Source organism: Ruditapes philippinarum, unplaced genomic scaffold (assembly GCF_026571515.1).
Source record: "Ruditapes philippinarum isolate M1 unplaced genomic scaffold, ASM2657151v2 ctg4175_1_1_1_1, whole genome shotgun sequence".
Lineage (NCBI taxonomy): Eukaryota > Metazoa > Mollusca > Bivalvia > Venerida > Veneridae > Ruditapes > Ruditapes philippinarum.
In genome coordinates, this window is record NW_026853197.1 from 1 (window position 1) to 63,878 (window position 63,878).

The following is a 63,878-nucleotide window of genomic DNA, read 5'->3' on the forward strand; positions in this document are numbered from 1 at the left end:
ATGAGTTATGTAGTACAATGCCTTCATATTCAAACTAATGAACACTAATCTCTAGTATTATTTTCTATGCATTTATAATAAAATCTACGATAAGGCAGTCATTTTGTGCTTATTAGTATCGAACATTATGTTGTCATGTAGTTTTAAATTTTATTGGGCAAAAATAAGAATTATAGTTATTTTTATGGAATCTCATAATACTCTGTTTTCTAAATAAGAAATCAGCAGACAAAACAACTAGTCTTTGGGTCTCATCCTACCACTTGCTCAATCTTGTTGGACTCTTTAAGTAGACATTTAATCTAACCTTACATGTTGTGCCCAGTCTAGGGAAATCTAGGGAAGACTATAAACCGATATGATTAAAATAGCTTTACGAAGCGTTCATTCAATATGCCATGCAAATATGATAACTAGACAATTAAAATCACATGTTAAGCTAACTTTCTTTGTCTGTAATAGAAAATTAGAAATTGCAACGCGCCCAATATAATCATAATTCCGATACTTTTCATCAATTGCAAACCATTCTTTTATTTTCAAATCATTTCATATATAATGTCAATAAGTATTACTGTGTGTTTCTTGCATATCAAAAATGGGATTTTCCGTTAGTATGTAATCAGATATATCGCGTGCCCTATTATCATAATCACATCCCTTTGGCGCGTTTGTAAATGAAATTGCAAAAGAAAAGCGTTGCGTATGAAATTATATTAATACCATTAAAAATAAATAAATTGTGGTTAACTAATCAAAGTTGTGATAGAATATAGTAGAAAATGCAAGATAGATATCTAATATATGTCAATGGGTGGGTAACCTCAGGCCCACAACATATAACAAATGTATCAAAATAAAAGTGCATTCATGGTTCCAAGTACTATTTTTCCGTTTTATTTATCTTTTCTTTGCAATACTCTGTACTAGGTTATTCAAACATTTTGCAACTATTTGTGAGATACTATGCTATGTTTGCTCCAGGCATTTTGCATAATATTTTTAACAATTTGGACACCAGTGTGGTATGAGAGTATGAATTCAGTATACGTACAAATGATTTAACATGATTTTATATACTTTTGTATGGTAATCGGAATGGAAATGTCATCACGTTAATGATGATTGTTTACAATTTTTCACCGTTTGCATGTGTAAGGTCGAGGCATAGCTTAGGGTATAACATAATTATATTGTGGCTGGAATATACCTGTACATGCATATTTTTTTTTTTTTAAAGTCGGATTACAAAAATAGTTTATTCAATATGTTTGTTCCTCAAGGCATTCTGAGTATCTTGCGTACGTATTAGACAAACTTGATATTAACTCTTATAATTTTTTTTCCAAACAATGTCGCTGCTGTTTCCTATACATGAAACATGTTTCTATTAACAAAATGTTTTAAAGAAATACAATACAGGATATAGATCATAAAAATGAGAGAACACTATTAACTTTTCAATTGTTATTTCAGTTTCAGTGTAAGTCAAATAATGTACAATTTACCATTTGTATTTGTAAATTGTACACGCGACTCGGATTTATTCTCGTACTAAATCATTATTCCTTAATTCCTTATTATACTTTTTGAATGATTCCCTCAGCGGAGATCACTGCCACTTTAGCTCAGTTTTACGAGTCATAAGATTGTCAACCTTATTTCCAAATAACAAGGAGACGCAAAAAGAGCATGTTATAGACCGTGTCGAAAGAGTTAATACCGATTCAAAAATGTGTAAAAGGATAAGTATGCCAACTCCTGAAGTGTAGACTTAAAATAATCCAAATTGGAAACGGTCCAAGTGTGAACAGTTTCTGCTATATTGACTTCAGAAAAGCGTTGCCTGTTTTAATCTTTGACTAATGATAATTCGTATTACTTTATGAGTAAAATCAAAATAACTGAATAATGCAGCTCATCTAAATAAAACATTGGCTAATGAATATTTGTAACAATACTAGCAATATCGAAATGTTGCAACATAATATAGTGATGATATTTCTACGAGATATTACGTAGCTATCAGATAAGAGATTGAAAATGTGATTGTCACCACAAACCGTTCATCAGACGACAGTTAATTTCATAGGTTAAATGGAAATGACCTTCTAGACTTAATATCAATACAATAACGCTGATGTATCTTTTAATAAACAGTAATATATTGTAAATTGAATATATGAGTTTGTAATGGGACGCCACTGAGATTTTTACATAACAAGCCTTGAAATTTATTAAAACTTTACAATATTGCATGCGCAGGCACCTCATCTATAAAATTGTTTACAGATGTGAAAAATAATCGGTATTGTTCTTAAGAAAATGTAAAATGAACTCTTTATTAAAAACACCAATCTCTTTTTACATTTTGAACGATTTCTGTTGCTCCAAAAATATGAAATTGATATGGATCTTTTTGGATTCTTACAATTGACCGACTTTAAAGGAAGCATAATAAGTAATATATTGTATATTTGACCCGGAAAATGTAACCGAGGCTAAATTGGTATGATAATGATATATAAGAAGATCACATGGTGATCTTAGTTACCTTAGTTACATTTCATAAAGTGTTAATTAGTATGAAGTTTTATATACATTGCTCAATACAATATTGAATAATTCTACTGGACAAGTTTACAGCTGCCAACTCTTTAGTTAACTGTGTCAAGCCTCATATCGGTTTGGCAGTTGCGTACCGGTCCAACAGAATAACAACAATGAATAATTTCAACATTTTTACAGAACCATGTTTTAAATTTCGCTAGATTTGAGTAAATAAATGAATGTTTGCAATCAGTATGTATGATGATATAGTGGTGATCGATATAGAGTCTTTTACTTTGAAATTGAAATTTTACCTGTATTAGGTTCGATAGGGATTTTATATAAATTTGTTGGCTCTAGAAATGTACACGAGGCTTAATCGACGAGACTGGATCCAATTATGATATATTTTTCTATTGTTCCAGACCATAATTATTTTTTCTCTTCGAATGGTGTCTAAGTAACAACTTTTGATATGAATGTGTTGGCTCTAGGAATGAAAACGAGGCTTAATTGATAAGATTGGCTCTAATTATGATATTATTTTTTTTGTTTCAGAAAATACTTTTTTTCCTTCAATTTGTGACTTAGTAACAACTGTTAATGCTATCGTACTTTATTTCAGTTACAAGTGCCGAGTATGTTGTTTGCTCATCATATTGCTTCGTAGTCTTCATCATCAATAAACTATTTCGTTAGAAATATTGGAACATTGGGAAACAACTATTAAAAAATAGTGTCTGACTAAATGATTATTATTTCAGGCACTTAATAAATACAACAGACAGTTTTGACAAGATAATTGATAAAAGTGCAAAATATCGTGATCTTCAAATATGATATCTGCAAGAGTTGATCGATCTTTTACGAAACGTTTGATATTTACATGTAACAGATAGACAGAATATTATATTTTACTGTCTGTATGTGAGAGATATTTTCCTTTTTTGTATCTAACGTGATTGTGTCTTTAGTGCGAGCTTATAGATTTTACTTTAGGACAGACACCGCTGTATAAGCAGTAACGAGTGACTTTGAAGATAACATGATCACCACGTATAAACACATAAACAAGTATTTTTACAACACAATGGTGTCAGGTTCATTTCCGGTACCCCAATCGATTTGCAATATTTGTGAATTTATGCTACATGCAATGAGTACTCATCGTTCTATTTTCAGTAAAAAATATTAACCCTTATCAGAACGGCAAAGCTTTTTCATAAATAAAAAATATCTGGTATTTTTTTTATTTGAGGAGTATATTAAATGAAATATCAGTTACAGAGACGCGTCAGTTATATCTTCTTATAGATGGTAATGTATAAATAAATGAATCATTAGAATATGTCTGCTATTTAAACTTTCCTATTCTGTTTATTGCTTTTGGCTTTTGCAATCCATAAGATACTAGTTAGTGAATAAATATAGTCGATGAGTCAGATCTTACATTGTTACTAATACTTCAAAGTTGTCTCATTTATTATGTGTTTGTATTACTTGTGCTAAATCTGACAGATTCCGTAACTTATATGTATAAGTGGAATGTTGTCATACGGTACATGTAATTACGAGTATTTGGAAAATGCCAACAAAATTCAGACATATAAAAGTTCATATTATTAGGACGAATCGGTAAAAATCGGTAAAACTAATGCAAAACATGTTTTGATACCTACAATAATTAGAGACATAAGAGCATCAAATATAGCCAAAATGTGTGTCGCTAAATTCAACAACAAAAAGTATCGACTTGATATTACCCGGAACTTAATATTTGACATTTGAGCTATGACTTTTCTTGTCATGTTCGTCTAGTGACATTAGAGAGCTATTTCATTACATAATCCGCCATAATCATATAGAGATTGAAAAGATCGTCTAATCGTAATTATGTTAATTTTACATAAATATGTCACAGATGCAGAGAGTTTGGAATGATTTTAGAATGACGTAGGATACAACAGATACTACTTCTGTGCTTTGTTATTTATGGTAGCTAGGTATGTTTGTAAATGACAGACGACATAAATAAAGTATATTCATTTGTTCAATCTAGACTCTCAGATTTCTAATTTTGCACGTGTCATGACAATTCCGTAAGATCTGTTTGTCGCTCGAGAAATTATGCTATTTCATGTTTGCTTTGATGAATTTGTATCCCATCAATTAAAATTAGAATTAAAACATGTATTATCATTTGGATGGGTCGATCTTTTAATGGACCGGAACAGATTGTTTACATCTTATTATCTTTCGAACAGATCAAGTGTTATATATACACAGTGGAAAATATTTGAAAGATATAATCTTCAAAAATTACTTAACCAACAAAACAATTGGATAGTACGCGAAACAATATGAATTAATAATACTGCTGCTTTTATACGTGTCAACACAACATTAATCATCGGCTGTGTTACTCTTATATGTCTACTAGCTCTGTAAAATCATAATATTCTTCTTGTCTTTTAAGTATCAAAATGATCAAAACAGTACTAAGAGTATCATTGGTGCACAATTAATTCATTTTATAAGCATTTCAATCAGAATAAATGATAATTACACCATATGCCATAATGCACAGGTACAGAGAAATATCATATAGCATGATGTACGTGTTCTGGTAAACGTGTAAGGAAAGATAGCTTTAATGATAATTTTTCAGAACAAAGACAATAAAGGCATAAATCAAAGTGCTTTATTTCAGGTTTCATAAATTGCAAGCTTGACTGTGATATTATTTTCAACTTAAAACATGCATTGTTACATTTATCATCAAAGTATAATCGGTTATAGTTTCAATTATACTCCCTTTCTATCTGTGCAATATGACAGATTTTTCCAATAACGGAAATCACTGACAGTAAAAACCTTGTTAAAGGAGACAAGGAGATTGTAGATTGTATTTCAAACGAGTCATGGGACACACAAATGAGATATCAATGTTGAAACAGAATAATGCTACCACAATTTTTTTTACTTGGATGTGAATGTCATTTAAGAAGATTACAGAAGTTTTGTCAATGCATGCCTAAAATCTGTCTGCTGTTACCACTTCATACATAAATCTTTATTTATATTATGCAACATGGTTTACAATATTATAATACGGATGTACTTTTGCAACCTAAATAAAAACAAAAAATTGTAAAACAGTCGCTTATTATAGATTTTACCATTAACAATCATTGGGCATTAAACAAGCATCACTCACTGTCTAAATGATTTGATTAGTTTAGAATATTTATTGTAAATCTAAATACCAACACAAAAGAAATACAAGTATATTCATAAACGTAAGATGTTGACGTTCAATATCGGCATCCCTTCAACGCATATTTCAATAATGCACAATATAAATGCATCCTCTGACATTAAAAGTATCATTGCAAAACAATGAATTTAAGGCATTTGGACGAGACATCAGACAATTTACAATACCACATTTTAAGGCTGTCAGCATACGACATAAATTGTGGAATACATGATAACCGCTTTGTGAGCGGCGCTAGAGGTTATGAACCTTGCTAACCCGAAACCGCTTTTAAAGACAACAATAAGCGAAGGCAACATGTTCTTGAGTTGATTATATTTTTTTCATGAACGAAAAAAGAAATGACCTGAAGAAAGAATACCAAATTTTAAGAATTAAAAAAAAACATCTCAAAACAACAAATAAGTTGTGAAGTAAGATATTTAAATATCAAATTATATACCTTTAAACGAATATCCAAGGATACGGTCGCAACATGGCAAATGTGAGTACAGTGTAACTTATTGCCGGGCCATTTATAGGAATTTGTTAACGAAAGCAAATAAATAACAATTTAATAAGTCGATATGAATATTTATAAATATTTATTTAAAATGCTGAGATATATGACTCCAGTTAAATCTTGAAATATGCAGATCTTAAACAGAACACCAATAACAGTATTTACTGTGAAAATCGTTACTCATAAATACACCAAAATGCTTTGGATTTAAAACATTACACTCGATATGTGCTTTTACATCACTACTAATTTTAGATTCGTCTTATTCATGACTATCATCAGTTAAATGATTGATGTCTTTAAAGAAATTTCAGTCATCATAAAGCATTTTAATTTGAATAGATTCGATTGAGTTTGGAATAAAAAAAACTGCATTCAATATTAATTCGGAAAAAAAGATACTTAACGGAGAAGCAGATGAATGTCTCGATTGTTCTATAACTTTTTTCTCGTTTGGGATTTAATTGGCTCTAGGCATAACAATTTTGTCTCTTTCCTGGAATTATGTGATAAATAACATAGTTTGTCGTCATGGACATTGTGCAGCCAACGGTTTTTTCATCAGTTTTTATTAATAACTTGAATTGTTATGTTTTGTTATATGATTTGCGAGACATTTAACTTGATCTTTCACATTTATGCCCAGTCATCCTAATGCGAGCGATTTAAATTTTGAAAGTGTTCATGCATTTTGGAATCAAAACATTAAAGGTAACTGTTACAGTAATTCATGAAATAAACATTGCAATGATAACCTATATATGATACTAAAAATTGAAAGAAATAAGTAATATATTCTTTATTTGGAATTGGATTAGGTTATAGCTAATAGTTATAGCTAATTTATATGATTTCCTGCCATAAAAAAAAGACATCATGCAGCCACGAAAAGCTTCTACCTATAGCTGAGTTATCTTAGATCTTGATAAACATTCTCGATACATGGGACATTTGACTTGATCTCTGACAATTATGCTTAGTCATGGGAAATCAAATCGACAGTGAACGCATTATCAATTGCGCGAATGCTTTGATCATGTTTTACGTGACTAATCTAGCAATCTAACAAATGTGTTAATTCACGATAAACTGACACAAAAAAAAGTAAAATAAAAAATAGAAAGTACAGAATCACTGAAAGATGGACTTATTAAGCGTATATTTTTTTTATTTTGCAAACCTGTTTTTTTTATCCAGTAAATTATAAGAGCTTAAGCAAGCTAAGTACATGTAGAACCAACAAACCTTTTGAAACTTTTTCTAGTAACTATCGAAAAAATCTATAATATTGGAACACACATGTTATTACCAAAGCTTTTAATTAATAGGTGAACTTATGATCTATGATTTTCACAGCTCAAAACGTTAAATGTATTCTAAAATATACATTAAGCAGTCCAACAAGATTGTTCTCTGGATCCCAAATTATATTTGGAATGTCTTGGGATTTTTACATATTCATGGTTTACTCCAAGTGTATGGAAATCATAAAATATTTTCCCACACATATGTTTTTTCTGAATTTGCTGATAAAACAAACATTTCCTTGAAAAAAATTGTTACACAAATTTTGTATGAAATACAAAGTGATTGCTCAATGATTATTATAGCTGATAGGACAATTGGTGCTCACAGCTGTTGGCTAGTAGCCTGAAAATAACGTCTTTCACGCGTTTCTCTCAATTTCTTTGCATATTCACATCTAGACAACATAAACTTTATATGCAGGACAAATAAATTGCCCTAGATTATACTTAAAATGTTCTGTTCAATTTTGTAGATTATATATAATATTATACAGATGTCACTTCATATCATTTAACATAACATGCTCTAAAATGTTAGTATCATTATGAACATTTAGTATATTTCATTCGAAATGTGCAGGGGTAAAAAATACCCAAATAAAATCCTAAATCATGTCAATTAGATACATAAAAACAAGATATGTAAGACGTTCTTCATAGATGAGCCTAATATTGCTATATATTTATACATTATTATCGGTATAGCCATTATATTTTTGTCTTTTACGTGAATGACATCAATTAAATAAATAAATGATGCTTTCAAACAGATAATCAGAAGTTCTAATGCAAGCATTCTACGAATTTGTAATCAACACAGCAGTAGACAGTGTTTCATCCAGGAAATGGTTAGAATGAACTCAAAGACATACATACCCATTATGCGCTGAAAATAAATTAGATATTTATCTTAAGTTGTCCATTTCCTGATCAAATGCAAACTTAAATTCAAAAGTATTTAGAGAACAATTGATGTAAAATGACGTTTATTAGTAGAGTAGATAAACCATCAACATTTTTCATCTTAAGGTTAAGATAACTCGTATTTCTAACAATCTTTGAATTTGCAACACAAACATGAACTCTTTCGAAGGGAGTTAATTTGTTGTGGTTTTGTTTTCTTTCTTTAAATAAAAGTTAATGTTCACATGAAGACGTACTAAGTTGCAATACATTTACAATTATAACAGCTTTTAAAGCATAACACTTCCGCAAATCGGAAATAATCTATGATGAAATTATAATTAAAGTGAAGTTATTTATCGATATTTCTCCTTCCCTTTACATATTCAACAGTTACAAAATTATTTTTATTATGGGTCTTAAGGTAACGAGCTGCATCATATTTCCGAAGTCCGAAAACATCGTTCAATTGATTTATGTGCCTGTCACTTGCGTGGGATTATATAATAATCTGACATCACAAAAAGACATCATGCAGCCACCAGGAACCTTTTACTAAGTTTTCTTAAAGTGCTAGTTCTCGATGAATGGTTAACGAGACTAGTGGCATAATCTCAAAAACCGATGTCCACTTACGGCGGTAAATCCAAGTATATAAAATAGTTTTCAAACCACCTTTATTAAATTCTAAACGATAAGAAGTATAGAAATTCATTTTGTAGGGCAGGTGTATTGTTAAAATCTTTAAAGCAAGGATACAGGAAAATGATTTACATCATAAGTTAAATAATAAAACACAAGAACAATTAAAGAAACTTTATCTCACGTATAGACTAACTAATTAAAGCAAGGCAAATAATAATTAAATTAACCAAAATTTGTAAAAAGTTAAAATAAGCATTAGATCTAATTTTACATAATCCGTTATTCTAAAAATTCTCAGATGACCTTTGGGTCATATTGGTTCTTCATTGAGTACAATTCTAATGATATTTCGATTTCTTATCTTCTAAGTGGACTAACGCAAAAGAAGAAACATTACAAATTTATCTCAATATGGTCGTAAAATGTTACTCAGCAAACACAAGACGTCATACTGACGTCAGATTTAAGTCAGGTTCTGACGTCGGATGACGGTCGGAAAAACGGTTGGATTTGAAAGTTTTTTGACGTAATAATCTGACGTCAGGTAGACGTCAGAATCTAACCATTATTTAACCTTTTCCTGACCAAAATCTGACCATTATCTAACCATATTCCGACCTCAATCTGACCATTTTCTGACCTCAATCTGACCATTTTCCGACCTAAATCTAACCAGTTTCTAACCATTTTCCGACCTCAATCTGACCATTTTCCGACCTAAATATTAACCCTTTTCTGCCCTAAATCTGATCATTTTCTGACCTTCATCTTATCATTCCCCTAATCCTTTTTGTTGCACCACGTCATAAATATTTTCGGGCTAATCCTGATTTGATCTAATTTAATGTAACTCATTCTATTAAGTAACTTTCCCTCAAATGAAATGTATAACAGAAAACTAAAGCAAAAATATGTTTCATGTTTTTTTTAATTTAAGATAAAAGTTGCAATTTTAAGCTGATACATACAATTTTAGTAAATTCTGCAAGGTTAAATAATTTTCATAAATTAAACAAAATAAAACATAAAATAAGTTAATTACAAAACAAAAAGTATCACAAAAACAATGACATAAATGAAACTAAGAAAACATGTACAAATATTAAAGAACAAAACAATGTATGCACATTTCTATCAAAGTTTGCCTCATCAAATAAAACAATGAAAATATTATAATTTTAAGAAAAGTTAAAAGATTCTGATAATAATGTTTCAAGCAATTTATGATAGATTTTCAGTACTTTAACTATATTTCTACAGCATTTCTAAAACATTTAGTGCCATTGTGCATATTTTGACCTCCTTTGATAATTGTCAGTAATGTATAAATTGCTGCCTTTTAGTTACTTCACAATGTTATACTTTTAGATATCCATGAGAATTAGCACGAATTTTGAGGTGTGATGCTTTAAGATATGACCTTCTTTCAGCACCCCTCCTCTGTCCGGAGGATATGTAGCGTTTGTAGCGCCCAATAGCGTGTGTGACATCATTTTCACTGAAAAAAAAAGAAATTTATGAAACATGTAAAAATAACAAGCAAAAATGTTTTCATGGTTATCTTAACTTAATGAACAATTTTGCCAACTTTTTATAAGAGAGCTTTAACAAAAATTAAAAGTAAACATAAACTGAACATTTAAAAAGCCGCTTTTAAACTCCAGTTTAGTATGGATTAAAGTATGTAATAGAATTTACAAAAATCTTACTTTCATATGTTTCTTTTTACATATTCACGTGTTTCCGTCCCTCCGACCTTTGAGAGCATGTCCAACACTTTAACTACCTGAAAAGAAAATTATATTCTAACTTATGTATATATTCTACGTTTGAAATAGAACAGTTACGCAAGTCTTAAATATTTCATAGTTTTAAATTAAAGATTTAATGCCGAAATGTCTGGAACCAAAACGTCTTGCATTATTTGGGACCGGAATGTTTTGGGTTATTTGGGACCGAAACGTCTTGGTTCGAAATGCTCGAAATCGTACAAATTCATTCTCAATTCTCAGATTTTAACTGACAAATACATCACAGTTTAAGAAAAATATGAAAACTAAGCATTCTCTTTGGTAGTACTGAAAGGCATATTATAAACTCTTCACAAGCAGAGTTAAAAATGTCAATTTTAAAAAGATTTATTATTACACATTATCGCGAATTTGTGTGACATTTTACTTCAGCTGTTCAAATAATGATAATTAAATTTAAGAGTGCTTTCAATCATGCAATTATTTATCAAATACAAAGTAGAAATAAATCTAAATAAATTGAACTGACCTTTTTGTTCAAGAAAATCTATAATATTCACTTATCAATGCATCCCGCTTCCTGACCGACAGCCAAAACGTAACGCCTACGAATTTGAATTTCCATCCACGTGACTTTAGATTCGAATTAAAGGTTAATTATGTTCTCTTTCCCTTTTCTGTCACTATGATTAAATGTTAAAGCACTATTAAAAACTCGTAATTTTGATACATATAATGTACCACAAATGATAATATTACAACGTTAAATGATTTGAACTTGTAAACAGATCTGTGGCTATAAATAGATTTCATAACAATAACACATGTAACTTGCGTATATACAGCGCCACCTATATGTTTTATTAGGTTGCAACGCCGCGATCTTGGTCTGTATTTATATAACAACACTTCATTTGTAATCCAAATAACATTTGAAAAAAAGTTTAAATGATTACAACAGCGAAAAAGGATTATTTTTGTTATTTTTTTACCTACCGTCAGGACACCGACCATAACCTGACGTTAATACGACGTCAAAAAGAAACGTCTATTAGACATCGGTATTTCAACGTCAGATTGACGTCGTATTTTGGTCGCCGACGTCGTGACCAAAATCTAACATTAATCCGACGTTATTTTAACGTCATGTGTTTGCTGGGATGCCTTCCAAAATTGTTCTTTTCTATCACCCCTTTGCTTTAAAAATGTCATTTTTTAAAGTGTTTTTCATTTCATGTTCTTTTCTGTTTCGTAACATCTGCTTATTTAATTACAAAGTTGTCTCTTTAAATTTGTTATCAATTTTAGATAATTTTGTTGCATTGCAGTAGAACATTCTGTTGCAATTTCATTCTTTTCATCTATTTAAATGAAACAACACAATACCATTAAATAGAGATTCGTTAGATAAAATTAGATTGAACAGGAAATGTTAATGTTTGTTTGTTTTTTGTTTTTGTTTTTTGTTGTTTTTTTTTTAAATTATTGATGTAAGAAAATGGTTACGAAGGAGAAAAGCACCATTACTTCTATTGGATATAAATTACATAAGGCTAACTTAACTAAAGTAACGATATAGTATAGTAGAATATGCAAGAAACCTATCTATTTGTTTGCGGTTCCTATTGTGATAACCTTCCCTCCGGCATTCGCCTATGGCCGGAACTTGTCAAACCTAGTTTATGTGGGTACCCTCAGGCCCACATCGATAGTGAACAATAGCTTGCGTTTACAACGATCGTCTACGAACAAGCGCAATCAAATCTACTCTGGCACATTTTCAAATTTACCGTTATTTAGGAATTCTTTGTGTGTGTTTTTTTCTCTGGTATAATACATATATGAGAGAGAAAACTGTGACTTCATCAAATTCTCATTTCAATTTCAGTGTAGGTGTATGCACAATTTACCACTTGTATTCTACACGCAAGTCGAATTTATTATCTTACTAAATCATTGTTTGATACTTTCTTATTATACTATCTGAATGATTCCCTCAGCGGAAATCACTTCCAATTTAGCAAAGTTTTACGAGACATAAAATTGTCACCTTTTTTCCAAGCAGCCATGGGAACGCAGTAGGAACGTGTTATAGACTGTGTCGAAACTGTTATAACCGATTTCAATTGAGTGTTCAACTATAAATTTTTGTTATTGTATTGCTGCAGTGCATTACCAAAGTTTGCCGATAAGTGCTGATTGAAGAGGTAGGGTATGTTAACACCTAAAGTGTAGATTTTAAAGATCTAAATTGGAAACGGTCTAACTGTCAACAGTTCCTACGATATTGATTTAAGAATATCGTTGCCTGTTTTAATCTTTGAATAATGATAATTTGTATTACTTTATGAGTTAAATCAAAATAACTGAATAATGTAGCTCAGCTAAATAAAACATTGGCTAATGAATTTTTGTAACAATACAAGCAATATCGAAATGTTGCAACATTATATAGCGATGACTTTTCTACGAGATATTACGTAGCTTTCAGATAAGAGATTGAAAATGTGATTGTCTGTCACCACAAACCGTTCATCAGACGACAGTTAATTTCATAGGTTAAATGGAAATGACCTTCTAGACTTAATATCAATACAATTACGCTGATGTATATCTGAATGAACCGATATATATTGTAAATTGAATATATGAGTTTGTAATGGGACGTCAGTGATATTTTTACATGACAAGCCAGGAAATATATAAATATAAATTTTGCTAGGTACAATACTGCATGCACAAGCATTTATAAATATTTTACAGATGTGTTCGCGCCGAAAAAGAATTGGTATTGTTCTTAGCAGAATGTATAATGAACACCAATCTCGTTTACACTTTGAAAGATTTCTGTTGCTCCAAAAATAATATGGAATTGATATGGATCTTTTTTGGATTCTGACACTTGATCAACTCTAGACGAAGCATAATAAGGAATGCATTGTACAGTTGACCCGGAATATGAAACCGAGGCTAAATTGGTATGATAATGATCTATTAGAAGATTACATGGTGCTTACGGCGGAAGTTCGTTAGTTACATTTCAAAAAGTGTTTATTAGTATGAAGTTTTTTTATACATTGTTGAATGCAATACTGAATAATTCTATTAGACAGGTTCACAGCTGCCAACTGTATATTTACCATTGCCAAGTCTTATATACGTTGTGCAGTTGTGTTCCAGTCCAAAAGAACAACAATAATGAATAATTTCAACATTTTTACAGTACCATTATTTACATTTCGCTAGATTTGAGTTAATTAATGAATGTTTGCAATTAGTCTGTATGCTGATATAGTGGTGATATAGATTATTTTACTTTGAAACTAAAATTAGAGCTGTAATGGGTTTGATAGATATTTGATATAAATTTGTTGGCTCTAGGAGTGAACACGAGGCTTAATCAAGACTGAATCCAATTATGATATGTTTCTATTGTTCCAGACAATAATTATTTTTTCTCTTCAAATGGTGACTTAGTTACTGTGACAACATTTGATATAAATTTGTTAGCTCTATGAATGAAAACGAGGCATAATTGATAATATTTGATCTAATCAAGATATCTGTTTCTTTTGTTTCAGAAAATATTTTTTTCTTCAATTGGTGACTTAGTAACAACTTTTATTGCTAATGTTTCTCATTTAAGTTACAAGTGCCGAGTATGCTATTTACTCATCATATTGCTTCTTAGTCTTCATCATTAATAAACTAGTTCGTTAGAAATATTAGAACATTTGGAAACACCTATTAATCATTGTCTGACTAAATGGTTATTAGTTCAGGCCCTAAATAAATACAACAGTCAGTTTTGACAAGATAATTGATAAAAGTGCAAAATATCGTGATCTGCAAATATGATATCTGCAAGAGTTGATCGATTTTTTACGAAACGTTTGATATTTAGATGTAACAGGTAGACAGAATATTATATTTTACTGTCTGTGTGTGAGAGATATTTTCCTTTTTTGTATCTATCGTGATTGTGACTTTAGTGCAAGCTTATAGGTTTTACTTTAGGACAGACACCGCTGTATAAGCAGTAACAAGTGACTTTGAAGATCCCATGATCACCACGTATAAACACATAAACAAGTACTTCTACAACACAATGGCGTCAGGTTCATTCCCGGTATCCCAATCGATTTGCAATATTTGTGACTTTATGCTACATGCCATAAGTACTCATCGTTCGAAACATGCACTATTTTCAGTAAAAGATAGTAACCCTTATCGGAAATTCAAAGCTTCTCTTATAAATAAATACGTCTGGTATTTTTTTTATTTGAGGAATATATTAAATGAAATATCAGTTTCAGAGACGCGTCATTGATATCTTCTTATAGATGGTAATGTATAAATCAAAGAATCATTAGAATATGTCTATTATTTAAATTTCCTAATTTGTTTATTGCTTTTGGCTTTGGGTATTATATCACAGCAGTATTAGTTACCACATGAAGAAGTTACCCTGCTAGCTCACTCTCATGTGACAATTCATGCTTGAAATAATGCGCGGAGGGGCATATAAGATATTCCTGATCCAGAAGAGCTGGAATGTGGCTACCTGACATTTACATTGCTAGTGCAACTCAAGAGAACAAAAAGGTATAACTGAAAAACTTTTGTTTTCTTAATCTCTTGTAACTATGAAGCAATTGAGTTGTTCGCCCGTTCCACTGCACGTCCGGGCACTTTTAAATAATTAAGACAGGAAAGTATAATTATCATTATTCGTGCTTGAAAGAATGCACAGAGGGACATTTCCTCCACCAATACAGCTGTAAAGTGGTCATGTGACCTATACAGTGCGACTAAAAATCCAATTTATAAAGGTGTCAGTGAACACCTTCATATATAGAATATCTTGTAACTATGAAAAAATTGAATCATTCGTCCGTTCCCCTGTACGTCTGGGTGCTTAGACATATAGGTACTGATACATTATTTGGTCAGCACAGTATAATATACACGTGTATCTTACGAGCTTTCTACCAGTGATAGCATCTTTACTCATTTTCATATTTAAACAGATGTATGCTATCATTTTAGTAAATACCCAACATTGGGACTTGAACGCATACTCTAAAATTGCTTCTGTGTAAATTACTTTTCATCAGCACTGTAATATTGTTTTTACAATAGACGTGTTCTTATGACTTATTAAAGTGCCATATTAAAGGACATTGAAATATAAGCTTGTTAGTATGTGTAAAAGTATTTAACAGTGTTCACTCTTACTTGACAAGTGTCAGAATTATAAATACAAGAGATGCTGTGAAAGTATTTAAATCAATACTTCATTAATCCTTTTATATTTTGTATGTAAATAAGTTATTTTTGGCGACAAAATAATCCAAAAACATAATTTTGGAACCTATTAAGTATTTTTATATTGTTGTATTGTTACTCATTTGTTTTATGCAATCCATAATATACTAGTAAGTGAATAAATATAGTCGATGAGTCAAATCTTACATTGATACTTATACTTCAAAGTTGTCCCATTTATTATGCGTTTGTGTTACTTGTGCTTACTCTGTCAGATTCCGTAACTTATATGTATTAGTAGAATTTTGTCAGACGGTACATGTAATTACGAGTATTTGGAAAATGCTGACAAAATTAAAAAAAATAATGCTAAACATTTATTGATACCTAATTAGAGACATAAGAGCATCAAATACAGCCGAAATATGTGTCGCTAAATTCAACAACAAAAAGTATCGACTTGCTATTTATTTGACATTTGAGCTATAACTTTTCTTGTCATGTTCGTCTAGTGACATTAGACAGCTATTTCATTACATAATCCGCCATAATCATATAGAAATTGAAAAGATCGTCTTATCGTAATTATGTTAATTTTACATAAATATGTCACTGATGCAGAGAGTTTGAAATGATTTTAGAATAACGTAGGCTACAACAGATACTGTTTCTGGTCTTTGTTATTTATGGTAGCTAGGTATGGTTGTGTTTGACAGACGACATAAATAAAGTATATTCATTTGTTCAATCTAGACCTTCAGATTTCTAATTTTGCACGTGTCATTACAATTCCGTAATATCTGTTTGCCGCTCGAGAAATTATGCTATTTCATGTTTGCTTTGATAAATTTGTATCCCATCAATTAAAATTAGAATTCAAATATGTTTTATCATTTTGATAGGACCGAAAAAGATTGTTTACATCTTATTATCTTACGAACAGATCAAGTGTTATATATACACAGTGGAAAATATTTGAAAAATATGATTTTCAAAAATTACTTTAGCAACAAAACAATTGGATAGTACGCGAAACAATATGAATTAATAATATTGCTGCTTTTATAAGTGTCAACACAACATTAATCATCGGCTGTGTTACTTTTATATGTCTACTAGCTCTGTAAAATTTTAATATTCTTCTTGTCTTTTAAGTATCAAAATGATCAAAACAGTACTAAGAGTATCATTGGTGCACAATTAATTCATTTTATAAGCATTTCAATCAGAATAAATGATAATTACACCATATGCCATAATGCACAGGTACAGAGAAACATCATATATCATGGTGTACGTGTTCTGGTAAACGTATAAGGAAAGAAAGCGTTTAATGATAATTTTTCAGAATAAAGACAATAAAGTCATAAATCAAAGTGCTTTATTTCAGGTTTCTTAAATTGCATGCTTGTGATATTATTTTCAACTTAAAATATGCATTGTTACATTTATCACCAAAGTACTGTTACCACTTCATACATAAATCTTTATTTATATCATACAACATGGTTTACTATGATATTATAATACGGATGTACGTTTACAACCTAAATAAAAACAAAAAATTGTAAAACATTCGCTTATAATAGATTTTACCATTAACAATCATTGGGCATTAAACAAGCATCACTCACTGACTAAATGATTTGATTAGTTTAGAATATTTATTGTAGACCTAATTACCAACACAAAAGAAAAACAAGTATATTTACTCTCCTAAATTATTTAAAATTATTTGCGGTCGTTAGGTAATTCCAATGTTGTAGATACAAAATAAGTGCGAAAACGTAAGATGTTGACGTTCAATATCGGTACCCCTAAAACGCATATTTCAATAATGCACAATATAAATTCATCCTCTGACATTAAAAGTATCATTGCAAAACAACGAATTTAAGGCATTTGGACGAGACATCAGACAATTTACAATATCACATTTTAAGGCTGTCAGCATACGACATAAATTGTGGAATACATGATAACCGCTATGTACGGAATACCGTAAGGACCATCGTGGTTATACGTTAACATACAGAGGGCGACAATGCGAGAGTGCGACAATTCGATGACGAGAGTGCGACAGTGCGATGACGAGAGTGCGACAATGCGATGACGAGAGTGCGACAGTGCGATGACGAGAGTGCGACAATGCGAGAGTGCGACAGTGCGATGGCGAGAGTGCGACAATGCGATGGCGAGAGTGCGACAATGCGATGACGAGAGTGCGATAATGCGATAGTACAATGACGACAGAGCGAGAGTGTTATCGCACTGTCGCCATCGCACTGTCGCATTGTCGTCATCGCACTGTCGCATTGTCGTACTGTCGTCATCGCATTGTCGCACTCTCGTCATCGCACTGTCGCACTGTCGTCATCGCGTTATCGCATTGTCGACTCTCGCCTTCTGGTGGACGGTTCTAAACTGCTGGCGAATAAGCTGACGGTATAGAATATGGGATAATTTTACTTTTGTAAAAAAAAATTCTTGTTTTTTGTTTATCTTTTTATTATTTATTTGTTGTTTTTTTCTGTATACTAATAATGTTTAAATGAAATCATAAATTAATAACAAGAATCATTTTTATATAAATACTGAAAGAGTTAAACATAGACGGAAAATGTAATAAAGTGTGTGAAACTTTAATATACAATGTAATAGAAATATTTCAGATGAAAATGATCTTATGTTGACATTTAAAAGATGAAAAAAATAAAATCATTGTTTACTTGTATAAAAACGACAAACGAAATATATTCATAGATCGTCATCAGTGGTTTTATTGTTTTGTAAGATGTATAATTTATTATATTACTAACATTGTATATAAAGATACATGTAATTAGAAATTTACGTCAACAAATATTTTTTTCTATATATCTAACATAAGTGGTCAACAATTTTCACTTTAAGCTTAACTTAACAGTAGATCCTACTACAATATATAAGTTTAATTGGTCAGCATATTGTACTATACTGTGTCGGTACGACGCAAGACCCAATCAATCAATCAATCATCTATTAAACTAGAAAAAAATATTTTAATACTGATCAAACTTGGCACAAATGTTTACTTAGCCATAGCATTTGTATCTTAATTTCCTGTTACCATGACAACTAGGGGACAGTCCAAAATCACTATGTTGTGTTATTTATTCCATCAAAGCTGCAAATTCCCGATGGGTCGGGATAGTTTGAAGGGCGTTCAGCGTTGGTTACAGGTTACCTTAAGATCGACCTGATGCCATTTTGAGCCTCTCACAAGTCCGATTGTTTCTTGGAGTTGAGAGGGGCGGCAGTCATCCTTCAAACCCCCGTGCAGAAGAGGGTACCCCTCTCTTGCACCCCGATGCATCTGATAAATAGGGCATGGTTTTCACTATTTGAGGCATAAAAACGGAGGGTGAAAAGGCGTGAAAACACGTCTATATGAGGTAAAAGGTAAAACATATATAACAAGAGCACCGCTAGGCCAAACATTATATGCCCGAAAGTACTTTTTTTAGTAAGGATGAAGCATTTGTAAGACATTACATAAATTAAATAAAGTATTACCTCCTTCAAACAGCAATCCTCCAATAAAGTTTGAATATTGTGGGCCAAATGGAACTTAAGTTATACTGTGGAAACTGTTTTCAGTTTTGAGGTAATAGCGACCTTGAACGTGTGACCCTAAGTCAATAGGGGTCTTCTAATCAATATGGACAATCATCCTATGAAGTTTGAACACTATGGGCCAAATAGAAATTAAATTGACAAATTATCCATATTCTATACCGTCAGCTTATTCTCCAAACAGTTTAGAACCGTCCACCAGAAGGAGATAGTCGAGAATGCGACAATGCGATGACGAGAGTGCGACAGTGCGATGACGAGACCTCGACAATGCGATGACGAGGAGTGCTACAGTGAGATGAGCGAGAGTGGCGACAATGCGAGAGTGCGACACAGTGCGATGGCGAGAGTGGGCGACAATGCCGAGAGTGCGACAGTGCGATGGCGAGAGTGCGACAATGCGATGACGAGAGTGCGACAGTTCGATGACGAGAGTGCGACGATGCGAGAGTGCGACCAGTGCGATGACGAGAGTGCGACAATGCGATTGCGACAGTACGATAACACTATCGCTCTGTCGTCATCGTACTCTCGCATTGTCGCACTCTCGTCATCGCACTGTCGCACCTCGACAATGCGATGACGAGAGTGCTACAGTGAGATGACGAGAGTGCGACAATGCGAGGAGAGGTGCGACAGTGCGATGGCGAGAGTGCGACAATGCGATAGTGCGACAGTGCGATGACGAGAGGTGCGACAGTGCGATGACGAGAGTGCGACAATGCGAGAATGCGAACAGTGCGATGGCGAGAGTGCTACAATGCGATGGCGAGAGTGCGACAATGCGATTTGACGAGAGTGCGGACAGGTGCGATGACGAAGAGTGCGACGATGCGAGAGTGCGACAGTGCGATGACAAGAGTGCGACAATGCGATTGCGACAGTACGATAACACTATCGCTCTGTCGTCATCGTACTCTCGCATTGTCGCACTCTCGTCATCGCACTGTCGCACTCTCGCCATCGCACTGTCGCATTCTCATCATCGCACTGTCGCATTGTCGTCATCGCACTGTCGCATTCTCGCATTGTCGCACTCTCGTCATCGCACTGAGATATATGACTCCAGTTAAATATTGAAATATGCAGATTTTAGACAGAACACCAATAACAGTATTTATTGTGAAAATCGTTACTCATAAATACACCAAAATGCTTTGGATTTAAAACATTACACCCGATATGTGCTTTTAAATCACTACTAACTTTAGATTCGTCTTATTCATGACTATCATCAGTTAAATGATTGGTGTCTTTAAAGAAATTTCAGTCAACATAAAGCATTTTAATTTGAATAGATTCGATTGAGTTTGGAATCAAAAACTGCATTCAATAATAATTCGGAAAAAAAAAATTTAACGATGAAGCAGTTTAATGTCTCGATTGTTCTATAACCTTTTTCTCGTTTGGGATTTAATTGGCTCTAGGCATAACAATTTTGTCTCTTTCCTGGAATTATGTAATAAATAACATAGTTTGTCATCAAGGACATTGTGCAGCCAACGGTTGATTTCATCTGCTTTTCTTAATAACTTGAATTGTTATGTTTTGTTATATAATTTGCGAGACATTCAACTTGTTCTTTCACATTTATGCCCAGTCATCCTAATGCGGGCAATTTAAATTTTGATGGTGTTCATTCATTTTGGAATCTAAACATTAAAGGTAACTGTAACAGTAATTCAAGAAATAAACATTGCAATGATAACCTATATATGATACTAAAAATTGAAAGAAATAAGTAATATATTCTTTATTTGGAATTGGATTAGCTTATAGCTAATAGTTATAGCTAATTTATATGATTTCCTGTCATAAAAAGAAGACATCATGCAGCCACGAAAGGCTTCTACCTATAGCTCAGTTATCTTTAGATCTTGATAAACATTCTCGATACATAGATTGTGGGACATTTGACTTCATCTCTGACAATTATGCCTAGTCATGGGAAATCAAATCGACAGTGAATACATTATCAATTGTGCGAATGCTTTGATCATGTACGTTTTACGTGACTAATCTAGCAATCTAACAAATGCGTTAATTCCCCAAAGACTATAACGATAAACTGACACAAGAAAAAGTAAATAAAAAAAGAAGATATAGAATCACTGAAAGATGGATTTATAAAGCGTTTTTGTTTTTGTTTTTTTTTTCATTTTGCAAACTTGTCTATATTCAGTTAATTATAAGAGCTTAAGCAAGCTAAGAAGAACCAACAAACATTTTTGCTATTTTATATATTAACTATAAAAAAACTGTAATATTAGAACACACAGGTTTTAAATATTACAAAAGCCTAGTTTCATGAATAGGTAAACAAATGATCTACGATTTTCACAACTCAAAACGTTAAATGTATTCTAAAATATACATTAAGCAGTCCAACTATATTATTCTCTGGATCCCTAATTATATTTGGAATGTCTTGGGATTTTTACATATTCATGGTTTACTCAAAGTGTATGGAAATCAAAAAATGTTTTCCCACACATATGCTTTTCTGATTTTGCTGATGAAACAAACATTTCCCTGAAAAAATTGTTACACTAAATTTATATGTAATACAAAGTGAATGAAATTTGTAATTGCTCTATGATTATTATAGCTGATAGGACAATTGGTGCTCACAGCTGTTGGCTAGTAGCCTGAAAATAACGTCTTTCACGCGTTTCTCTCAATTTCTTTGCATATTCACATCTAGACAACATAAACTTTATATGCAGGACAAATAAATTGCCCTAGATTATACTTAAAATGTTCTGTTCAATTTTGTAGATTATATATAATATTATACAGATGTAACTTCATATCATTTAACATAACATGCTCTAAAATGTTAGTATCATTATGAACATTTAGTATTTCATTCGAAATGTGCAGGGGTAAAATACCCAAATAAAATCCTAAATCATGTCAATTAGATACATAAAAACAAGATATGTAAGACGTTCTTCATAGATGAGCCTAATATTGCTATATATTTATACATTATTATCGGTATAGCCATTATATTTTTGTCTTTTACGTGAATGACATCAATTAAATAAATAAATGATGCTTTCAAACAGATATCAGAAGTTCTACTGCAAGCATTCTACGAATTTGTAATCAACACAGCAGTAGACAGTGTTTTATCCAGGAAATGGTTAGAATGAACTCAAGACTTACATACCCATTATGCTGAAAATAAATTAGATATTTATCTTTAGTTGTCCATTCCCTGATCAAATGCAAACTTAATTCAAAGTATTTAGAGAACAATTTATGTAAAATGACGTTTATTAGTAGAGTAGATAAACCATCAACATTTTTCATCTTAAGGTTAAGATAACTCGTATTTCTAAAAATCTTTGAATTTGCAACACAAACATAAACTCTTTCGAGGGGAGTTAATTTGTTGTGGTTTAGTTTTCTTTCTTTAAATAAAAGTTAATGTTCACATGAAGACGTACTAAGTTGCAATACATTTACATTATTATAACAGCTTTTAAAGCATAACACTTCCGCAAATCCGAAAATAATCTATGATGAAATTATAATTAAAGTGAAGTTATTTATCGATATTTTCTCCTTCCCTTTACATATTCAACAGTTACAAAATTATTTTTATTATGGGTCTTAAGGTAACGAGCTGCATCATATTTCCGAAGTCCGAAAACATCGTTCAATTGATTTTATGTGCCTGTCACTTGCGTGGGATTATATAATAATCTGACATCACAAAAAGACATCATGCAGCCACCATGAACCTTTTACTAAGTTTTCTTAAAGTGCTAGTTCTCGATGAATGGTTAACGAGACTAGTGGCATAATCTCAAAAACCGATGTCCACTTACGGTAAATCCAAGTATATAAAATAGTTTTCAAACCACCTTTATTAAATTCTAAACGATAAGAAGTATAGAAATTCATTTTGTAGGGCAGGTGTATTGTTAAAATCTTTAAAGCAAGGATACAGGAAAATGATTTACATCATTTGTTAAAGTTAAATAATAAAACACAAGAACAATTAAAGGAACTTTATCTCACGTATAGGCTAACTAATTAAAGCATGGCAATTAATAATTCAATGAACCAAAATTTGTAAAAAGTTAAAATAAGAATTAATTCTACTTAATTCGTTATTCTAAAAATGCTCAGATGACCTTGAGGTCATTAGTATAAGTTCTTCATTGAGTACAATTCTAATGATATTTCGAATTCTTATAACGCAAAGGAAGAAACATTACAAATTTATCTCAATATGATCGTAAAATGTAATCATGCCTTCCAAAATTGTTCTTTCCTATCTTTCCTTTGCTTTAAAAATGTCACTTACAGTGTTTTCATTTCATGTTATTTTCTGATCCGTAACATCTGCTTATTTAATTACAAAGTTGTCTCTTTAAATTTGTTATCAATTTTAGATAATTTTGTTGCATTGCAGTAGAACATTCGGTTGCAATTTCATTCTTTTCATCTGTTTAAATGAAACAATACAATGCCATTAAATAGAGATTCGTTAGATAAAATTTGATTGAACAGGCAATGTTAATGTTTTTTTTTTTTGTTGTTTTTGTTTGTTTGATTGTTTTTTGTTTTTTGTTTTTTTTTTGTTGAAATTTATTGATGTAAGAAAATGGTTACGAAGGAAAAAAGCACCATTATTTCTATTGGATATAAATTACATAAGGTTAACTTAACTAAAGTAACGATATAGTATAGTAGAATATGCAAGAAACCTATCTATTTGTTTGCGGTTCCTATTGTGATATCCTTCCCTCAGGCATCCGCCTATGGCCGGAAGTTGTCAAGCCTAGTTTATGTTGGTACCCTCAGGCCCACATAGATAGTGAACGATAGCTTGCGTTTACAACGATCGCCTACGAACAAACGCAATCAAATCTACACTGCCACATTTTCAAACTTACCGTTATTTCGGAATGCTTTGTGTGTTTTTTTCTCTGGTATAATATGAGACAGAAAACTGTGACTTCATCAAATTCTCATTTCAATTTCAGCACAATTTACCACTTGTAATTCTACACGCAATCGAATTTATTATCTTACTAAATCATTGTTTGATACTTTCTTATTATACTATCTGAATGATTTTCTCAGCGGAAATCACTTCCCATTTAGCAAAGTTTTACGAGACATAAAATTGTCACCTTTTTTCCAAGCAGCCATGGGAACGCAGTAGGAACGTGTTATAGAATGTCGAAACTATTATAACCGGTTTCAATTGAGTGTTCAACTATAAATTTTTGTTATTGTATTGCTGCAGTGCATTACCAAAATTTCCCGATAAGTGCTGATTGAAGAGGTAGGGTATGTTAACACCTAAAGTGTAGATTTTAAAGATCTAAATTGGAAACGGTCCAACTGTCAACAGGTCCTACGATATTGATTTAAGAATATCGTTGGCTGTTTTAATCTTTGAATAATGATAATTTGTATTACTTATATGAGTTACATCAAAATAACTGAATAATGCAGCTCAGCTAAAAAAAAACATTGGCTAATGAATATTTGTAACAATACAAGCAATATCGAAATGTTGCAACATTATATAGCGATTACTTTCCTACGAGATATTACGTAGCTATCAGATAAAAGATACAAACTGTGTTTGTCTGGGTACCCAAACCGTTCATCAGACGACAGTTAATTTCATAGGTTAAATGGAAATGACCTTCTAGACTTAATATCAATACACTTACGCTGATGTATCTTTTAATAAACAGTAATATATTGTAAATTGAATATATGAGTAATGGGACGCCACTGATATTTTTACATGACAAGCATGGCATGAACATTTATTAAAACTTTGCTAGAATACTGCATGCACATGCGCCTTATCTATAAAATAGTTTATAGATGTGTTCGCGCCGAAAAAGAATTGGTATTGTTCTTAACAGAATGTATCATGAACTCTTTATTACAAACACCAATGTCTTTTACACTTTGAAAGATTTCTGTTGCTCCAACAATAATGTGGAATTGATATGGATCTTTTCGAGTTCTGACAATGGATCGACTCTAGACGAAGCATAATAAGGAATATATTGTATGTTTTACCCGGAAAATAAAACCGAGGCTAAACTGGTATGATAGCGATATATTAGAACATTACATGGTGCTTACGCCAGAAGATCGTTAGTTACATTTCATAAAGTGTTAATAAGTATGAAGTTTTATATACATTGTTCAGTACAATACTTAATAATTCTACTGGATATAAGTTAACAGCTGCTGTGTCAAGCCTCATATCGGTTGTGCAGTTGCGTACCGTTCCAACAGAATAACAGCAATGACTAATTTCAACATTTTTGCAGTACATTGTTTACATTTCGCTAGATTTGAGTAACTTCAAGTACAATGATTTTTGCACTCTGCATGTATGATAATATAGTCATTGTGGTGATTCTTTACTTTGAAATTGTAAATTAAGCTGTATGGGGCACGATAGCGATATGATAACAGTTTGTTGGCTCTAGGAATTAACACGAGGCTTAATCGATAAGACCCGATCAAATTAAGATATATTTTCTATTGTTTCAGACCATAATTATTTTTTCTCTTCAAATGCTGACTTAGTTACAACTTTTGATATAAATTTGTGAGCTCTAGGAATTAAAACGAGGCGTAATTAATAAGATTAGATCTAATCATGATATCTATTTCTTTTGTTCAAGAAAATACATTTCTTCAATTGGTGACATTGAAACATGTTTTATTGCTAACGTACTTTATTTTAGTCACAGGTCAGTGCCAGATATATTTATTGCTCATCACTTTGCTTTTTAGTCTGAATCATTAATAAAATGTTACGTTAGAAATATTGGAACATTTGTAAACAGCTATTAATCAGTGTCTGACTAAATGGTTATTATTTCAGGCCCTAAATAAATACAACAGACAGTTTTGACAAGATAATTGATAAAAGTGTAAAATATCGTGATCTGCAATATGATATCTACAAGAGTTGATCGATTTTTACAAAACGTTTGTCATTTAGATGTAACAGGTAGACAGAGTATTATAATTTACTATGATCTATATGTAAGCGTTATTTAACTTATTGATATCTAATGTGATTCTGACTTCAGTGTTAACTCAATGGTATGACTTTCAGACAGACACCGCAGTATAAGCAGAAAAAAAATGACTTTGAAGATCCCATGATCACCACCATATAAACACATAAGCAAGTATTTCTACAACACACTGGTGTCAGGTTCAGTCCCGGTACCCCAGTGGATTTGCAATAATTTTTTGGCTTTATATTACATGCTTTCAGTTCTGCAGATACTCATAGATCTATTTTCAAACATAAAGCCTACATAGGTACAAGTGTATTTCGAAACATGCACTATTTTCAGCAAAAAATATAAACTCTTATCGGAAATACAAAGCTTCTTTTATAAATAAATATGTCTGGTATTTTTTATTTGAGGAGTATATTAATTGAAATATCAGTTACAGAGACGCGTCAGTGATATCTTCTTATAGATGGTAATGTAAATTAATCATTAGAATATGTCTGCTATTTAATATTTCCTTATTTGTTTATTGCTTTTGGCTTTTGTTATTATATTATAGCAGTATAAGTGGCCAGATGAAGAAGTTACCTTGCTACCTCACTCTCATGTGACAATTCATGCTGAAATGATGCGCATAGGAGCATATAAGATATTCCTGATTCAGAAGAGCTGGAATGTGGATACCTGGCATTTACAGTGCTAGTGCAACTCAAAAGAACAAACAGGTATAACTAAATAAAACTTTTGTTTTTTAAATCTCTTGTAACTATTAAGCATTTGAATCGTCCGTCTGTTCGACTGCATGTCTGGACACTTTGACTCCGTTTCATAATTAAGACAGAAAAGTATAATTATCTTAAGTACTTGCACCAGTGATATAGCTTTATTTAAAAATTGTAAATAATTTTAAAATCTGACACATATTTATGATATGATTAGGCAAATGTCTTTACTGATATATCTAATTTTACCCAAAATCATTTCTTTGTAGGAAGTTCTTTAAAATTTCATAAGCACTGTAAAGTTTTTTTTAAATGAAATCAATGTGTTCTTAAAATAGAGATAAACGGAATGCCTAAAGAACTGAAAATATTGCAGACTCAGCTTGATTGAGCCTGTTCATGGACGGTAATGGAGAGTGCAAATTACGGTCAATGCCTCCTAGCACCGGTTTTCTTAAGACCTTTTCGTGTTTGATAATCAACGAAAAGGTTTGGTGGTATACCTCTAACTATTCAACATTTTTCACTTTTACTTGACATGAATGTCAGAATATTAGATACAAGATATACCATAAAAATCAATAAAATTTTTTTTTATTTATTCTTCAATCATTTGTTTGTTAATCCAATCGTTTTATATGGCGGCAAATAATCTAATAAATAATTAAAAAAGACATATTGAGTATTGTTATTTTGTTGTATTCTATATTGTTTATTTTATGTCATTCATGTAATATACTAGTTAATGAATAAATGTAATAGATGGCTCTGTCAGATTTTACGTTGATACTAATACATCAATTACGACCTAGATTACTTCAAAGATATCCCATTTATCATCCGTTTGTTTTACTTGTGCCAATTTTGGCATATTCCGTAACTTATATGTATTTGTAGGCTTTTGACAATTGGTACATGTAATAACGAGTATATGAAAAAAATGCAACTCAAATCAAACAAGTTAGTAGTTATAAGGATAGATCGACAGGAAATAATGTTAAATATGTATTGATAACTTTTACATTACGATAACAATAATTAGAGACATCCTAGTATCAAAATTACCCGAAGAATGTGTCGTTTAAATCGATATCAAAAAGTATTTTGTTATTTTCCTTGATTGTTAGAGCATAAAATTTGATGTTTGAACTATTTTGTTCTTGTCATTTTCGACTATTGACGACATGGTACTAATTGAACATAAATTAGTCACTGACGTAGAGATTTTAGAATGATATTAGAATGGCGTAGGGTATAACAGCTACTTCTTCTGTGCTTCGTTATTTATTGTCGCTAGGTATGTCTGTGAATGAGTAGATCTTGCATTTAGTCTTATCGTCAGACAACAAAAATAAAGTATATTGTTCATATTCATTCTGCATTCTAGACTTTCAGATTTCTAATTTTGCAAATGCCACTACAATTCCATAACACCTTTTGCCGCTTGAAAAATTATACTATATACAATTTTGCTTTGATAGATTTGCACACCATCGATTAATTTTTTTATCATTTGGGTAGGTCGGTTGTTTAATGGACCGGAAATGGTTGTTTACATCTTATCATTTTACAAATAGGTCAAGTGTTATGTATATTTACACAAACCCTATGCATCATTGGACAATAAGATTTCGTCTGAACAAATTACTTTAGCAATACGCGAAAAAATTTGACTTTATAATATTACTGCATAAAGAAAGAGTTTTTGTTTCGGTCAACACAACATTTATCTTCGGCTGTGTTACTCTTATATGTCTACTAGTACTGCAAATTTAGAATATTCTTTTTGTCTATTAAGTACAAAGAAAGTATTAAAACAGTACTAGGTGTATCAATGGGTGCACAATTTATTTATTTAATAAGCATGTTAATCAGAAAAATGAAAATAACGCCACATATCATAATATACAGGTATACGAAAACGTCATATGCAATGGTTTACAGTGAAACGTCACGTGTTCTGGTAAACATTTACAGATTGATAACGTTTGATGATAATTTTACAGAACAAAGATAATAAAGTCATTCAATCGAAGTGCTTTATTTAAGATTTTATCAACTGCAAGCTTGTGATATAGTTTTTAACTTAAAACATGCATTGAAAAATTCGTCCCAAAGTGAAATCGGTTATATATAGTTTCAATTATAATCGCTTCCTATCGGTGTGGAATGACACATGTTTCCCATAACGGAAATTAGTGACAGTAAGGGCATTATTAAAGGAGACATAACGTTTGAAGATTTCGTTTCAATGCACTCATGGGACACAAAACGAAATATCAATGTTGAAACAGAATAATGCTTCTAAAAAGATTGTATCCAGTTGTGCCCATGTATGGCTAATATATGTTTGTCTTTGGTTCTTTCCACGATATTTAATTGATCATGCAATATTATACAATATGGTTGACAAAACTACTAGTATACCACTTCAACCTAAATGGAAACAAATGAAATTGTGAAACAATCGCTGATAACAGATTTTACAGTCAAAAATGACTGTTCATAAAGTGAGTATCACACAACGATTAAATAATTTGATGTAGTTCAGTAATGTATAGTTTATGTACATCGAACTACCAACACGATAAAACTATTAATAAATACTTGCTACTATTATGTTATTCGCCAGCGGCAGAGAAACCACAATGTGCCTAAATGACAATCAATTTAAGAATTTGATAACTGAATAATACGATTATCAAACTTTAAGTACATTTTCTCTGTCATAAATTACTTGAAATCATACTTTTTGCAGTCGTGAGATTATACAAATGTTGCCGATAAATTGGTAGAAAATAGGAGTGTGAAAGGAATATACACAATCGATATCGCTAGAGCTCGTATTTCAATTATGCTCAATATAAATGCATCCTTTGATATAAAAAGTAGCATTACAAAACACTATATATCTATAGCATTTGCACAAGCCATCACACAGTTTGGAGATGACTTTTCTAATATCACAATTAACGGTTGTCAGCATACAACATGCATTGTGAAAGATTAGGTTGATTATGTATTTTTGTGAACAAAAAAATATTGATAAATTTGGAAAACTAAAACGATCACATATCAACAATTTAATTGTGCTAAACGATATTCAAAGATCGAAAATATCTACATTTAAATGTCAGGGACGCAGCTGCAACATGGCTAATGTGCGTTAAGTATTACTTATCGCCTGGCCATTTATAGGAACTTGTTCTTGGATGTAAAGAAATAAAACCTTAAAAAATCGATATGAAAATTTATAAATATTCATTTAAAATGCAGATCAATATGACTTCAGTAAAAGCATGAAATATCTAAAGTTTAGACAAAACATCAATAACAATATTTATGGCGAAAATCGTTAGTAATAAATACAGCTGATAATGCTTTAAATTTAAAGCATTACAAACGATATGTGCCTTTATATCACAAATAATTTCAGATACGTCTTATTCGTTACTTTCCTCATTTAAATGATTGATATCTTTGAAGAGATATCAGTCATCATAAAGCATTTTACGAAAAAGAAAGAAAATATTCAAAAGAAAAAAACATTCCAAATACACGATTGCCCTATTAATTATTATTGTACATTCGAAATGTAGTTGACTGAATTCAAAACCATTGTGTGTCTTTTCTGGAGTCATATAATAAGTATAAGTACCAACGGTAGATTTTATCTGCGATTCTCAATACATTCAACACTAAAGTTCAAAAATATTAAGAAAAGGAAATATCATGCAATGACTTGCAATGTAGTAGAAATCGAAACAAATACGTTATTTATTCTTCATTTTGAATTGGATTGAATTTTCAAAAGTTAATCTTTTAATTCTGTTCCATTAGATTTACTAATTTATATGATAACTGCCATGAAAAGAAGATTCCATGCAGCAAAAGAAAGCCTCTAACTTTAACTGAGTTATCATAGATCTTGATAATTCTTAATGCATAGATTGTAAGAAATTTGACTTGATCTCTGATATTTATTCTCAGTCTTGGGAAATCAAATCAACAGCGAATACATTATCAAATGTCCAAATGGTTTGGCCATATATAATGTGACTAATCTAGCAAAAGTTTAAACTCCCTGACGAATATGACGATTAACGGAGACTTAAAAGAAAAAAAAAACGATTCAAACATAGAAAGTACAGAATCATTAAATGAATACCTTATAAATCACATTTACTTTTATTTTGCAAATTTGTCTCTAATGCTGATTCATTATAAGAGCTTAGACATGTTAAGTATAAACAAAAGGACCCTTGGGTCCTGGGTCGCTCACCTGAGGCATAGGTGTATGGCTGTAATAAAAGTTTGTGAAGACAAACATTCTTAGTTTCAATCGAACTGGCTAAAATATGATCTCAGTTTCACAAAGGTTTCCCAAGATCAGATCGGGTGACTTAGTTTCTGAACCTATAGGATTTTTTTCAAATCTGCACTAGGTATTGTTGAGGTATATAATTATGTTGACAAATATCTTTTAAAATCGAGTCAAAAGTATCAATAACATCGCTAAAATGTATGTCACAATATTGTGCGGCCAATGTGTATGTATGTAAGAGAATATCAAAGACAACAAGTAAATTAACGATATTTTTATTTATACGAGGACTTGAAACTTCACTGTTTAGTTTGATACCTTCTGTCTGAATGACAACAATATCTGAAAGATAAGTATGTCAAAAAGAAAAGAACATGGAGCTATAATAGTTAACAAGAAGTATGACAACGCCAGGAAACCAGGTTTTCAATTATCACCATTGTTTGGTTGACATTGGAAAAATCATACAAGCAACTTACAATATAACTTTATGCATTGAAAAAGTAAAACAGACGATGGACGACAGACAACACGATGTCACAGAAGCTCAACTTGTCACTCTGTTATAGGTAAAATAGATCAGCCCCATGGCTAGGTCACATTTGATCCTAGGGGCATTATTTAGACAATCTCAGTAGAAGACATCTTGATTATGTTACATACCAAATATCAAGGGTCTATGCCTTGTGGATTTTGGCAAGAAGATCTTCCCTATATAATTTCATATAAAACCGATAAGCCCCCTGACATGGCCCCTTTGGATACTATGGGAATAATTTGAGAAATCTTAGTAGAGGACCACTAGATGATGTTACATACCAAATATCAAAGTTGTTGGCCTTGTGGTTTTTGACAAGAGGATTTTTAAAGACTTTTTAAAAAAACGAGTAACCTCTATGGCGGGGTCATATCTTGAACAATCTTTGAAGAGGATTACTAGATCACTGTTACTTAACAAAAATCAAGGTTCTACACCTTCTGTTTTTTGACAAGAGATATTTTTTTGAAGATTTTGTTGAAAAAACCTTTTTGGTTGTCATTGCTTCAAGGAATGTCATTCTTTACACAACTAAGTTAGAGCTTCATACAAGATAAATGCCTGCCAAGTTTCATTAAATTTGGCCAAGCGGTAATGGAGAAGAAATCATTTGAATGAAAAAAATATTGCACGAACGGACGGATTGACGGACGACAGACAACACAGCGTAACAAAAGCTCACATTGTCACTTTGTGACAGGTGAGCATAAACCACTTTACAATTTACATTCTACATAACACAAAGAAGAAACTATCATAGTGGAAAACTTGTATAATGTAAGTCTTTAAACACTTAATACATAAATTAAAAACTTACATAGATAGGATAACGGATGTACAACGATCTTCAGAGTTCAAATTGAATGTTATAGTACAATCCTATGTTAGATCTCAATTTCCATTTATTATACAGTGCCAAGTTATATTGGAAACTCCCTGTATGCATGTAAAAGTTTTGCTCCGGACAAGTGTTTTTTCCAATGACCTCAAAGTGTGACCTTGCCCTTTGACCAAATTCATGCACATGACACTGCATCTCATAGTGGTAAACATTTGTATGAAGTTTTATTAGAATCACTCTATATGTGTAGAAGATATGCTCTTGAAAATATATCTGTATATTATCAGCTTTAGTGACCTTGACTATAATCATCTTTAGTGACCTTGACCTTGCATATATTAACCTTTATCACATGTTTCACACCAGTAGTAATGATAATGACCATTTGCGTTGAAATCCCTCAATAAATGATGACAAAATGGTCCAAATACACATTTTCATACTTGTATATGACATTCGACCCCTATGTGTGACCTTGACCACAGGGACCTAAAGTTTGAACGCGACATTCCGCCTCACAAGTTATATTGAAATCCCCATATGCATGTAGAAGTTTTTGCTTCGAACAAGATTTTTTTCGATGACCTCTAAGTGTGACCTTTACCTTTGTCCTTGATACCTTATGCGCGTGACACGGCTTCTCATAGTAATGAATATTTCTGTGAAGTTACATTAAATTCCTCTATGCTTTAAGGAGATATGCTCCGGACAAAAATCGGATGCTACCAGCCAGAATGCCCACAAACCAAGAGGGAAACCATAGTTAAATATTATTCACTTAGTAACAACATTCAGTAATAATATGTTTTCGCTCAAAAAGTGCCTTCATATATTATACCATTAATGTTTATATTTTTTCCCGTATTGTTGTTTTTGCTAGCTTTGATGTTTGATTTAAGTTTGTTTCGAGTAAATGTTTGTATATCCTGCTAACAAATTCAGACAAATGACAAAAAGTGGTTAAAACAACATGATCAGAGACATTTTACAAAGTAATCTCTGTTCGTCTGTGACTATATAAGGGAAATATCAAGCACATCTCAAATTTCTAAAAGTTGGAAAAATGGGCACCAGCATCGTATTGTTCTTTCCGTTGTATGACTCTGTGCATCTAGCAAGGAAATATTCAGCGATTTAATGGAAGATATACATTATGCAGACATACTTGATACTTCTGTGGCTCCCTGAAACATTTGAGAATCTTGGTTTGTCTTAGACATTTAACATATTTTATATGGTTGACAAGTGCTGAGAAATCAAATGTAAAATACACATTAACAATTTGACCAGTAAAGAAATATATGGTGCATGAAAACAGTCACATAAACTTCACATTATTTAAGTTCGATATTGCATGTTTCTTTAACTTGAATCACAAGATAAGAAACCATTTAAAAAATAAACAATGCATTGCGTCACTTTTTTTACACAAGATTTGGATTTCTATTAAGTGTGTGTTTCCTGTTCATCTTGCTTGAGTATAATTGATGATAATACAAATATATACATGAAACATTGTTACATTATCTTTTTTAATTATTGAAAAAAATACATCGGCAAAGACAGTGTTTACTGACTATGTGATTAAAACTGCTGGAAGGACAATAGTTGTGAACAATATTGACTTATCATCTACAAATGACGTTTCATTCACGCGTTCCTCTGAATACTCTTTGTATATTTCCCTAGGCAACATACCAATTTTACATGCATGTACTTATAAAATACCATACATTATAATAAGATTGTTTTTTTTTCAATTTCTAAGATTGTTCATATACGGATTAAACTGCGTACCATATAACGAAAATAAAAAAAACGAAATCGTCACAAGTGTTGTTTTGTGCACATATGAATCTATCAGTACATAAATAACAAAATAATGATAGTTTTACAAAAATTCAATTCTTTGACCTTTATGATCAAGGTCAATTAAAGATCAAGGTCAGCTGAATCCGTTCAATAGGATGTTTATGTCCGAGTATGAAAATAATCCATTGATGAATAATAAATTTAAGCGATAATCAATGGAAATAGAATTGGACCTTCAAGATCAAGGCCATACATAAGTCAAGGTCAATTTGAGTTTCATATTCATGAAGGTCCTGACGCAGCAGATGTTTTGTTTAAATATGAAGATAATACATTTATAAATAACAAATGTATAGCCAGCTAGAGAAAAAAAAACAAGAGAATTTCATTATTTGGATATTGACAGTCAATGTCAACTTAAGGTCAAGGTCACATCTAAATAATTTAATACGTTTATGTCGTAAAAAGTCTTGTTTTTATCAAGTTTAAATCAAATCCGTACATATATAACAAAATTATGTCAATTTTACCAAAATTTGAGTTAAATTTGAAGCTTAAGGTCAAGGTCAGTAAAATCTGTTCTTAATGTTGTTTTGTCAATGTATGACGATAATCCATTAATTGATTACCAAGCTAGAGTCAATCATAGAAACAATCAGAGAAATTTCAATAATTTAACCTTCAAGGTCATATACAAGTCAATGGCAATTTTAGTTTGATATAAATGAAGGTCTTATCCAAGAAAAATGTTTTGTTATAATATGATAATATGAAGTCAGCCCATTCAATAATTAAAAGTTACAACCAGTTTCAGCAAAAAAAATGAAAATTTTAATACTTTGATCTTCAATGCCAAGGTCATTCATGATTGAAGGTCAATGCATGTCTGGTTAGCTCCATATTTGTCACTTGTGTGGACAATCTATTCAAATTATAGTCACTAATTAGCTAATATCAGCAAAAAACAAGCAATTTAACATTTAAGGTCAAGGTCATTTATGAATGAAGGTCATAGTTAATCTTGTCCACATAAGATCTTGTCAAAAGGGTTGTTGTGGCAAAGTATGAAGATAATACACCAAAAACTCAAAACGTTATAATCAAGGTACAAGTTTGCGCACGGCAATGGAAACGGCTTTCATTGCAACACAGATGTGACTGTAACAATACCTCTATTCATTGTTTTCAAGTCGAGCTAAAAACTACCTTAATTTTTAAAAGACTACTCCACTCTTTCTAAAACTAGAATGTTGCTGATACATTTCCGAACAATATTATTTTTTATAGAAATGTTCATGCGTCACATATATTTTGGCATTATAAAACATAAAATTGAATACTTTTATGACAAAATGTCGAGTAATTTTAATTTTATATGTGCACGTGGATGTGTATAATGTCATTTTAAAAATAATAAACAAGTTCATTTTTAATTTATTACACACAAAAATAGCATGCCTCCAGATTCATGCTTATTGTCAGAAAAATCTAATGTTTTAATGGTAAAATATTTTAAATCAGCACGCCTCAATTTTCATGTTAATTTTCATAAAAATTTTGGAAATGTATTCCAAATTAAAATAATGTGAGCTGAACAAATAAGGTAATGTACAAATTGCATATTACCAAAACCGCACATTACATGTGAAATTTACTTGGATCTTGAATGTTTTTATCTTTCTTAAAAAGTTAGTGAATTTTCTCAATATGGACTTTCTCGGAATATTTTGGATCATCTGGAGGCGGGCAGCTGTATAGTGAATAAATGAAGTAATTTACACATTGCACACGTCACAAATTACAAAAAAACAGGTGAAAATATGAAAATAGTCCTTACTTCGTAAGTTACGCGATAGATACAACAAATGAGTCATTAATCGCACATAACATGTAAATTATTACTTGCAAACTTTCTCAAAATCTAAGTAAATGTTTCTCAAGTTTAGATTTCTTGACAAAAGACATAGATCTGTAGGCATGCAGTTTTAAAGTCCGTAATACCCATACTATTGAAATTAAAATATTTTATTCACACTTGTAAGACAGATGTACTTATCAATGTGGTGATCACACACATAAAAAGGGCCAAGGGGCACAAATTATACATTCATCTACTTTTCTTGGGACATAGTTATATCCCTTACAAAATATAGTGTTTGTACAATTATCACTCTCGATTTTAATGATTATTATAATAGCAAACACAATTAATGATTGAAACAAATCGAAACACAGACTCTAATAATACTATATTGAACTAACAAAAAGTAAAACCGGAAGTCCAATGCCGCTTCATCCTTAGTCCTGCCTGGCAGAGCCCTGGTAGACGTCCGGGGATGATCCAGGAACAACTGGGATACACTCATAACTCTGCCTGCAACGTCCGGGATGATATGGAACATTCGGCATTCGACCCCAGATGGAATAAAATATTTAATATCACCGGGGTGATCCGAGAAGGTATAGCTTTACCGGCTTCATCCTTAGTCCTGCCGGGAACAACCGGGTTACGCCAGGGAAGTACTGTAGCTCTGCTGACACAAACTAGGGATGATCTTGGGTATGATATAGCCGGTAGAGCTACAGTAGAGCCCCGGTGTATGCCAGCAGAGCCCCGGTGAATGCCAGCAGAGCCCCTGTGAAAGCAGGCAGAGCCCCATAGGATGACGATGGAGCTACTGTTTATCCCTGTAGAGCCCCGGCAAAGCCCGGTTCATTTCAAAAGAATTACGGCAATTTGCAATGATTGCACTTGTTTGTAATAAAACCATTCCCCATTTCCCTTCTGTCCAGTCTTGCATAAGGATTATTCAGAAAATCATCATGAATTACTTATTAAAAAGGAGAAAATATCATTTAGAATTATATTAATGAAAATTATGTATCAACATCATCATTTTTGCAGGTTTTCAATCCACTGGGTTCTTATAACCGTGGCTCTGCCAAAATCTTCCTGGGTTCTGCCTGGATCGACTGGGGCTCTGCCTTGGTCAACTGGGGCTCTGCCGGCATCATCCAGGAATGACCAGGTAAGCACCGGCATGAACCAGAGCTTCACCTGGGCTTTGCCTGGATGGTCCGGGGGCAGCATGGGTGTTAGCTGGGAATTACCGTAGTGCTGCCGGGGTAAGTGTGACCGCAACAAAAAATTCAACCCGGATCTACCCAGTAACTTACCTGGGTGGTTCTGGGCTCTGCCAGGAGTAAATGAGACCACAACTTCAGATGACAATATTATATCAGGTGATGTTCTTGAAAGTGAGACTACAGGTGATAGTGAGATATTTAGAATGGTTAAAAGCGATTTTTTTAATCAGAAATCTGGGTATGATAAGGTAGGAAAGGTTATAGACAAAATTACAAGATATTATGACTTTGATATATTGGGCATTGCAAATGAACTTTGAGCTATGTGTGAGTCCAAGAAACTGAGTTGTGTAAATATAGCTGGTGCTATGTGTGACACTGACATATTAAGTAACGTGAATGAAAGTGGAGCTATGTGTGCCTCTGAGATATTGAAAAATGTTAATGTAGGTGGAGCTATGGGTGACTTTGATGTATAAACAATGTAAAAGAAAGTATAGTTATGGGTCACACTTATGCTAATTTAAATGAAGGTGGCCTTTGGGACTTGGCCTTGAGACATATCTTCTATGTATTGTTGCTACATGGGGGTGTCTCAAGTGTGTTACCCATATAATAAAAAAAAATGTGCAAGTTATATGTAATGCACAATTTGTATTTAAATATATTTTCAGTTCAAATATATTCTGGGACTGTTTGTGAAACTGTTTATTGCAAAGATATTCTTGCACTTTGAATGAAGTTTCAGTCAAGTCCAAAAAGTTTTTCAGAGAATATTGTTCACTATTATATGATTTAAAAATAGCTGTAATCTCATTGGTTCAAACGGTGATAATCAGAACAAATTATAAAATCATATTCACTGGCTGAATCGGATTTTCCCAATCTTAATTAGAATTAGAATCATATCCTAAATAACCCTACAGCATGGGGATGCCAGATAAGTTGCGTCATTTGAGCGCACAGCATTAACGTGTCATTTTGGCGCATTTCAGAATGGCACTATGGGCTAAGGATGACCCCATAAAGCCGCTTATAATATTTGAGTTGTTTAAAAATAAATGCATAACTATTGTTAGAAAATAGTTGTGGATGAAATGACATTAATTTCAATGAATAAATATCTTATTGAAGGTAACCATTTTAGATATGAAAGAATATGAATGTAACGGTTTTATTTTGAATATTAAAGAATGTGACAGGAAATGCAAGAAAACAAGAGCTGTCACAGGAGACAGCGAAGCTGCATGGACTCATCAAAATACTGGATGCAGTAAGGAAGACGAAACTATGAAAGAAAAATCAATTATGATATAAATATATTTTTGTATCAGTATCAAGAAAGCAGTGAAATGTTCTATATTTTGCACAACATAATGATCTTGTCAATAAAATTAATGTTACTTTAATGGAAAGACAGCAATTTGAAATCTGAAGTCAATCCCTTCAAAAACAAAAATGATAAAAGCAAAGAGAATTTAAAGTAAATTATAAGTTCAAAGTCGAAACAACTCTTGAAAAAAGAAGCTAGAGTTATGAACCTTGTCATGCATGATGTGACTAATGACAGAGAACAATTATTTATCTTAAGTCTAGAGCAGATACCATTTATAACAACAAAGATAATACTAATAAAATCAATTTACAAATGAATTTCAAAAATTAAATGGGGATAGTTCTGGGAATACAGGAGCTTGCATTTTATAACTCTTATCCATATGACAAGTTATAGTAAAAAAAAAACATTTGTTAACATAAATTCAAAGTTCAAGGGGGAATAACTCTCAAAGTAGTAATGCTAGAGTTATGTACCAATTGTCACACAATATGTAATGATCAAGAAATAATATTGATCTTATCGGTGTTTATTAGCTATTTAACACCGGTTTGGAGTTTTGATGCATAGGAATTGACCACGAAGGCCAAAGAACATAAATTTGAAGTTTGAAGCTGATACCTTAAGTATTTTAATGTACCAAAACTTTAATCTGAAATCTGGACGCGGACGCCGGGGCAAACAAGATTGAGCTTTCCATATACTTTGTATAGTTCACCTGAAAATGATTATCAAATTAATTGGCATTTGTTTTTTTGTTTTTCAGGTGTAATTAATGCCCATCATGTTCTTTAAAAGTTTTGAACACTATCAATTATGACCTTTATTTATGTTTCTAATTTAAACACAGTCAAACTTAAAATTTCATGAACTTGAAAGTAAAGTAAGAGAATGTCATACACCTAAAATATGAAATCAAAATAAAAAGTAAATGCGAAACAGTCCTATCTGGCAATTTATACTCCATCACTTACTGAATAATTAGAAATGCTAAAATGTTGCTTTATCTTAAATTAAATAAGAAAAAAAAACATGCTTTTGTTCTATCAAAATGTCACTTGGAACCTTTCGCTTTGAACATAAAAATCAAAATATGAGAAATTTTAAGTGCGAAACAGTTCTAAGTTATATTTGATTAAATATCTTGTTTGCCAAGTCTTTCCTAGAATTTTTATTACCATTGACATGTTTCTTTAACTTTTTTATGTGTAAAATCAAAGTGTAAATCCTTTTTATAAATTTAATCGGTCTGTCTTGTCACATTAGTTTTGTTTATCTATTTTGTATATATATGAATAGAAACACGCAATTCAATAATAAGAAACACGCAATTTAATCAATAGAAACACGCAATTCTATAAATAGAAACACGCAATTCAATAAATAGAAACACGCAATTCTAAAAATAGTAACACGCAATTCTAAAAATAGTAACACGCAATTCTATAAATAGTAACACGCAATTCTAAAAATAGAAACACACAATTCTAAAAATATAAACACGCAATTCTAAAAATAGAAACACGCAATTCTAAATATAGAAACACGCAATTCTAAAAAATACGCAATTCTAAAAATAGAAACACGAAATTCTAAAAATAGAAACACGCAATTCTAAAGATAGAAGCACGCAATTCTTAAAATAGAAACACGCAATTCTAAAAATAGAAACACGCAATTCTAAAAATAGAAACACGCAATTCTAAGAATAGAATCACGCAATTCTAAAAATAGTAACACGCAATTCTAAAAATAGTAACACGCAATTCTAAAAATAGAAACACACAATTCTAAAAATTATAACACACAATTCTCAAAAAAGTAACACGCAATTCTATAAATAGTAAAACGCAATTCTAAAAATAGAAACACGCCATTTCTAAAAATAGAAACACGCAATTTTATAAATAGTAGCACGCAATTCTGAAAATAGAAACACGCAATTCTAAAAATAGAAACACGCAATTCTAAAAATTGTAACACGCAATTCTAAAAATAGAAACACGCAATTCTATAAATAGAAACACGCAATTCTAAAAATAGAAACACGCAATTCTAAGAATAGAAACACGCAATTCTAAAAATAGTAACACGCAATTCTAACAAGAGCCACCGCCGGGCGGGGCAAACGCTAGACTTTTTACTTTGAACAAATCTTAACGTTTACTTTTAATAAATTTAATCTGTCTGTCTTGTCACATTAATTTTGTCTATATATTACGATATATAAATATACTCATTTATATATATAGAAACACGCAATTCTATAAATAGAAACACACAATTCTATAATAAGTTTATTTAAACACACTTATAAACGGCAGAAATATATTGATTACATACAATAAAGAAGTAAATATATGTGACAACATTATCGAAATTCCGGATATCTGCTCTCTTGGATATGGAAATAGAACATGTAAAAATCAACGACTGTGTTAAAAAGCTGAATTAATCGTATTAAAACATTGCTACCGTTTTTTTACCTAGTATAAATGTGTCTGTTATTATAGGTACTAGTATATATGCACGTGTAATTGTTCTCCCGACCTTTTTCTATATTTTAAATCTTTCTCGCACTGAGAGCAAAGATATTTCTTATTTGTATTTTAGTTATTCTGAAATACAATAACACTCATTTCAATGCAAAGGATATGAAGGCTAGGTTCTATAGAGGCCGTGAATGATAGCTTGTATTTTCCAGTACCGTCCATGTACAGGCTCAGTCAAACCGAATCTGCAACATTTTCAATTTTGCCGTTTTGTGCGTTCTTCTGGAATTCTTTTTCTTTTTCTCTGTTTTGAAGTCCATGATTGGTATATTGCGTCATGACATTTATATATGTTTAGCAATATTTTCTTTACAAATATATATAGCAATTTTACGACTTTCAAAATCACTCCTGGTGCACAAATCATTAGTTCATACGCTACTCAAAATACATTGTATTGTTAATAAACATGCCTTTTATAGTTAACATAATTATAGAAAGGGAACGGAAGGCATGTTGCTTTTCGTATTTGCAACCAATTCTGAAAACTGGTACCATATAATTTACAGCTGAAGAAACAAGTAAGTTTACGCCTTAAAAAATAACAATATAAACATATTGAGGCAGGATTTCGGATGGTAAACTGAACTTTTAATTATAGCGAAGATCAGATAATGCAAGAAAATGAAATAGCTTGCATCTGAAGGCCAGTCTTATACAAACAACTTTCAAGGTTTTACAAAGTGCTCGATCAAACGACCCGTATACTGAAAGTGATCAAATTTTCTGTGGTAAGCTTATAGTGCATATCCCATAGAAATCAGTACAGAAATAAAATGTTTACGGTTTTTTCTTTTTGAATCTAGGAATATTTGTCTTGAGAAATGATGCCGAGAATGACTTCATGGACACGTTGTATTGCTATACTGAATTGATTAATTGTTGAATACAGTATGATGTTTACTTGCTTTTAAATTCTAAAGATCTGTTTTACAGAGTAACTCCCCTTTGATTTCATTACTCCATTATAATAAATGGAGACTCAGGTAGATTCTAATTATATTTTCTATTTAAATATTTATTCCATGCCAATTTGATATGAATAACCTTATTGAGTAAGTGTCTTTAATGTATGTTTAGAGGTTTTTGCTAGTTTTTTGTAATCGAAAACGTGAGGTGAAAGCAAACTATAGTCTGTCCCATCAAATTTGAACATTCCATTTTTTATTTCCCGTACCAAAAGGAAAGGTTTGCCGCAAACTCGCCGCAACTTTGCCGCAAATTCGCTGCAAACCTTTTAGTTCGCCAAAACACTGTGTCAAGTGTTTGCCAGATATCGCCACTAGTGGCAACTCTGTGGCAAACATTTGGCGACTTTGCGGCGAATTCACCAGAATATTTAGTTCTGGCTTCCAAAACTTTATAAGCCGCTTTTTAACATTTTTGTTTTTCATCTGATGCGGCATTAAAGTTTTGGATTAGACCCGTTACGAAACCTAACCAGAATAACATAAGTTGATTTATTCTTGTTTTTCACTTGCAAATACACTTGACCCAATCAATTCTTGTGCATTTTACGATAAAACAATCATTTTAATATCATTCTATACCAATTAAAGTATCAAAATGTTACTACCGTCATTAAAATTGCCTATTTAACATTAAAATATCAATTTACGCCGACTACAGTTGGACATGACATTCAGGTGCCACGCGAGATCTCGTATGACGTCATTCGCGGGAACAGATTTGAATAGAGTCGCGTACTATATTTAGAACATTTTGTTGACATGATTTCGATACTTTTATTCAAGATAATGTTTTTATTTATTTTCATTAATTTTTTAGTACTTAAATACGATTGTATTGAATATAAAAGTCAGTAAATCACCTTTTTCAATATCTTTAAAAAAAAGTAATTTATAAAAATATTGGTGGCACATGGGTTCGTAAAGGTCAATCTCGTAATCACGTGATCAAACATTTTGGCAATATGGCGGCCAAGTGCCGAAAATTTTACCTGTCGGAAACTATTAGGTAGTTTATGTTCGTAATAAGATTTTTATTTGTCCATCCTCGGCTTATCAACAGATTATATATAGTTTTATCAAGGTATGCTTCACTTTATTTCATGGCATGTTCGATGAATAAATACGAGCGTGTCAGATTCCTGGCACGATTATTGGTGGACTTTCCCTATGGGGTTATCTTCAGCGTTCACGTCATGTCATAGTATATAAACGGGTACGCTGAAGACCTTAAGCTACAGAATATTAAGTTGTTCGCCAAAAGTTTGCCAGAAACTTTCAGTGGAAAACTAATTTGCCAGAGATTGCCAGAATCTTTCTATCAAAAAAATTATTCGCTGAAAGTTCACCAGAAACTTTTCTATAAAAACAAGTTTGCCAGATAATCGCCACAAACATATCAGTTCTGAAAGTTAATCCAACTTTGTTCAGTAAATAACTATTTTGCCAAGGAATTATATTATTATGCACATATAAAAAAGTCCTTCATGTACCTACCAATAACCACGGATTTAAATGTCAATTAAAGTCCGTGCTATAACCTACCTACCTACCTACCCAACCTTATTTTAATGGGTCGGGAAGTGGAAAAAAACAAATTTTTATTTTTTGCCTAAGAGTTATCAAATTGAAACATCATATGTATCATGGAGGGTATTGTAGTTCACAATAACAGTTAAAAAATTATAAGGTAGAAGACCCATAATGAAATCGGCAATCTTCGACAATTACCGCCATATCTCGCCATTTATCGTAACGAACTTCGTTTGTTTACGTATAAAGTCGGAATTCTAATAATAGCGAATATCCCCGGTCACGTGGTAGTATTCCCCAAGAAAATGACGTAATTTCCGCAGATATCTAACATGGCGTCTTACAGCGTGATACGCTCGGTCGATTCAAAAAAAGTGTAAAAAGATGCAGAAAACTCAAGTATTCCGACTTTATTATAGAACATAACTATAGTGCAGGTAACCAGTATTACGTGTCAACCAAACCAGCTCTACAAGACATCAACTCTTCCTAAATCGGTTGATAATGAGGGTTGGAAAGAGGGAAGAAGAATCGTTGAGTTTGGCGTGTTACGGTCAAACCTAAGATTTTGTAAAAAATGTAGACTTGGACCAGTTGGCTACCATTAACAGCACTGATTAACTTTTGACAACATGTTAGGTGAATTTAAACAGGGAGTGTCTGGTTATTTGTATGTGAAATGTCGAAACACAGAATGCGGTCATGTGAATTGTGTTCCCTATGGAAAAACACACAGACTCTAGTAGATTGAAGACCTGTGAAAGTTGGAATGCCATGGTTCGTTGTCAACACAAAATTAGGAACAGGTAAGTGATTAATGTATTGCATCATAGTTTACATTAAGTACTATATACTGATAATGAATTCATAGATGTAATGTCTCGTACCAAAATGAATATATCGATACATTATGATTTATCAGTGTTTATTTACTTGTCTTCCAATGATGTCAAACATGTAAAATTATGCGGACCAAATTTATGTTTCAGATTTATAAATAATTAATTTATTATACAGAATACATGTATCTTGTTTGTGTTTAGCTGTAAAACACTACTCCTTATTGTGAAAGAAGTGGCTAGCCGTACGGCTAGCCAAAAGTTCTAGCCGTACGTGACTCACATACTCCATATAATTTTGAAAAGTGCCGTACGGCTAGCCAATACAGTGTGTCCTGGCTAGTACTTTTGGCTAGCCGTACGGGCCCGTACGGCTAGCCACTTCCTATTGTGAAATGTTTTATAAACTTCCCTCTGAACTGTTTTAATTTCCCCAAAGTCACTGAGAAATTTGAAAAACAAATGATAAAACGTTGCTAAATTAAATATTGCAACAATGCAATTTTTAGTAAGACATTACAGAATCCTACATGTACATTATATAAAAGACACAGTTTACACTAGGCTGCCAATACACACAGTCACAGTAGTACTAATATTCAACGTACATGAGGCAGCTAAAAATAGCTCTATATTAATTTATGCAATGTGTTATTATCATGGTTATGTAAATTACAATCCATGTGAAGTTTTTTTTTGACAAAATATTTGTATACTTTAATGAAATAATTTGTTTCTTTCATTTTCTTACAGCAATGATTGATAGTGTAGGTGGGCCGGTGAGGGTCAACAATTTGTTGTCAACACTAAATATACCAACAATTGGAAATAAAAACATGAAAAGAAATGGAGAGACGTGTTGGAAATATCATTGAGACAGCACTGGCTTCTATGCCGACATAATCTGCTGCATAAGATCAAGGAAATGGAGTAAGACACATTTACATTTACAATGATATTTTCGAAATAACATGTACTTGAATTGGAAGAATTTCAAAAATTATTTTGTAATTATATGTCTATGCAGCTTATCATGGTATAATCCTATATTGCTGGCACACTCGTGGTTTAGGGAACCAAATAATATTATACAATCCATATATGAGAAAAGAATTTTAAACAATGGCTTTGTTGTTTTTGCATGTTACTCTATATTCATGTACATATTTCTTTTTTCAAAATAACATGAATGTGTAATTGTTTTTTTAAAAAAGTATTTATTTCTACATGACAAACTGGGTCCGCCTGGGCTCCTTGCCATTGGTACTTGTTGCTTGGTCATATGGGGGTTGCGTTCATTGAACGCCGCCTTTCCTTGTTGATCTTGTTTATCATATTTTACCTTCATTGGTTTAAGACTAAAATTCATATTAAATACATGCATTCTTTTTAAGGGATGTGCATCATGAAGAACCAATGGTATCAGAACACAACATCATGGAAGATCTTATTGACAAGATCTCGGAGGATGTCCTTTGCCAGATGTTTGCCAGCACTAAAGTGAGTACTGGTAGTTTGTTTTCTGTATTTTGTTTATTTACGAAAGTAAAGGACTATGCAAAACTGACTGGTGTTGTTTAACTGTTTGTGTTATGTCAGTTGCTTCAATATATGAATATCTCTCCATATACTTTTTGTACATATGTATTTTTTTTTTTTATTCAAGGTCTATTCATCAGTCAAATGCTACAGTTACAAATGACAGTGAATGGTCAGATTTATACAATTGTGATTAACAATCCTCAACAATACATCAAACAAAAATGCCTATTAAACTGTAAGTTGAAATCTATGAGTTTTTTTTATATATATTTATAATCATGGTGTAGCAATTAAATGATAATACTGTGATAATTTTGTAATGCTATTTGGGGTGGTCTTCAATAGAAACAATTTGATGTATCTTCATGTGATGAATAATCGATATGCAGTCCGAAACGGAATTATTTCATAAAAGTGATTACTAAAATTGGTCAGGAAAAAGTCGTGCAGTTAGCATTAATAATAAACAAAACTTATTCTAGTAACTGTATGAACATTGTGTTACATTAATTATAAATATGTTATTGTCAATTCATTGGTGTTCAATCTTCAATATTTGTCAATATTACGTTTAAAGATGAATTTTAAAATACAGAAAATATTTTTGAAATATATTTTTACAATTACAGTTCTCACAGACAGTCAAAGGTTGAAAACAAATCAGAAGTGGTCCACATCTTAAAAAACCTCACAGCAGATTAAGACTTTCCCCGAAATTTCCCTGTAAAACCCGCAGTGGTATGTCCAGTGCAGTAGATACTGCCTGGCACAAAAGAGGATTTGACAGTTTAACATGTAAGTAAAATAAGATTATTTTTATCCCCCCACAATGTGGGAGCATATAGCGTGGCACTTGTCAGTCTGTCCCAAAATCTTGTGAACGCAACTCCTCTTAAACCGGATGGCAGATTTTGCTTAAACTTCCAGGGATTAACAAATTTAATGTGTAGATGGTAGTAAAGGAAGGAATTTTTGCTGCAACTAAATTAAACAGAATAATGGCCCTTTGTTGATTTTTAGTTTTCAACTTGTGGCACATGTAGTCCAAAAACTATTTGACCTAGAGTCATAAGATTGACAGAACATTGGCGTGTGGGGGCATCCGTGTTTTATTGACACATTTCAAGTTTTTCTCAGTCATCATGTCAGTAATGATTTAGAATTTGTCAGAAAAGTATCTGTGTATATTTTAACCACTGTTATTGATGTATAATTGAAAAAGTGAGTTTTGCATACAAGTAAGACTGGTTAGTCAACATTGTTCTTTCAAACAGTGGCATTTAGAAGAAAAATCCTAATGGTTATTTGAATTACCCTGGTTTTAACTTTGAGTTCTGACCTAGCTGTCATGTTCACAGCATGGTTCATTTTTGTGTCGCCTCTATGGAGTAGTTGCAACATATAGGGATCATTTCTCCGTCGTCTTGTCTATCTGTCCGTCCGTCACAAAACTTGTCCGGACTACTCCTCATAAACTACTGGTGCAATTTCATCCAAACTTTACAGGAATGATCAGTACCAAGTCTAGTTGTGCATTTTGTCAGCATTTTCCGGTTCAATGATTTTTGTCAGAGTTATGGCCCTTTAATAATTTTTATTTTTAAAGTTTGTCTTGACTACTTCTCTTATACCACTAATGCAATTTCAATGAAACTTTACAGGGTTGATCTGTAGCTTAAGTCCTTGTGCATATTTCATGGGTTTTCCGGTTGAATGATTTTTGGCCGAGTTATGGCCCTTTGATAAAAAGGTGTTTTTTTCTGTGTGTTGCCAGATACACAAAAGCTTGTCCTGACTACTCCTCATAAACTACTGGTGCAATTTCATCCAAACTTTACAGGAATGATCAGTACCAAGTCTAGTTGTGCATATTGTCAGCATTTTCCGGTTCAATGATTTTTGTCAGAGGTATGGCCCTTTTTTTAAGTTTGTCCGGACTACATCTCTTATACCACAAATGCAATTTCAATGAAACTTTACAGGATTGATCTGTTGCTCAAGTCCTTGCACATATTGCACAGGTTTTCCGGTTGAATGATATTTTGGCAAGTTTGATGAAAAGGTGGTTTTTTTTCTGTGTGTTGCCAGATACATAAAAGCTTGTCCGGACTACTCCTCAAAAACTACTGGTGCAATTTCATCCAAACTTTAAAGGAATGATCAGTACCAAGTCTAGTTGTGCACTGTCTGTCTGTCACAAAACTTGTCCCAACATGAAATTGGCCATCATGAGGCGACACATGTGATCACTGATCGCTCTTGTTTGTTATTTTGGTGTTTTTTTAACATGATACCTTGATTTCTTAACTAAGTTAGATAAATAATATAATTTATGAGCCACTTGTCATTTGTAAATAAATCTAGGTTTTGCAATGCAAATACATGTTCATCCCAACAGATCAAAATCAAGCCAGCAATAAATAATAATTGCCTTTGGTGTTTATTTTCTTCATTTGTAGGTGGGCTTAATACTAATAGATTACTGCCACTTTACTTCAAAGTGGGGTTTTGGGGTATCATTCACCTTCAGTGATAGTTCTAGTTTTATCCAGTATAAACATGGTAACATGGAAATGAAAAATAAACCTTGTTTTTTTCAGTGTACTGCACCAATAAACTAAATATGGAGAGAAGCTTAGTCACCAAAGCAGTCAACACCAAAATACACACAATGGCCAGGGCACTGAAACTTGGAAGAGTGAAAGAGTAAAGTAGTGCGTTTTTAGCTAACAAAGTGACATTGCGAGCTTTTGTCTATCTTTCGTCCGTAAACTTGATCTTTAAACAACATCTCATAAATTGCCAAGCCAATTTCATGCAAACTTACGATATTGTCTAGTCTGTTTTTGTTTTGCTTGCAATCGTTATATGACATGACTAAAGACATTTTGTTTTATTCTTAAGTTATTATGTTTATGTTTGTATAAGACCCAAATATATTGTTAAGATTCATTTTTACAAATTTGAAAGCCATTATTGTTCTAGTCAGTTTTTGTTTTGCTTGCAATCATTATATTACATGGCTAAAGACAATTAGTTTTAATCTTTAATAGTTATGTCTATATTTGTATAAGACCCAAAAATATTGTTAAGATTCATTTTTACAATTTTGAAAGCCATTATTGCTCTAGTTTGTTTTTGTTTTGCTTGCAATTGTTATATGACATGACTAAAGACATTTAGTTTAAATCTTTAGTTATTATGTCTATGAGGGGCGTCCGTGGCCGAGTGGTTAAGGTCATTGACTTCAAACCACTTGCCCCTCACCGCTGTGGGTTGGAATCCCGACAGGGACTTTGGAATCTGTCTTGTGAGGAAGCTATCCAGCTAGCTTAACGTCAGTGGTTCTACTCAGATACCCGTTCGTGCCTGAAATAATGCAAGGAAGGGCACCTGAACGTCACGATATGACCTTTACTGTGTTGATGTGACGTAAAAACCCAAAACAAGCAAACAAAAAATTATGTCTATGAAATTCGTTGTTTGTATAAGACCCAAATATATTGTTGTGATTAATTTTAACAATTTTGAAAGCCATAATTGTTCGTGTCAGATATTGTTTTGCTCACAATCATAATGTTATATGACATATGAGTTTAAATCTGAAGGTATTATGTCCATGAAATATGTTGTTTGTTTAAGACCAAAAATATTTTTGAGATTCATTTTTACAATTTTGAAAGCCATTATTGGTCTAGTCTGTTTTTGCATAACACATAACGCTATTGTTAGTATTTATTGTTATTAATAGTGATTTGTCTAAGTGGATGTCGAAGTATGTATGTTAATCCATGCCAGTTCATGTTTGAATGAAACTTTTTGTCCAGATAGAAGATTTCAAACTGTAACTTTTCTGATTTTTATCTTTTACAACAATATTATATTTCCCATTTATGGTGCTAAGAAATACTGCAACATGTGCTGAATAATAGCTATTGTCAAACATTGTTTATATGCTCCCCGAAAAATTTCGGCGGACCATATAGTCATTGGGTTGTCTGTCCGTCTGTCTGTACGTACATACGAACCTGAATTCGTGTCCAGCCCATAACTTTGTTATTTCAAGTTGGATTTTAAAACTATTTCACAGAAATGCTCACCATATTGAGACGACCTGTCGCCCGCAACATTTGGGTCGCTACCTTGAAGGTCAAGGTCACACCATGACCTTGAACAAAATCATGTCCTGCCCATAACTTCGTTATTTGAAGTCGGATTTTAAAGCTATTTAAAAGTAATGATCACCATATTGAGACGATGTGTCGTGCGCAGCATTTGGGTCGTTACCTTGAAGGTCAAGGTCACAGCATGACCTTAAACAAAAATTGTGCCGGCCCATAACTTGGTTATTTGATGTCGGATTTTACAACTATTTCACAGAAATGATCACCATATTGAGACGATGTGTCGCACACACCATTTGGGTCAATACCTTGAAGGTCAAGGTCGCAACATGACATTGAAGCAAAATCGTGTCCGGCCCATAAATTCGTTATTTGAAGTCGGATTTTACAACTATTTCACCGAAATGATCACCATATTGAGACGATATGTCACATGCAACATTTGGGTCATTACCTTGAAGGTCTAGGTCACAGCATGACCTTGAAGCAAAAATGTGTACGGCCCATAACGTCGTTATTTAAAGTGGGATTTTACAGCTATTTTGGAATTATCACACTTTGAACTTTGTCTGGGACATAACCCTGAAACTTCAAAAGATATACTTTTCTGTATCTAGGATCACCCCGGTTCAACTGGCTCTTGTTTTAATTGATTATTAAGTAATATGAACAATTCATGATAGCATCATAACTAAAGAGTGGAAATTTATGCAAGTCAAATATGTATAGAATCAGTTGCTAATAAAATGTGTGTAAAATTTATCTCTTTTTGGGAATTAATTTCTTTATTTTACAAATTTATCAAATTTCATTTTATTCTACTGATATGTTTGTAATATTTCTTTTATTTTCTATTGAAAAAATGTGTTAAACTAATATGTATTTGTTTTCTTATAATTCAGCTAGTTTTTATTATTCCAACGTTTGAAAAAATTGTTCGCCAGAACTTTACCAAAATGTTTAACAAAATATCGCCATAACATATTTGCTGAAACTGGCAAATATGCAAATGAAGTTTGCCGCAGTGTTACCAAAAGCTTCTGGCGAACATCCGCAAACTTACTATGCAGATGAAGTTTGCTGCAAATTTGCCGCAAACTTTTGGCGAACATCTGCAAACTTTTACCATGCAAATGAGGTTTGCGGTAAATTTGCCGCAAACAGAAGCTACCTCCCCCTATAGTTAGCGGCAAGTTTGCCGCTAACCTCATGAGTTGCGGCAAATTTGCCGCAAACCTCATTTGCATGGTAAATAATTGCTGAAAGCAGTTTGCCGCAAACTCACCGCAATGTTTGCGGCAAACTTGCCGCAATGTTCACCAGAGAGCCCTTTTTTTGGTAAGGGTTAATATAATAGTAAAATCATTTAAATAAATGTCATGTTAACCCTGACGTCAATATATCTAGGCATATTTTTCAATTTTCTCATAAAGTCTGACTGTCAGCAATATGGTCAAAATGTAAAAATTACATTTTTTTCCCGTTGACTTACGTTGTAACCTGACGCGACGTCCATTTAAAAATGGCGGCGCCCATATAGACGTCATTTAGGGCTCGTCTCACAATTAGCGTGAAATGTACTCGGTAATTATAAAAAAAAATATTATTATTTACGTACTGATTAATAGCTGAATGTTATCATTAAAATGAAAAATGACAACAAAGTTGGTGTCAAAAAGGCAATTTCATTAGCAAACCATTATCTATATTAGAATAATCAATATCATTTTAAGCGAAAATATCAGTAAGCTTTATAAATTCTAACACACAAAGATTTGATAATTACCATGATATACTGTCGTATTTTATATTTTTAAGAGAAAAAGAACAATGAAGTGATTTGATTAGATAGCTTTTCAATCAAGCGCGTATCTTGAATACCACAACCGTCGTAGGGGAGCGGGAACACTAGCTAGAAGACTATAAAAATGGTTCTTCGCTAATTAATGTTTAATTCACATAATTCTGTAGTTGTCTGAATTCTGTCCATAAGTGAGTATCACGTCTATTCAAAAATAAATAAATTGACCAGGTTCAATGGGATACAAAAATATGTTACCCTTCTTATTTCGGGTGCGATGTTCGTGCGCTAAGACTTACCGTAGGTTTCAACTTTCACAAGAAATCGCGAACAAATACTACATTATCATGCAAATCTGACAAAAAATATAAAGAAAGGAAAACTGATTCACTATACCTTCGGCATTGGTTTACTTGTTACCACAGTGTCTACTTTAACTAACTCCCTCGCTAACGAGAGAACAAAGACTCACGTACGAGGAAAATGTAGATTATAAGAATATAATATCATGCTTTCTAGTTTAAGCAATCAAACGTATGCCTATACACTTTAGGCTCGTAAATACAGATTTAACTTTCCGTCTCACAATTCAACAAAATGTCAAGAAATACCGGCAGTGATTTGATATTATTAAGAGTAAGTTTGAATTGGAGTGATCAATAAGCGACAATAAGTGTTTTTTGTAGACTCAAAGTGTTACATATAATTATTTTGTTAATATGAAGGGTAGATTGAGTCAAAGAGAAACAGCGAGTGACGTTCTCAATAATTATAGCCTTCCTAAAATTTGAAAATATTCAGTGAAAAAACCAATAGATCTTGCATATTTTTCGCGGAAGAAAAAATACCGCGTATTGTATATTTTGTAGCTAAAATAGTAGGATTTACAACGAGATTATATGTAGGGAAATTATTTCTGAGAAATATATAAAATAGTTTAAAAACATAAAATCTAAACGAATGTTAAATATAATTAATGGAAGAAGTATTGTAGGCCTAACGTTACTGTTGTAGATTCATGTCATTAAGTGTGTTTAAAATTATTTTTAAATGTTATCAAAAGTTTTATATTATCAAAATATGAATTGAAGGTGTAATTTTTACAGTTAAGTTGCAAAAACTGGGTATACAAGTAATAGTTATAGTACATGAAACGAGTTAGCTACGAGGATATAACACTGGCTGGGGCGACATCAAGGGGTGTTTCTGCTAAAAAATGGCGAGGCCGTTAGACCGAGACAATTTTTTTTTTGCAGAAACGTCCCGAGATGTCGCCCCAGCCAGTGTTATACCCCCGTAACTAACGAGTTTCATATACTATAACTGTTTTATCGCAATGACATGTTTTCTTTTTTTTTGTAATAGAAACAAATAAATAAATAAATACATCGTTAGCTACATTACAGTTATTTATGATAAGTTGTATTCGCTGCTGCTGCAAAAAAATATACAAAAGACATCCAATGTTAGAGGCGGATTGTAAACTGTCAAGATTAAAGGGCTTTTTTTTCAGTGGAAATAATTCATTCAGCGGATGTACCTTTTGATTAAATGAGAGTAAATTTCATTTCATTAATTATCTTTGTTTATATTTTTCATTGTATTTATATATTTATTTTATATTATTGAATTCATTTTTTTATTTATTTTTTTGCTACTAGATCTAGAAATGGTCGTTACCAGTGCCCCATTGGAGCCTCTATGAACAAAAAACTGCATTCAATTTGATATATACAAGGAGCGAAGAAACTCGACCGAAATATAACAGTCGAGTTTTTTCCTATATGAATCAATGAAAAAACTGTACTGTTATATATCAATACAGTTTTCAAATGCTCATTGAAGTGAACTGAGTATAATGGGTTAGTAAGAACAAAGGAAAAGTTCCAAACCATGCGATAAAAATTATTTTAAATGCTATCAAGACAAATTTATCTCAACGCATAAAATTATCTTTTTGAGGTTACATATGCCTACTGTAACCGCCCTCTGTCAATGCCGCAACTGGAATCATCCATAAAAAGCGCGAGGCATTTTGTTACGTCATATATTTCGTAAATTGTTGTTGACGTAATTTAAAGTTTGTTTTTACGTCAGGAATCCATAAGCATTGTGATGTTGACAACTAAAATTGATGGGCAGCTCTTGAATTATGGATTTGGAACATGCTGAATTATGATGTGTTTCATTTACATATTTCATTTGGTAACCAAGATAACTCCACAAATTGAACAATGTTTTAATAATGAGACGGTTAATCAGTTTAAAAAATCTGGATCATCAAAAGTGTAGGAGTCATGCCATTCAGGAATTTTGAAGTAAAAAAGTGGGATCTACGGAACTGGATAGAATGTGGTAATGAAGGAATCTTCAGAATGCGAATTTGTCGTGACGTTTATAAAATTAAAGATCTAGATTCCCTATTTCGAAATTCATAGGGATTGACGGGATTCTATTCAGCTTAAAAGTAAGTGCAGTTTCTAGATCTACTCCATGTGACTCGGTGTTCTTGTTGCTTATTTTTCATTTTTTAAAGTTTTCCATCATGCATTGCAACTAAACTGTCAGTCTACATCTTGCAGATCCAGCTTTGTAAAATAATCATGAAACGACCCCGAGAACATCATGTATATTTTAGAAACATGACACGTGCTTTCTCCCGTTCATCTTCAAATGAAGAGTACTACGGCAATGGCTTCGGAAAATAAACAACAGAGAAAAATCAAAATTTGCTTTCACAAGAAAAGTAGACACTTTAAAGTAAAATCCTGAAAACTCTCGAGGGTGACTTTTTTTAGTTTACAAAAATGTTTTATTTTTTATTCAACGTCGTTTTGTTAATTCATATCAGGCAAAAGTTCATTTCCAGTTTAAATGGGACATTTTATAGCTCTATCGGGTTATGATATGACCCAGCTCAAGGGTAAATATAATTTTTATTATCTAACCTGTTTATTCCAAATAATAGCAATATAAACATATTAAGGATGTAAACCGGAAGTTTTGATTATGGCAAAGATCAGATAATACAAGAAAACGAAATAGTTTGCATTCGAAAGTCCATCTTATACAATTAATGAACTTTCAAGGTCTTACAAAATAAAGTGTTTGATAAAACGACTCATAAACTGAAGAAGATCCAATATTCTGTCGCAAGCTTATATTTTCCCCAGTAGAATAACACGGACACGTTGTATTGCTATACTGAATTTATTAATTGTTTAATACAGTATGATGTTTACTTGCGTTTAATTTATGAAGAACGTGTTAACAGAGTAACTCCGCTTTGATTTCATTACTCCATTATAATAAGTGGAGACTCGGGTAGATTCTTATTATAATGTCTATTTAAATATTTATTCCATGCCAATTTGATATGAATAACCTTATTGAGTAAGTGTCTTTAATGTATGATACCCAGGTCCAGGGTAAATGTAGATCTAGTTTTTATTAATCTAACCTGTTTATTCTAAACTGTTAATTAAAGAGACATGCATGCTCTTTTCTATTGTCAAATTGAGCTGAATTGCCTTTATATTACAAAAGACTGGCTGTCAAAATGATGATTGGCCAACAGTTGATATTGAAAAATGTTTATCAGCCTAAAACGTAACAGCCTAGGGTAATGTCAATGCTATTGATAATTGCATGCATGTTGTTCTATGGTAGCCTTTCCTATGAAAATTAAAAATGGAGTTTCGAATTTGCATTTGTTGTGAGAATTATGTACAGTACATATTATACATGTGCCATATTTTTCAACTATTTAATATGTATCTTTAAGAAAAGAGGAAACACTATTAATTGCTTTAATTATTATTTGTTATACTTTGACTGTATATAAATGTATATATGGATTAAATTTAAGAGCAAACAAAAATTAAATTCGTTTGAATATGAGAGGAAAACAAATAATAAAATTGATTCTAAGATTTATTAGGTAGATCTACCCGCTTTTATATGGCCGAAAGAATTTCGGGCATATGTTATACCCCATGGCGTCCGTCCGTCCGTTAGCAATTTGGTTTCCGGAGCATAACCTAAGTTCCATTTGGCCCACAATATTCAAACTTCATAGGATGATTGTCCATATTGGGTAGAAGACCCCTATCTATTTTGGGGTCACAAGGTCAAAGGTTAAGGAGAAGAATTTTATAAGACTTAGTCTTTCGTTCTCATCCTTTTCTTTGAATATATTATATATTTGTATTCTGATTGTTTTGTATTATGTATATCATGTAAATGTTCGGGAAATGAATATGTTTAAATTAAAGGTCAAGGTCATTATTACTTTAAAACTGAAAACAGTTTCCGGAGTATAACTTAACTTCCATGTGACCCACATTATTAAAACTTCATAGGATGATTGTCCATTGGGTGAAAGACCCCTATTGATTTTGGGGTCACAAGGTCAAAGGTCAAGGTCACCATTACCTTAAAACTGAAAACAGTTTCAAGAAGATTACTTAAGTTCCATTTGGCCTACAGTGTTCAAACTTCATAGGATTATTGTCAATATTGGGTAGAAGACCCCTATTGATTTTGGGTCACAAGGTCAAAGATCAAGGTCACTAATACCTTAAAACTGAAAACAGTTTCCGGAGCATAACTTAAGGTTTATTTGGCCCACAATATTCAAACTTCATGGGATGATTGTCCATTTTCAATGATTTTGGGTAGAATACCCATATAGATTTTGGGGTCACAAGGTCAAAGGTCAAGGTCACTATAACTTTAAAACTGAAAACAGTTTCCGGAGTATAACTAATGTTCCATGTGGCCCACAATACTCAAACTTCATAGGATGATTGTCCCTATTCGGTAGAAGACCCCTATTGATTTTCGGTTTACAAGGTCAAGGGGCAAGGTCACTATTACTTTAAAACTGAAAACAGTTTCCGGAGCATAACTTAAGGTCTATTTGGCCCACAATATTCAAACTTCATAGGATGATTGTCCACATTGGGTAGAAGACCCCTATTGATTTTGGATTCACAAAGTCAAAGGTCAAGGTCACTATTACTTAAAAACTGAAAACAGTTTCTAAAAGATAACTTAATTTCTATTTGGCCCATAGTGTTCAAACTTCATAGGATGATTGTCCATATTGGGTAGAACACCCCTATTGATTTTGGGGTCACAAGGTCAAAGTTCAAGGTCGCTATTACCTCAAAACTGAAAACAGTTTCCAGAGCATAACTTAAGTTCCATTTTGCCCACAATATTTACACTTTATAGGTGGATTGCTATTTGAAAGAGGTAATACTTTGTTTAATTTATGCAATGCCTTACAAATGCTTCATCCTTACTAAAAAAACCAATACTTTCGGGCATATAATGCTCCGCCTAGCGGTGCTCTTGTTTTATTTGAAATTAAGTATATGATTTTCTTTCTTAACACAGGAAATTGATCGAAAAGCAAAAAATTGTAGGGAGTTCGATAAAGAGGTTCAGGAAATTGTATTGAAACAGAAATGATGAGCATTACCGGAGAGGTGAACTTTAGATGTGAAATTTGTGATAAGCTTTTCTCTCATGGCAGTCAACTTAAAACACATATGGCGATTCACACCAGTGAGAAACATTTTAGATGTGATACATGTGGTAAATCATTTTCTTACCTTAGTAAACTGAAAAAACATATCCATATTCACACTGCTGAGAAGAATTATGAATGTGATACTTGTGGCAAAGCATTTTCAAGTAGCTCTGATCTTCAAAGGCACATTGCAATTCACACTGGTGAGAAGAAATATAAATGTGATAATTGTGGCAAAGCATACTCAAGAAGCGATTATCTTCAAACGCACATTGCAATTCACACTGGTGAAAAGAAATTTGCATGCCAAATCTGTGATAAATCATTTTCTTGCCTTAGTACCCTGAAAAGACATATCCACATTCACACTGGTGAGAAGAATTATAAATGTGATAATTGTGATAAAGCATATTCAAGTATCTCTAATCTTCAAAATCACATGACAGTTCACACCGGTGAAAAGAAATTTGCTTGTGATACATGTGATAAATCATTTTCTTACCTTAGTAACCTGAAAAGACATATCCACATTCACACTGGTGAGAAGAATTATAAATGTGATAATTGTGATAAAGCATATTCAAGTATCTCTAATCTTCAAAATCACATGACAGTTCACACCGGTGAAAAGAACTTTGCTTGTGATACATGTGATAAATCATTTTCTTACCTTAGTAACCTGAAAAGACATATCCACATTCACACTGGTGAGAAGAATTATAAATGTGCTAATTGTGATAAAGCATATTCAAGTATCTCTAAACTTCAAAGTCACATGACAATTCACACTGGTGTAAAGAACTTTGCATGCGAAATATGTGATAAATCATTTTCCTACCTTAGTAACCTGAAAAGACATATCCGCATTCACACTGGTGAGAGTGAGAAGAATTATAAATGTGCTAATTGTGATAAAGCATATTCAAACATCTCTAATCTTAAAAGTCACATGACAGTTCACACTGGTGTAAAGAACTTTGCATGCGAAATATGTGATAAATCATTTTCTAACCTTAGTTCCCTGAAAAGACATATCCGCATTCACACTGGTGAGAGTGAGAAGAATTATAAATGTGATAATTGTGATAAAGCATATTCAAACATCTCTAATCTTCAAAGTCACATGACAGTTCACACTGGTGTAAAGAACTTTGCATGCGAAATCTGTGATAAATCATTTTCTAACCTTAGTTCCCTGAAAAGACATATCCGCATTCACACTGGTGAGAGTGAGAAGAATTATAAATGTGATAATTGTGATAAAGCATATTCAAACATCTCTAATCTTAAAAGTCACATGACAATTCACACTGGTGTAAAGAACTTTGCATGCGAAATATGTGATAAATCATTTTCTAACCTTAGTTCCCTGAAACGACATATCCGCATTCACACTGGTGAGAGTGAGAAGAATTATAAATGTGATAATTGTGATAAAGCATATTCAAACATCTCTAATCTTCAAAGTCACATGACAGTTCACACTGGTGTTAAGAACTTTGCATGCGAAATATGTGATAAATCATTTAATTGTAAAGGTAATCTTAAAAGGCACCTGTCAATTCACACCGCTGAAAAGAACTTTGCTTGTGAAATATGTGATATTTCATTCAATATTAAAGAGAAGCTAAAAAGGCATATGGAAATTCACAGTGGCGAAAAAAAACATAAATGTGAAATTTGTAATAAAAAATTTACTCAAAGAAGCAACCTTACATCTCATTTAATAATCCACAAAGGTGAGAAGAAATACAAATGTGAAATCTGTTCAAAAGCATTCATCAGACGAAATCAATTCAAGGCGCATGTTTTAACTCATGCTGGTCAGAAGTTTCATAGATGTGACATTTGTTTTAGAACATTTCTCTATGCAAGCAAGCTGAAAAGACATATAAGGACTGCAAATCACACTGGTGAAAAAAGGATTACAATCATGTGGAATTTGTAAAAAAATCATTTCTTCGAAAACCCCTCCTTAAAAGCCATTTACGAATACACACAGGCGAGAAGTATTTCACATGTGAATTCTGTGATAAGTCATTCAGATTTAAAAGTAATCTAAACAGTCATTTGAAAATTCATACTGGTGAGAAGAACAACGTACTAGTATGCGGGGTTTGTCAAAAAACCTTTTATGAAAGTAGTGACCTCAGAAAACATATGACTATTCACATTGCAACCAAGAACTTTAAATGTGATCATTGTGGTAAATCATTTACTTGCAAAACTGGTCTTAACAATCACATGAACTTTCACATGGGTATCAAGAGACATGAATGTGAAATATGTGAAAAAATGTTTTTGGAGAGCGGTGCACTTAAAAGACATATGACCATTCACATTGGCGATAAAATGTCTAAATGTGAAATATGGGATAAAATGTTTTTGCGAAGCAGTGCACTTAAAAGACATATGACCATTCACACTGGCGATAATAGGTATAAGTGTGAAATTTGTTACAAATCATATTCTCAAGGTGGTTCCCTTAAAAGGCATATGTTAAGTCACACTGGTCATTAAAGTTGTAATTCTAAGATGTATGAATATAGTAGATAAACTCAGTGATGTAACCAGTTCTGATTTGGTGATAAATAAATAATCAACGACACTGATTGGAGACGTATGCAATGACAAGATAAATTGGTTACAAGAAATTCTCATACAAATACATTTTTATGCCCCCGCCATGTAATGGCCGGGGCATATACTGGCGGGGCATATAGTGTTACCCTGTTCCGTCCTTCCGTCATTCTGTCATTCCGTCAGCATCAGTTTCCGTTCATTATCTTATTAACGGGTGCACACATTCAACTCAAATTTGACATATGGATATGTCATGAGAAAATACAGGTCAAGTTCGAATTTGGTTATGGTTCGATAATTTTTGGCAGAGTTATGCCCCTTTTACTTTAAAATAATATGAAATTTTCAGTTTCCGTTCATTATCTCCCCAACGGTACAACACATTCAACTCAAATTTGACATATGGATATGTCATGAGAAAATACAGGTCAAGTTCGAATTTGGTCATTGTTTGATGATTTTTGGCAGAGTTATGCCCCTTTTACTTTAAAATAATATGAAATTTTCAGTTTCCATTCATTATCTCCCCAACGGTACAACACATTCAACTCAAATTTGACACATGGTTATGTCATGAAACAATACAGGTCAAGTTTGAATTTGGTCATGGTTCGATGATTTTTGGCAGAGTTATGCCCCTTTCACTTTGAAAATAATATGAAATTTTCAGTTTCCGTTCATTATCTCCCCAACGGTACAACACATTCAACTCAAACTTGACATATGGATACGTCAAAGGAATGCGCAGGTCAAGTTCAAATTTGGTCATGGTTCAATGATTTTTGGCAGAGTAATGCCCCTTTCACTTTGAAAATAATATGAAATTTTCAGTTTCTGTTCATTATCTCCCCAACGGTACAACACATTCAACTCGAATTTGACATATGGATATGTTTTTGAAATTCCCAGGCCAAGTTCGAATTAGGTCATGCTTCAATGATTTTAGGCAGAGTAATGCCCCTTTCATTTTGAAAATAATATGAAATTTACAGTTTCTGTTCATTATCTACCCAACAGTGTTACATATTCAACTCAAATTTGACATAGGATATGTCAAAGGAATGGGCAGGTCAAGTTGGAATTAGGTCATGGTTCGATTATTTTTTGGCAGAGTTGTGTCCCTTTCACTTTGAAAATAATAAAGATACATCTTAGGAATAAGCAGTTTAAGTTTGAATTTGGTCGTGGTTCAATGATTTTGGACAAACTTATTTTTTTTGAATGTTGGAAAAAATTTGAACTTTCAGTTTCAGCACTCATACTTTTGTGGAAATGTATGTAGCCATTTTTTTGGCTACAAATATGAAATATGCTATTTTCAAAAGGTTTAGACTGAATAATTTCAGTGCCTTGAACATTGTATGAAAATTGTTTGTGTTAACATTGAAAAGTTTTAAGGGCTTTGAACTTAAAATGAAAAAAATAATTTGTGCAAACAAATTTGGAACTAAATATTATAACATCTGAAATTTTGGCTGCATGCGGGGGCATCCGTGGCAGGATGACACATTACTAGTTTTCTTTTATTTTTGTTTCTTTTATTATTGTCATGAATCATTTGTATACACTATATATGTATTGTTTATGTTGTTTCTCTTTAAAAGATGTTTGTAAAATTCTTAACACAGTTTCAGTTCTATTATATTTTGTGTTTTTTGTTACTGTGATAGACTTTATATTTATAACGGTATAAGATCATAGGTAAAAATAAGAATATATTAAGGAAAACTTTATTTGATATGCAGTGACTGAAACTACCAAACCCACATACATATTATTCTTAACGTTCAACCCAAAAGTTAACCTAACCATGGATTTAACCCAATGGTTAAAGTTAACCAACGTTTATACAATTGGGTGCTGGTATCAAATCCTAATCATACTGAATCTTTAAATCACTAAGAATGTTTTAAATTCGACTTAATGAGTATGTATATGAAACTATAATAAGAGCTTGACGATCAAGGTCATTTGAAGGTCAATGTTATATTTAAATTATTCAGCATGTCATTGTGTCCACAAGTGTTGTTTAGTCCACGTATAATTCAAATCCGCTCATAAATAACAAATGACAATTTAACCAAAATTCAGTAATTTGACCTTGACAGTCAATGTCATTTTAAGCTGAACACCTTTTTAGCTCGACTTTTTTTGGAAAAAAAATAGAGGTATTGTTATAGTCGCGGCGGCGTTGCCGTTGCCGTCCGTAAACTTGTACCTGCATCATAACTTTTTTAGTTCTTGGTTTATTGTCTTCATACTCGGCCACAACAACCATTGGGACAAGAACTTTCAGTAGACCACACTAACCTTGACCTTCATCCATAAATGACCTTGACCTTCAAGGTTAAAAGTCCAAATTTTGCTATTATTGGCTGTAACTTTGTTATTTTGAATGGATTGTCTTCAAACTTGAACGTAATAATCTTCAAGGATATCCCTTAAAAATAACCAGACAGCCCTTGACCTTCACTCATAAATGACCTTGACTTTGAAGGTGAATAATTGCTGTTGAATGTGTATTTTGTATGTATATTGATACTGTTGTGTATTTTGATGTGTTATGTTCAAGTCAATTTTTTTTCTGTACTTTATTCTTTTATAATTAAAGGATAAGAAATAAAAAGCACAAGTTTTAATAGCTACTACACTAATCACAGACATATGGCTAAATTAAGGCTCACATTCCAACATACGTAGCTACCAAAATTAAATCAAGACCCGGAAATCACTACGGTTTTCTACGATATGCATTGTTCTATTTCCAGTACATGACGGTAACAATTCAGAAATTACACCAAGTGGTTGGAAAAAGTACAGCACTTATTGATTATTTTATCATTTAGCCGTGCAATACTATAGAATTATTGACAAATGAGCCATTGAAT

At 32.3% G+C, this 63,878-nt stretch overlaps 1 protein-coding gene and 2 long non-coding RNA genes across 3 annotated transcripts; 2 read left to right on the top strand and 1 right to left on the bottom strand.

Moving 5' to 3' along the window:
- Positions 1–10,096: 10,096 nt before the first annotated feature.
- LOC132736048 (uncharacterized) lies at positions 10,097–12,070 on the bottom strand. The gene is made up of 3 exons (XR_009626530.1): positions 11,465–12,070; positions 10,894–10,970; positions 10,097–10,682 (listed from the first exon to the last, which is right to left on the bottom strand). It is a non-coding gene; the product is annotated as an uncharacterized LOC132736048 (long non-coding RNA).
- A 32,561-nt stretch (positions 12,071–44,631) lies between these two features.
- On the top strand, positions 44,632–50,079 carry LOC132736058 (uncharacterized). The gene is made up of 6 exons (XR_009626540.1): positions 44,632–45,368; positions 46,155–46,331; positions 46,796–46,901; positions 47,068–47,178; positions 47,573–47,738; positions 49,544–50,079. It is a non-coding gene; the product is annotated as an uncharacterized LOC132736058 (long non-coding RNA).
- An 8,192-nt stretch (positions 50,080–58,271) lies between these two features.
- LOC132736059 (zinc finger protein 729-like) lies at positions 58,272–60,571 on the top strand. The gene has a single exon (XM_060723104.1). The coding sequence runs from the start codon at positions 58,343–58,345 to the stop codon at positions 60,353–60,355; it is 2,013 nt and encodes a 670-aa protein (XP_060579087.1). The 5' UTR covers positions 58,272–58,342; the 3' UTR covers positions 60,356–60,571.
- Positions 60,572–63,878: the final 3,307 nt, after the last annotated feature.

What these genes read in the sequence shown, in the direction of transcription:
- LOC132736059 (XM_060723104.1), top strand. Translation starts at nt 58,343, where the DNA reads ATGATGAGCATTACCGGAGAGGTGAACTTTAGATGTGAAATTTGTGAT.